This window comes from Rhamphochromis longiceps, linkage group LG2 (assembly GCF_057381845.1).
Source record: "Rhamphochromis longiceps isolate RC_006_pf linkage group LG2, R_longiceps_female_GT1.1, whole genome shotgun sequence".
Taxonomy (NCBI): Eukaryota; Metazoa; Chordata; class Actinopteri; order Cichliformes; family Cichlidae; genus Rhamphochromis; species Rhamphochromis longiceps.
In genome coordinates, this window is record NC_140558.1 from 8,639,944 (window position 1) to 8,712,032 (window position 72,089).

General features: G+C 40.2%; 1 protein-coding gene across 1 annotated transcript; it reads right to left on the reverse strand.

Annotated features, from left to right (window-relative positions):
• Positions 1-13,788: 13,788 nt before the first annotated feature.
• Positions 13,789-55,759, reverse strand: ankrd50 (ankyrin repeat domain 50). The gene is made up of 5 exons (XM_085416831.1): positions 55,512-55,759; positions 53,112-54,225; positions 36,334-36,566; positions 15,022-18,566; positions 13,789-14,733 (listed from the first exon to the last, which is right to left on the reverse strand). The coding sequence occupies exons 2-4, from the start codon at positions 53,615-53,617 to the stop codon at positions 15,025-15,027; spliced, it is 4,281 nt and encodes a 1,426-aa protein (XP_085272957.1). The 5' UTR covers positions 53,618-54,225; positions 55,512-55,759; the 3' UTR covers positions 13,789-14,733; positions 15,022-15,024.
• Positions 55,760-72,089: the final 16,330 nt, after the last annotated feature.

Sequence of the window (72,089 nt, forward strand, 5' to 3'; positions counted from 1 at the left end):
CTTCCACTCTCCATAACTGTTCCACTAGCAATAAATTGTTAGTTGAATATTGAATAGTAAGGGAAGCTGAGGTTACCTTGTGTCATAAATCCAAAAGAAAAAGTAAGAGTTTGACTATGTTTAATTCACAACACTTTCTTTCCATTCATTCCCATTGAAAACCATAAGTGCCAACTGTAGGCAGGAACGGAGGAACAATTTTTCATAGCCACTAATGCAAACACATGCCTGTTGAAAGTCATGGAAGTAGTCATATGATGGATGGACGCTATTGTCTGATGGGAAAAATAAAGGCTTTGGATTGAGCTGGTCACTCTTTGAAAAGGTTGCATATTAAAAAAAAAATAAAAAAGAAAGTCTCATCTGGAACACAAGGTAGAATCTGTCTGACGTGTGACATAATTTATGGTGGACACTGTAGCATTATGATTTTAACGTGTTAGGATTTTGCAGTATTGCTGTACATCAAAGGTAATGCTTGATAAACCTACATAACAGTCCTTCTAGGTAACAATCCAGTTGATTAGTGCTGGGAGAAGTATATTTATTGTTATAAATATGAATACTTTGAATGGCTAAATTAATTGAAATATGGTTTTACTTTTTAGTCGCTGAACTCTTTGATGCATTGCATTGATACATACAGTTAGATCCATAACTTTGAGTAAGTTCAGACTTTTATCTTTAAGCCATTAGCCATTTTTATAAATCGAAGCTCAAAATTAACAATGAATTAACAAAAAAGAAAATCGACACATTAGCAGTTAGGCCAGGTGAGGCCTGTTCCCTTGTGATTTCTTGACAAATGAGGCAAACCCAAAGTCTAAAGTAATTTTAAAGTTTTAAATTTGTATTTTGTAGTTTTTCACTGTAATTTTAAATATGAGACACACAGAAGGGTTTATGCAATTAAAGAAGACCATTTTTTTGGCTAAAAAAACAAACTTTAGGGGTGGCCAAATAAACAGTCTGATAAGAATGAATTGAATGGCTAATTCAGCAAAGTCCTAACGTGCATGATCGCAGAATTATTTTCATGGTTAAGAAAAACAACTTCACAACTTCTAACAAAGTCAGTATCACTTTTTGGGAGATGTATTATTGTCAAAAGCCTAGAGACACATTTTTAAAGGAAATAGAGAAGATTTCCAACAAAGTGCAAACCATTGGCTACACTCAAGTGAAAGGTGAACATGTACTAAAATGATCAGAAGAGAAAAGTACACATTTACACATGACACATCTGTCATCTGGAGACAGTGTTGTGGTGCAGGCAATAGTACCAAATCACTGATGTTTTGTGATTTTGTGACTGCTGCTAGAAGTAGCAGGACAAAATGTACAGTGCTGTACTCTACTTAGATTCAACCAAATGCTGCAAAACTTACTGGACTGCACATCACAGTGCAAATGATCCAAAATATACTGCAAAAGCAACCCAAGAGCTTCCCATGTCAGAGAAATGGGATATTCTTCAATGGCGATGGCAGTCATATGATCTCAATCCAACAGAAGGCTTTTAAGTTATTAAATATAAATCTGAATGTTGAGACCCACAACCAAGAAGCAAGTGAAGGTGACTGCAGTAAAGCCCTAGCAGAGCATCTTGAGGGAGAAAACATAGTATATCATGATGTCCATGGGTTTTAGACTTCGGGCAGTCAATGACTGCAAAGGATTTTTATTCAGGTGTTTAAAATTATGGTAGTTTTTCCAGTTATACCTGAGCCTATAAAAATTAAGCTTTTTTAGTATAATTATCTTACCATCTGATGGAAGTCACTGGCTGACTTAAATTTAATCATCTATAGTAGATGATGAAATTTCACAAGACAAACAGAAATTTTGACATACTTGATAAAAAGTCAGTGACTCTTGAATGCCTTTTTAAAAACTCTTCTAGGAACATTTGCACTAAACTGATCCTTTAGCTGAGATGTTTTACTGGATCATGCATTTCATCACTTTAACATGCATCACATCATCAGCTTTTGGTAAATTGCATATGTTTTAAGGAATACATAAATGGCATATGTGCAGTACAAATGAAAAAGGGAATGGAAAGAATTCTTAGAAATATGGGATTATCATTAGCTTTACTGGAGAAACTCTTAGATCTCTTCCTGTTGCTCTATAAATGAGTCCATCCTGCACTCGCACCAGTTCTTCTTGGTCATTCATCGACAGACTCTCTCTTGGCGAACCGCCATGGTTCCTAATGAGGTCAGACTCCTGCCTGCTCATCTGCCCTGATCTGCAATATGTGTGCCATTATGTGAGGGTGTGTGGGAGAGAAAGCAAGTAGAAAGCCTTTTGTGTGTGTTTTTGTTTTGTGGCAGAGAAACCCTGGGATAAAGAATTTATGTAACTATGTATATCTGACACGGTGTGCTTTCTGTGCCATAGGTAATGACCTTGAATAGGGTTCGTGCTAATGAGGAGAGGGAGAGAGCGGCAGAGAAGTTCAGGGTTGCCAGGTCAGTCCTGATTTGAAATGTCATGCACTGGTTGTGCTGAATAGAAGTTGCTTTCAAGGTCTGGTGTCACACACAAAAGCTTGGCCAGTGATTTGAAGGCGGTAAGTGAATGTCTAAGGGGAAGAACCCTAGCAGCTACCACAACTAAAGCTTGGACTGTAATGCACACACAGGCTGCTGTGAACACCAAGAAGAAGTAGTTTTTATTATATTATGTTCAAGTCTGATTGGAGGAAACAGCTGGTGCTCTTATAGTGCAGGTATTACAGTAATAATAATAATAATGGATTGGATTTATATAGCGCTCTTCAAGGCACCCAAAGTGCTTTACAATGCCACTATTCATTCACTCTCGCATTCACACACTGGTGGAGGCAAGCTACGGTTGCCACAGCTGCCCTGGGGCAGACTGACATAAGCGAGGCTGCCATATCGTGCCATCGGCCGGGGATCGAACCGGCGACCTTCCGGTTACAGATGCGCTTCTGCAACAAAAATGCAGAGTTTGTGTGTGCATCTTGACAACATGTTGCTATTACTGGATCCTTTTCACCAGGGATGTGTATTGTGTCAGTACTGATACTGCTTATTGATGCAAGACGTACTTTCCTGTAATACTGTAACTGTTGGATGACGTTTTTAATCTCACTGTCACAGTAAACAGCTGGTAACTTGAGCTAGCCACAAAACATTAGGCAAGTTTAGACAGTAGTGTCAGTGCTAAGATAGCCAGTTTAAATATTGCATTAAAGGAGACTTGCAATAATCTTTCTTTTTGTACTTTTTTTTTTTTTTTAATCTATGGAGATTTTTGTGAAGAATGTTTAGGCAGTGGACAACAGCTTTGGTACCCAAAGCTTTCTGGTTTCCATTTTGAATCTATTCAAAGTCGCAGTGCTATCGACTAATAAGCCTTTAGACACATACATAAACAATGTGTTTGGAGTGTAAACAAAAATGATGTTTAAAATGCATTGGAAACCAACACTTCTCATATGAACACTGGGTCCATTAAGTCTAATGAACCTTCTTCTTCTTCTTACCTCTATTTTGACCCCTATCAAGTCTGAGGGGAGATTGCATAGGTGGATCATTAGTAACAAAATCCTTGACATTCATTGTTCACTACTTTACTCCAGTATATTTCATCTAAATGCATCCCTAGACATTGAGGTACTCCCATCATAATTTGGGGAAAACGATAAATTGGCTCCCATTACTGTCCCAAGAGAAACAGATCTGGTATAGCTAATCACTGGTGTTACCATTTGGAACCAAAGAACAATAGCCATTCTAGAAACAGATATCCCCACTACGGAGTGACTTCTATTCATTTTATTGCATTATTGCCATGACAGAAATACACCATTGACGTGTTTGTCCCAAAGATGCCAACAAGAAAATCACTTTCCTAATTTTTCATCTTTGTTTTGCTGTGTACACCGCAAAAAACACTATCCATCAAAGTCTTGAGACAGCTGATTAACATCTGCAGCAAAAGTCAAATCAGGTCAAATCTCCCTAGCACTCTTCACAAAACAAATGTGAATCCTGGCAAAAGCGAGAGGGAGCAAACTGATCGTAAAATTGAAGCCATGAGTCCACGGCTGTGCCAGTTTTTTTTCATGTGTTCATGTGCAAAACATTGTTGAGCAGGAACCATTTTTGAAATCATGTGCCATTAGAGTCTTAGCCCATGTTGTCATTTCAATATTTCTCTCCTATACGCTAGTGAAACCCAGAGAATGTCTTTGTTTTACCGTCACCGTTCTCCATCTGTCCCCGGGCCCCGTTACACCCAAGACTTTGATTCAGTCGACAAACGGTGTGTATGTGCAGCAGCAGCAGCAGAGCAGGGTTTTTGTCCTGAGTTGAACTCTGCAGCAGCCGTGGTGAGGGCTGCTGCTGCTGACGGAGGGAAGAAACAGAGAGAGGGAGGGACGGAGGGAAGAGACAGAGGGAGGGAGAGCAAAAGACAGGGGAGGGTAAAAATCTGCCTGAAAGAAAAGAAGAGTGACACAGAAGGCGGACATGACAAATAAGAGAGAGAAGAAAAGTCTACGAGAGCCAAAGACAGAAAAACCAAAAACAGAATAAACAGCACGTGAGTGAGTGACACGAGGGGAGAGAATGAGCCACGAAAAAGAAGAACAATGGAAAAATTGTATGTAGGCACAAAAACAAGACAGGAAAATGAGAAAAAGCAATGGGGCAAAGACAGGAGGAAGAAGAAAATACAGATAGGGACAGGCAAGAGAAAGGGGATGTTGCAAGCAAAGACATGAAAAATCTCAAAGGAGAATGGCCAAGACTAAGAAAGATAAAGCTAAACAAAAGGATGGGGGTAGGGGAAATACAATGGTCTGGGAGAGAATGGCAGAAGAAAATTCAAACCGAAAGCAAGTGAGCAAGGCATCAAAAACAGCTACAAAATAAATATAAAAAATTTAATAAAATGAAGGAAACAGAGCCAAAGAAGAGAGAGAGAGCCAGGTACCCAGAGGGAGAGAAAGAGAGAACCCTTGCCAACTGTGAAATTTCCTCAACTCCTGGCGATAATAGCTCTGCATAATAAGCTGATTTAGCAGCTCAGTACCAATAAAACACCCAGGTGGTGCTCACTTTTCTCAGCTTGACGGACAAATGCTGTGTTTCAAGCAAATCTGCTTCTCATTGTTCTATTCGTGCTATGCTCGTAATGTTCAGCTGCTGTAAAACTGAAGAAAAAGGCGCTTTAGTTTAGGGTCACATGGTGTCAGTGATTTTTGTAGAGTAGATAAAGATTACATTGTCGTGCTGCGTTTATTGGCCTGCGTGCTTGAAATAGGTAGGACACTGCTGGTTAGAATGGACTTTTAACATAAATTTATGTGGTACTTTTTAATGTCAGCAACTCTAAATCTCCTACTTTTATTCCATTAGCATTATCATTTATGGATGCTCATTTTTGTTTTTTCATGTATGGTAATCTTTCTGTATATGAACTGGATAAAACACCTTTTTGAGATTCTTAAAGATTTCACTTCTGTTGTAAGGGGAGGGGACAGCTAGACATGCATACAGTGACATGCTAATGTTTGGCAAGTATAATAGTTTTCCATGTTAGTTTAGCATGCTAGCAAGCTAACATAATTGGGAAACAAACCATAGCTATTAGCTAATGATGGAGTCCGATGAAATGATAGTAATCATTTTTGAGATCAGCATGAACGTGTACTAATTTTCAGTGTTTTCCCATAATTGTTGAGACATTAAATCTATAAATAGTTTTACTTTGTGGTTAGCCTAAATGAGGCAGACAATCACCAGTAACATTAAGACAGCAGTGAACTGATTGGAAAGCACTGATGTATGTGCACAGTATTGTGACACTGCATCTAGTTCATGCTTAATGGAAATAGAAATTTTGACTTACTGGTGGCAGGAGATAAAAAGTTATCAAGACATCAAGTTTTTTCTGAACAATTCGTCCAACAGCTGCAGGCTCAGTAGAGGCTTAGAGTAAAAGTAGAACCGGATCCTGCTTGTAACTGGGAAAAATCCGAGTTTGCTTGGTGACTGCGCTGAATTTATTTGGAGTCAGTGGTTGTAGAGACTACGTGGTTGCACAGAGGTTCAGTGCGCAATGCTCTCAACTTCTGGTGGGAGGCATCATATCTCCAAACAATCACAGTCTGACTGGGAATGACTGCAAATACTTTCAGATATATCGTAAAAGGTCTACAAAGAATTCTCATCTAATTTATAAACTTTATATAAATTTATAAGCAGACAGATTGTTGACACATTCGATCCGAGTCAGTCTGCGCTGATGAGCTCTGTTCTTCTCTTTGCAATAGCGGACTCAAGTCAATTAGTCGCCAAAGGCTTGTACTCTGGTTACATTTTTACAGATACATTTCTATCCTGTAGCATCTACCTCATTATTTGGAGAGAATTTATTTTCTAATGTATGAGGTTCTGGAGTGAATGCAAGTAGTCATCACCATCAGGACTGGACTGGGACAACAAAACAACCCTGGCCAATATCATGCATACATGCATTATGTATATGTTTCATTTTGTTTGATTATTGATATTGAAACAGTTTTTCTTTTTAATCAGGTTGGTACAGTTGTTGTAAGGTTAGTTCTTAGTTGCACTGCACTACAGCGTGTAACAAATTACACTTTAGCTGTTAGGAGTGACCCGTGATCAAAGCAGTCATTTATTTTACTTTAATCATTGACTCTCTCGCTTCCTAATTTTGTCCCTGTTTTTTCTTACCATGGTAATTTCACCTTCCGGTGTCTCTTCCTCGCTCTCTTGTTGGGACTGCGGTCCTTCCTCCTGCGCTTCTCCACGGCTGGCGCTACCAGCAGCCTCCTGTGACTCAGAGGGCTTGTTACTAGTTGTTGCTGATACTGCAGGTGACGGTGCAGCAGCAGTCCCAACAGCTAACATGTCAGTTAATTTGACACATCTGCTGCATTTATTTCTTTTTCTGTCTCAGCTTTGCAGCTTCACCTTTTCACCACTTCTTCCACACTAAACTCTGTTCTACGAGGTGCATGAGTGCACAGCAAACATAGGGGAAGACCTGTTGTGTTAAAGAGATTTGATTGGGCAATAGTAGATGTAATGAAAATGGGCCGTGCACAGCGGCCCTTCTATTGACCCATCAGCCCAAAAGTGTGTCAGCCCACCTGGGAAATGCCCAGTATGCCAAATTAATAGTCCAGCCCTGATTACCATCATCACATTATAATCAGATTGCATGTAAATATCAACTTGACCCCATTCAAATGCAAACTGGTAGCAGACTGAATCCCATTTTATTGCATCTTGAAATACCAAAGTTGCATTGAAGACAGCAACTGACGGACACAACAAGAAGAGGGTTGCAAAAAGTTTTGTTCATGCTGCAGCCTCCAAACCCTGTTTTCTCTAGTGTAACTAACGTAACAGCAGAAATGTTCATTTCCTAAAGAAATAGGGAAAAAAAGTAAGAGGATCACCAGAGTTGTTAGGGTTCATCAAATGGGTACTATAAACTGTGGAAAATTTGAAACAATTGTAGACAACGAAGATGCATCAGCTCATTGGCACTGCCTTTTATAGAAAATCTTGCTGTTAACATATGTAAAAAAAAAAAATCATATTTCTTGCTGCAATCTTTATAAATATTCCTAAGAAAAACCTATTTACTGTACTTTGTTCTAAAAATCAAATGTGATTCTGCTTAGCACTGCACACTCTGCACTTGGAAAATAAGCCTTTAGTTACTTTGTCTCTTAGAAATGAAATAACAATCTGCAACCTGTTGAACTTGGCAAACTTGGTTTCTCACAGTTTGTCTTTGACTAATGAAACACAGCCACAAGCTAAATGTGGCTGAATACATGTTTAAATCCCTACTTTAGTTTCAACTTTTCCTTTTGATTGTTTAACATTTATACTGTATTCACTATTTACTTTGTAAATTTTTTTGTAGCTCTCATAACGACGCCTTGTTTTACTAAATATTGTTTCATATATTGTTTCACTGTGTCACAGGGTAGATATTTTGGTCTTACAATTCCCAGCTGTTTCTTACAGATTCCACGTTCCCACATATCACCACTGCCTGATGCAAACCTCTTAACTCCAATAGGGATGAATTGTAACATTACATGCCCCGCGTGGCCTGGGAAAGTTCACCGACCTCCTGGGTTTATGAAACCCTCACAAAAGCACCAACTGTTCTCAAAAATGTCTCGCCTTCATGATGTAAACAATGTCATTTTTCCTACTTCCTCAAAAGCTGACATTTTGGAGATACACGGTTTGCATCTGAAAGTGACTATGATGGAAAGAGACCACAGAGCTGTGAAATCCTGAGTTCTCTGCTTAACAGACAGCTGCTTTTGTCTCATACCTGAGTATCTCAGTCTGTGAAGCTATAGTCTTTTTATTATGTAGAGCTTGGGTCCATTTATTGTCCTTGGCTTCAACCATAATGATTAATGATGCTTAGTATGGTGGTGCACTATTGTAAACTCACCCAAGCTCAAAAGACAGGTTCTTTAGGGTTTTTTTGTCCTCACAGCCAGACATTTCAACTTTAGATTGTACCATCAGGTGTGTTACTTATCCTGTTCAGAGTTTAGTGAAAGTGGAACACCTGTGTTCACGCTGGACCAGTGGGTTGAGTTTCAAAGAAGAAAACAGGTTTTCCGGCGAGAGTTGATGAAAGCTTTTCATCCACGATCCTTGATGAGAGACTGTGGGGATTATGTAAACAGGCAACAAAGAGGAATACAGTATGTCAGTAATCTCTCATTCTGCAGCTTTGCTGGCCATGAGTTGGTGCATTGTTGTTGAGCGGAGGCTGCTTTGAAAGCTGCCTGTTTTTAAGCACAGGCTTTTATCTAAAATATGAATTCGACTTTTCGGTTGATACTGCGCTGTGACACATAAAGGAGCACACTTATTTTTTTCAAATAAACCCATTTTGAAATTGTACCTTGTATAAGACGTGCATTCATAAAAAATGCATTTAGTGCTTTGCTGGATCTGAGAGCAGTATACTGTATGCATGTTTTAAATGCCTCAGTTGTGAAAGCTTGATGAATGTATTCGTTGCCCACCTGCTGCTGGACTGTGCTGACACAAATCCAAACTGGAATGGTCTTTTTTTTAACTGAAACTCTTCATGAATGAACTGTTGCCAGTAAACAGTATGAAATTCAGCAGGCTTCCTTGTCACAACAGCGTCCGAAACCGGCTTTGCGATTACTGTTTGTTAGCTTTGTGGGAGTATGAGTGAGATATTATACTAACATAGTAGTGCACAGTATGATCATAATGTACGTGCAGGAGGATGATGGGATTTTAGATCCATATCTCTGGCTCAAATACTACTTTCCGGGGTTTAGAGATGTCTGTCTTTCAAACCCACTTGTGGGGTTGTTGGAGCTAAAAATCTTGCAAATTTAAGTGTGCTTCTATGAATTATGGCTGATCACGTGATGTTTGTAGGAAAGAGGAGTGTGAAATGGGCTTACACAGCCTGTTGTTGAGTTTCCATTGCATACATGGCTGCCAGCAACTAGACATTAAAGGATGGGTTCGGATGTGTTTTAGGTGTTTGTAGCACAGTAGTAATATGGCATTTTTATAATATGCAATGTATACAAGTTGAGAATTGGGATAATTTCACCTCTGCAGACTGGCTCTGACCCACAAAGAAGTATTAAGCTTGTTTGAGTTCAAATATTAAATCAAGAAGAATCTGCTTTCCAAAGTTATGGTCTATTTATCATTCTCTATATTTGTTTCCATAGCCACTGCTGGCAATAATATGTAGGTTTGTTCATGTGATAAACTGTGGGATTAGAGCTAATGTTTCCCTGCCAAAAAAAAAAAAAGATACCCATTTGATCTGTCTAACTCAGCTTCCTTTGTGACTGAAATGACACATTTAAACTAACGCTCATGTTTGCACAAGGGTTTCATTATCTACTGCCCATCTGTGTGTTGCTATTCTTTGGTCTGCAACTGACCGAAAGGAAACTTTTTTTTGTAAATTAAATTTCATGCACTGTTGCTATGTCACATGATTATAATGTAGGTACAATAATGCAGTCATGACGTTTCTTGCAAAATTGGTCATTTGTTTATTTTATTAGCAAATCCTGTTGATTGCAGCCTGTTTGCCAATATAAGTAAGAATATTACACATAGTATTAAAACAAAATTCACATAGAAACATCTGCAATCACTTTTTGGCACAAAACCTGCAATAAAATAGTTGGTGACAGGAAGTGGGCAGGTCCTGAGATGAACTCACTTTTGAGGCAAGCGATAACCAATGAGAGCGCAGGATAACGAGTGATACCGGTGACTAACATATGACAGGAAAGTTAATCTATTAGGGGTTATCTAGACTAGCGATCAGAGGTCAACTTCAAAGCAATTCATAGAGCAAATTACTTCCTGTGTGTATGCAGCTTAAAAAAAAAATTAGTTTACAATAGAACACTGAGTGTAAGATTTTATTGATGAGTCAATTATAACACATTTTTTCTTTGTATAGTGTCACTTTCAGGGCAAATTGTTTTTTAAACAAACAAACAAAAAATCGCTTTAAAGCAGGATTTTGTAAAAAATAAATAATAATAATAATTATTATTATTAATCAGTTAATTATTAATTAATAATTAATAAAAATATTTCCCAGATAATCTAAAAATTAAACATACTATATGTAAAAAACAAGATCTACACAAACTTCTTCAGAACAACATAACACATAAATGTAGCAGTTAATGGATTTAAAGTCTCTCTCTCCAACCAAATTGCAGCCATTTCCTCTTCGCTGTGAGTTTGGAGAAATTCACCTTTATTTCAGGTCACAGTTTTAACAAAGCTCGCAGGCTAGTAGTTCCAGTCAATCTAATTTGAACGCCACTGAGATGAATGGCTCTGCATGGCTGCACTCGTGTCATTATAAAACTGGAGGGACATATTTAAATACCCCATTGTAAAATTTCTCCACAAGTCTGCCACTTGGCTGCTTCTTCACCAAATCATTTCTGGCACTCATCCCAAGATGCTGACTATTTATACTTGTACAGATGCCAGTTTCCCAGAACAACAGTTAACATTTGGAGAATAAAACTGGTCTGACATGATGTAGAGTCGTGCTTGAAGTCTGATTTAAATTGTTCAGCTATAGATTTGAACTTACACATTCTGTCCAAGAGTCAACGCAAATTCTTCGATGTGTTTACTCAAGTTAATTGATTAGTAAGAATGACTGTTTGGTGATGTTTACAAATTGTAATTTAGCATGTAATTAGTAATGTAATCCACGAAGCAAAATCTGGCACATACTCATTCATCTCTGCACAAAAAGAGGATTTGTTGAATGCATACAGTATTTTCTTTTCCAACAAAGCTTTGCTCTGGCTAAAGTCTCATAATCGAGAATACATCTGAAAATGCAGCCTTTATTTGTTTTGTCTCACTAAGCTTCGATCAACTGAAAAGGCTTTATCTTGAAAACCCTCTTCAAAGTGTATATTTTTGAAAATTGTATGCAGAAGTTGGAAAATACACAGATTAAAGCTCAACATATGTGATCACAAAGAAACTTGGAAGTAAGACACCAGCCGCGCGCGCGCGCGCACACACACACACACACACACACACACACACACACACACACACACACACACACACACACCTGCCAAAAAGAAATCTTTTCAGTGTTTGCATTCTTGTGAGGATTGCTGATCTCAAGACAAGCTGGGAAATATGTTCCCCACAAGGACACGAGAATTAACAGCATTTTGTGATTCGACAGTCACCTTGAGCCAGCTTAGATCGAAGTACACGCAGGTTTCTGTGAAGCCAAACAAGAAAGCTTGTAGCTAAAGTGCTAAACAGAGATCACATTTACTTAAATGTGAATTCAGCACACACGTGGCTCTCAAAGGCATGCACTAGTTGAAGGCCATTGGGTTTAAAATACCTCTGGAACAAGCCAGCCACAACTGTCTCCATGTTGTGTATATTGTGAGGGAACTTGTTAGCGCTGTATCCAAAACAAGGGCATGGGTGGAGAGCAACCAGATGTGGCCACTGGCAGACGGTTCATGAGGAGATCCTCCAAGCTTGGACAGTGCACACTGCATGACATCAGTACCAGATGGTTCATTCATTAACACCCACCCTCTCAAAACATACAGAGAAGCCTGTGCTGAAGGTCCAAAAGTCTAAATGGCACTTGAACGGCTATTTGGTGCATTTTTTCATGACATTTTGGGTGGTGGCAGTTAAACCTAATTATTCAATAGAACCACTTTGTTCAGATTTAACTCTTTGGTTCAAAGTTAAGTCTTTTTGAAACACAGCTGAATGTTTTCACTGTATACTTTGCATCGATTTGGAATTTGAATAGGAGATAATTCACAATCACAGCCAAAATCCAGTAAAAGCACCCAGTTTCTTTATTGTGAAACTGCGTAAGATTAAATAAAAATGCTATTAAATCAAATCTTTCAGCTACTTCTGTTAGAGCTCTCTTTCAGTTTGCTTTTAACTCAAATGAACAGAGTGAAATGCAGGAGAGGGGGAGGCCGCGATAGCACTTGGCACACTTGTCTGCTCCACTTCAGCGTGATCCATGTGTTGCGATGCCTGCAGTGTCCTGGTTTGGCCCTCTATATCAAATGACCAACAGTGAAGTAGGTATTAACAGCACATGCTGTAGTTTCACAGCTCCAATACAAGAGAGAGAGAGAAAGGGAGAGAGGAAAAAGCTGTCAAAAGAATACAAGTACAAAAATATACGCATGGTGCAGATTTTTCAGGTTTTGGTACATCCCCATAAATCAAATCTCTTTCCTTTGGTGGCTTTTTTATTATCCATCTTGTTTTGGACCATTAACGGCCAACACAATCATTTCTGTCAGCATACTGGCCTCAACTATCTGGCACTGTTACTATAAAAGGATGCGAAATGAAATAAGCAAAAATGTCTGTTTCAGCAGTAAAGCAAATATGTTTATTAAGCACTTTAATATACATCAGAAAATTCCACTTCATAGAATACAGGAATTCTTTTTAAATGAAAGTTGAATGTACATTGGAAGCTATTTACAATCCAATCACTGACAGTCAAATCAAAGATGGCAGACAAAACACAGTCAAGACAAACAAGATAACTGCTTAATAAGACTATACAGTATGTTTTTCCAACACTGTTTCTAAACCCGGTCCTGCTTAGAATCCTTCTACCGTCCCTTCATGGCATACATTTGAGCTACTGTAGTACTGAAGAGCTGAGAGCTTTCACTAGGGCTTATAAGTGTTCGTGCATGCGATAGGCTTCTACTCCTCGATCCCAGTTCTTGGCAATATATCTCACCGTTAACATTATGAAAAGCCTGCAAAAAAATATGACACAGCCTGTAAACACTAACGCAGCTCTATGGAATTCATAAGAAACAGATGTTTCAGTTCCCTCAGTGTCACAGCTGAGCACCTCCTCCCCTCAGTCTCCCACAGGGGTAAGTCGTGTCCAACTGATCCTCAGTGTCTCACAGGGAGGAGGCGGGTTAGAATATACCCATTCAACTTTGGCTTTACAACTTTGCATTACAGACAATGTCACTAACAGCTAGTAGTTGTCTTAATGGCTGAAGCCTTTCTGAGTCTGTGTCATGCCCCTGAAAAATCCAGCCAGGAATTAACTGAAAATGAACCACATGACGATACGGAAACAAAGCTTGGATTTTGTTTCTTGCGATGCAGTAGGTTATACATGTAACTGTGCTGACAAATGTATTTTTAATCACTTGACATTGCTGCTTTTAGCACCAAAATGGATTATTTAAATATTTTTTTTAAATGCACACAAAACAGGACTCACAACAACAACAACCAAAAAAAAAAAAAAAAAATCCCATAGGGACAAAATTATTATTATTTTTGTTTACATTTTCGATGAACCTCCCTCTTTCTTAGATATTTTAATAATGCACAAACTTACATAGCCAACAAATTGGGAGTTCAAAATGACTGCAGGCAACGTCTGAAAACACAGCACCATGATAGAATGTAATGCAAAACCAAAAAGTGGCTTTTTTTCCCCCAAAAATAAATACACTTTTATATACTTGTGATGAAAATAGCTATTGACACATCACACACAAAGTAAGTTTAACACGCTGCTCAAAGTTAACACAGATTATTTGGGGTCTCTAGAAAGGCAGACTATCAATGCGCTTACTTCATACCATGGCATCAGTTACTGTTATGTCCTCTGTTTTGTTACATTGTACTCGCAGTACATTGTTGTCAGTGTTTAAAAAGTAGAACAAACATTAATATAAAATAACAGGAAAAAGCATTGGTACGTTTTCTCAAACAGTTACTTAGATAAAACATGGATGGGATACGAGTGACTAGAACAAATGCATGTCTGTCATTTTACTCTTAAAAGTGCATACACTGTTTATTAAATAGCATTACATTAAATTAAGATGATAGTTTGCATGGATACATGGAGAAGGCTGTAACAGATGTAGGCACATTGAAGTATCAGTTCACATAAGCCTTAGGCAGAAAACAATCTTCCCTAGGTAACATTTTGAGGTCTCCCACTGATGAAAAGTTTAAAAAAAAAAAGTGTTTTTTTTTTTTTTTGTTTTTTTTTTAAATGCAGATGAAAACAGTTGCTTTGGCACATTCCCTCCGCCGTCTGCATGACGAATGGCATTCAAGACATCTGAAATGGCACAGGAATGATTTGGGTTAATGTTTTGCTTGGGAGGCTTTCTTCACGCAAGTCTGATTAAATAAAACTAATGGTGGTTCTATTCAGTGCATTCCGGTATCATCTATGTGCCCATTTTTTGCTCCTTTATTAGTCCTTAGACAAGCCAAAAGCATGTGTTGTTTGCTATGTGCCCTCACCTTTTCTTGATTTCAACATATAAACACATGGTTGCTGTATTACATTAAAATCACATGCTGGAATATTAAAAAAACAAAACAAAAACAAACTCTCTCTTACCAGCTATAATGGAGTCTCCTTTTTGTAGTTAAACCCATGGTCTGATCCTTCAATCTGCAGTTTCAGGGCTTGTTTAAGGCTTAGCTCCGTTTCCCCTATGGGATAGTTCTCTAGAACATCCTGGTGGCCCCTGTTTTGAACAGTCCGTGGAACTGATACCCTACCCAAGAAAACCTGATTACCCTGTAGATGATAGTTGGGGTTTGTCATTATCCCATTCCTCTTCTTCTCAGAACAGCTTTGCTGCTGTATGAAAAACTGATCCTGGCACTGTCCCCTTTCCTGCTGAACTGAACCACCAATCATGATCTTACAATGAGGATCTTTCACTGCGATGTTAGCTACCGATTTATTAATGGCAATTCTCTTGTCAAACTGGGTCATCTCATACTCCAGAACCTGACCTTGGGTTGAGCCACTGTTCTTGATTTTCTTCTTGTCTCCCAGTGTTGTTTTGCTGTTTGCTGTGCTATTTCCAGTTTTAGTTCCCTTTGTTGATTTAAGACCGGATTTCAGCTGAGACCAGTCAAAGTCACTGGATGGGGATGATGGCTGCTGACTAATGGACTTTGTCGTAGAGGACGGAGATACAATAGACTGTCTGCTCCGGCTGCGGGGCAGTGAGTGCTGCTGAATCTGTTCTGTAAATGTCAGTCCGTGAAAACTGTCAATGGGCACTGTCTGTGCTGTGGCTGTAGATGATGTGGTTCTCAAAGAGGAGTTTTTTGAACTCTTGAGAGAATTATTTGACAGGGAGGATTTCTGTCTATCTACAGTGGAATCAGGAGACTCTGACGGTGAACTGAAGGCATGAACAGGCCCGTTCTGTAGACCTCGTCCAGATGACTGCACATCTCCTGCCCCAGTGCTGCCAGAACTACTTGATTTGATGGTGAGGGACTGCATTTTACCAGTCACTGCCAATGGTGTTTTTTCTTCCATGGTATGCACTGGGGAGGGGTTGCAGCCATTTAGAGTTGTAGCTCCATATTTTTCTAGAAGTTTTATAATCATTGAATGGCCACCTTTTGCTGCTACTCTCATTGCCGTTCTTCCAAACTGATCAGCGTGGTTGGGGTCAGCACCGTTTTCAAGAAGTATTTGTACAACATCGATGTGACCCTCCTGGGCAGCTATGCCTAGTGCCGTTGCTCCCTGATTGCATGTGTGATCTACATGTGTGCCATTCTCTATCAAAAACTGCACGACTTTTGTATGGCCTTGCCATGCAGCAGACTGGAGGGCAGATCTTTTTTCATTGTCACAGGCATTCACATCAGCATGGTAGTTAATCAGCAGCCTCACCATTTCAATATGCCCTTGCCAGCAGGATACATGCAGGGCCGTTCTGCCCTCAGTGTCACAAGCTTCCACATTTGCGCCATTTTCAAGGAAATATTCTGTCATGGCCAGCTGATTTTCAAGTGCTAGTATGTAAAGCGTCGGGCGTCCGTCTGCATCTTTGTAATCTATATCAGCACCGTGGCTCAGCAGCAGTTCAACAATCTCCCTGTGACCTTCTAATGCAGCTACCCTGAGAGCATTCCTCCCATCATATCCCCTCTGGTCACTGCATGACTTGTGTTCCAGAAGAATTTGCACACAGTCATAATGTCCCTCTTGTGCAGCTAATATCAGCGGTATTCGACCATCATTATCTACCTCTGTGCAACGAGCACCTTGTTCAATAAGGGCATCGCAAACTTGCCGGTGGCCCTCAAATGAAGCCATGTGAAGCGGGGTCCAGCCTGCATCATCCCTGTGATTCTCATCAAGACCTCTGTCCAGCAGAGTTCTGACCACCTCCACATTACCCTGAGCAGATGCAATGCTCAGCACAGTCCTTCCCTCACTGTCAATACTATCAACAGCAGCCCCCCAAAAAAGTAGTGTGTTGACTACAGATGCATGGCCCATTGATGCAGCAGCCAGAAGAGGGGTGCGGCCATTGTTGTCTGTATGATCCACATCAGCCCCGCCTTCTAAAAGCAAGTCAACTACATCTACATGTCCTTCATAGCCAGCCACGAGGAGAGGAGTCATGCAGTCTTTGTCACAGTGGTCGACCTCTGCACCCCTGTCGATCAAAAGGCTCACAACAGATGCATGGCCTTTACTTGCAGGAACACAGAGAGCAGCGACTGAAAGGGCAGTCCTTCCATCAACGTCTTCATGATTAACTTCGGCTCCATGGTCCAACAGGTGCTCAACAATTTCTCTGTGTCCCATATAGGCTGCAGCAATAAGAGCTGTTCTTCCTTCATTGTCTGCTTTGTTGACCTCAGCGCCATGTTGAAGAAGGTTCAACACAATGTCTTCATGACCTCCCCAAGCAGCAGCTCTTAAAGCAGTTCTGCCATCGGCATCAGCACAGTCCACTTTGGCACCAGCATAAAGCAGAGCAGACACAACTTCTGAATGTCCACCCCATGCTGCTGAACGGAGAGCAGTCCACCCATCGTGATCTGTATGGTTTATGTTGGCCTCACAGCCAATAAGGCAGTTGACCACTTTAGTATGGCCCTGCCTTGCAGCAAGGGTAAGTGCCGTCTGTCCATTGTTATCTTCTAGCTCCATGTTTGCCCCTCTAGATATAAGCAAGTTGACAACATCAAGGTTTCCGCTGTATGCAGCATTACTCAGCAGAGTTTTTCCACCGGAGTCACACTGGTTTACAGATGCCCCATTGTCAAGTAGTGTCCTTATCGAATCCTCTCTTTCTAGGGCCTGTTGTACAATACATGAAGCATGATCATCCTCATTGTTTACGTGTGCACCAGCTTTGACCAGTAGCTGCAGAACCTCCTGTTCCTTTGGTATGGAGGTGCTCAAAGAGTCTTTAGCAGGAGTTCCATTCCAAACCATCCAAAGAGCCAGATTAAATGCTTCAATCTGTAGATTGGAGTTCACAAGATGCAATGCAAATTCCTGCACCTCAAGCGGCTTGAGCTGCTTTGCCCGGCAAGTATAACTCATTGCCAACATCCTATGTCCCTCTGCTGCATTGCACAAGTACTTTTGGGTGCAGTGCTTAACATCTAGTAGCCACTCTGCAAAACTGTAGTGAAAGAGGATTTTAGTGCTCCCAAGGCCATCGACCAATAATTTGGAGAGAATGTCCATCTTTTTCTGAAACTCTTCCATGGTCAGTGTCATGTTTTTGGTCCAGACTGCATGGTACAGTTCTTTGACTGTGAGTGGCCTACAAGTTGCAAGGATTACATTAAGAATTGGTTGTACTTTGGCAAACTGTTTTCTGACAAACAGTCTCTGGCAGAGCCACAGGTAGAGGCCATTAAGAGTGCCCGGGATGTCGCGGATCTCACGAAGCATGATAAAGTTTTCCACCACACCATCCAGGACACGTTCCAGGTAAAGGAAACAACCACTGCTCTTGATGTGAAGTTGGTTAAGCATCTCAGCTGTCTCCTTGGTTAGATGCTGCCTCAGGGCCTCCTCCTGATCCAGCCTGTGAAGGATGTACTGTTGCACGTCCTTGACGATGTAGGCCTTACGCAGATCATCAAGGCTGATTTTGCGGAATCCTGAAACAGAAGGGAAGGACATAAGATGAGACTGATGGCAAATTGAGCTAATAACTTACTCAGTATATTAAAAGATCCAAAAGATTAATTCAAGAATGACCTTTGCTGCATTATTTGCTAATGATGAGTAGAGTTATTCTCCCCACACTGGTCATGTCTGACCTTGAGATCCTGCCCTGTACTTAGTCACTGATCATGTACCTTTGGATAATTAGGTTAAGTCAATCTTATTTCCCAAGGTTCTTAAGATAATTAATAGTAAAGCCAGGTTGTTAAAGAAAATCCTTTCAGAGGAATTGAGAGCATAACCCCTCTAACTGCTGGAAACGGAGACAATCAGTGAGTGTCCACTCTCAGCTTAGCCCATGAAATACCAACAAAAACAAAATCATGTCAATTAGTGGCTTTAGTGTATTGGCTAAAACAGCTATTTCAGCTTAGATAGAGAGTGCCAGCATTAGGGAAAAATGTATAATAATTTAAGTATAAACATGGCTGAAACAATGAATACAGCGTAATAATAATAATAATAAAAAAAACAAGCTAGAAAGCCTTGAAGTAACAATGCAGATAACCATTTAAGAAACAAATCTCACATCCTGAGAGAAAACATAATTTATTTCAACACTGGAATCCACTACATTGGTGATTCAGCCCATTCATTAATTGCAGAGACTAATCAGCTAAAGCATATCTGCTGTAAAATGGAAGAGAGCAAGGGACACGTTATTTGCATGACTGTAACACATCAATGGTCTGTAAAACATTTCTCCAATGCCTTACTTATCATGCAACATGCTCCCACATTGACCTTTAGAAATCCTACTGGGGGGAAAAAATAATCACAATCACTTAATGAATGATCTTTAATGGGAAATCCTCTCTGAGATGTGGAAAAATGGCTCCATAATGGCCTCTGCTAATGGGCATAAAGTGAACTTTCCTTCATGCTTAAACAATCTGTTCATGGTCTGTGTAGTCTGCAGCCTTGAGGGCAGTAGGAGCATTTTTGCATACTTTTATTTACAGTTCCCATGCTTCTCAGGGTTACTAGGACAGGAAAGAAAGTCACCAGGGTCTGTCTCAGTGTTGTTGACATACTGTTTTTTCCCCAACATCTAACAAGCCTCCTACTATGGGAACAACTATCTGGCACTTTCGCTCCCTAAACTGATGTGCTTCTTTGCCAGCCTGAGCATCAATTCATTAAAATAAAGATATTTTATCTTCAGATAAAACAGCTTAAAAGAAGAGAGCATTTAGAAAGGTTTACTAACAAGTTCAAAACTTTTATTCTCCATAGTGAAATGTGATTGCTTTGGTTATATAACATCTCTCCTCAGTATGAATCAGATTCTGTCACCAGGCCTGGAGCAGTCCTCTCTTCATCCGACTGCTATTGTGTGGGTAGAAAAGACAGTGAAATCTTATTCCACGTAGGCCCAACGGTAACCACACACTTCCAGGCCAAATAGCAAACCTAATGACTTTAACAAGAATTCCCAAGCAGGCACTGATAGTTTGAACAGATCCTGGTAAACAGAAGGAGCAACAGGTTCCCTTTATCGCTGGCTTCTGTGTTGGTTTAAGATAAGCAGGTTCCTTCAAACAGTATCTCACAATAATTCCCTTTTACTCTGTCCTTGAGGCCCTTCGTCACATTTCAGCCTGTGAAAAACTGGTTACTTGGTGAAATTAAAACACTCACACTTCGGATAATGGTTACACTTTATTGTAAGGTCTTTACTGTACAACATAAAGCCCACTGAGAAGAGTGTTTTAATCAGTACTGTATACATAAAACTGAATGAAAGAATTTAATCTGTGATACAAGACAAATATTTACTTTGTATTTACTTTTTAAAAGGCACTACTTAAGTGTCATGAAACATCTTATGACTGAGATGCTAAGGAGTGAACAGTTACTGGGATTAAGACAGGACAGGATGAAATAGGATTCATGTAAGATTTCACCCAGAGATCTATTATACAAAAAAATCACGTTCCATTGTTCTTTACATTTGTCTGTATCGTTTTATTTCTTTAGTGATGTGGTGGCCTGTGGTAGATCTAAATGAAAAAGAGGAGACTAAGAATGCTTCTTAACTACAACAAAAAAAAAAAATATATACATCTAAGAGACTCAACAGCCAATCACACACTCCCCACATCTGTCTGCATACAGCATTATGTAGTATTAAGTCTACAATCTGGGACAGAATGAAAACCTGAGTAAGGAAAAAACCAAACTCCCATATAAAAAAAATAATAAATATTATGAAAATATTAAATATGAACATGTAAACACAGGTTTATGTATGGGGCGGTTATGGGAATTCTTTACACTTTAACAAGCTTTAACCCTTGTGATGTCCTCCCGATTTGCATACAATGTGAGCCATCAGGGGTCAAAAGTGTCTCCACTTCATTTGACTGTTTTTTAAAGTATAAAGTATAAATTGTCAATCAATTCAGTGTTACACCTTAGTTTTACTTAAGACCAACACATTAACACAAAATTTACTCAACATTTTACATTTTAGGGCCACCAGACCTTCTTTACAAAAAATAAACCCTGTTTTTTTAGCGAAAACAAATTGAGAAAATTAAATATTTAATTGTTTAGATAATTTTGACTATCTGAATAACTAGAGAGTGCTGTATGTTGAACTTTAGTGAGAATTTTTTTTTTGAACCATTTAAATTTTTTTAATGGCAGCAAATAATCACACTTATTCCAAGTCAACACCAACACACATCATACACCTCAAATGGGAGCACGTTTGTGTCATGAACGACGATCATCTATTGTGTCTTTATCAAGAAATTATGTCCTTTTTGTGCTTCTATGATTAATCTTGTGTCAGCATGAAAACTTCTCTACCAGACTCAGGATGTCATAAACTGGCCATAGCGACTCTACTGGATGCACGGCAGTAAGAATCAACACACCCACATATGCCTACAGCTGCATTCGGTCCATTTTTCTTCCTCTCTTGTTGTCCCTCCTTGTTCATCATTGAGTTGGCTGTAGAGCAGGTCATCTGCTAATTGGATGGTTGTTGGTTCAATCTCTGTGTGCTCTAGTCTGGAGTTCTTACCAAGGTGTCCTTGGGCAAGTTACTGAACCCCAACTTGGTCTCTGATGCATCCATTGGCATGTGAACGTTAAAAAGCAGAATACAAGCAGAATACACTGTGTGTAATGCTTTCAGTACTCGAGTAGAAAAGCCACTGAAGGAGTATGGGACCAGGCACATGTGCTTGGACTGTGGTAGATCATCTTTCTCTGAGGCACATGAGAGAGTCATGCATCGTCTGTCACTGGGAAGGTTAGAAGACCAGATCAGTGTTTCCTCACCTTACTGCAAATATTCCTCTGTCTCAGCTGATTCCTCTTTCCTGCTTGATTCTTTGTCTTCATCATAATTGAAATGGATGATGTGTAGTCCTCTGACACATCTTCTATTTCAGTTTCACATTCTGAAAATTCAAGAAACTTCAAGAAGCCCAGTCACTTTCTCTCCAAGCTCCTCAGACTACCATGTCCTGGATGCCTGAGAACCTACTTGAACATAGTTCAGATTCTTCATCACTTTTCTTCACTTCATAGCCTTCTTCCACTTCTGCAGGTGGCTGATGTGCTTTTTCAGAGAAAGGGTAGCATGTGCTCTAAATATTGACAATATTTTCTATATCTTCTAACCCTGGATCTTCCTGAACATTGATTCTCCCTCCTCATTATACTAGAGGACAATATGTGCTTTGTCCTACTGGTCATTGCTTTGCACAACATGGTAAAAAAAAGTATGCTCATCAAAGTATGCAAATCTCCAGTGCAATGGAGGCTTTTGAGGATACTTTCTGTGTATGTATTATTGTAGAGTCTACCTTACAATACGAAACACTTTGATGCGGCTGTTGTTGTGATTTGGCGCTGTATAAATAAAATTTCATTGAATATAGAGCACCTGCCTCCTCATTGTGCTGCCTGTTGTGGTTGTTATGACCAGTGCTTGACCCCACACATCAGTGATCCAAGATCAAAGATGTTTGAAAACAGTATGGTGTGAAAATACGGCTCTTTGCAACACTTTGTACTTTGGGGTCATTTTTGTCCACGAGGACCACCAACGTTATAAAATTCAATAAAAACCACATAAATAAATCAAATTACTTGAAACTTATTCCAATCATTCATAGTATAGTAATGAATAACTTCTGTTATTTTCAGCCCATTTGATGAATAACAAATACATTTTTGATAGCAAAAGATTTCTTTAGAGGACAAAAATGACCCGTGGACAACACAAGGGTTCCCCATCATTACAGCCACTGAAAGGCCCTAACCCACTTCTAGTATGCCACTGTTTTCAGTAACTGTGCACATTTTCCACACTCCCTTCAGCCTCTTCTCTCCAGCTCCATGACCTCCCGTATCAACTCCCACTACTTCAGTCCTGGAGGAGTCACTGACATTACAAGAGCCAAATTCATGGCAAGCATGTGATGTAGCCATGTAAAAATCACTTCTGTTTCTGAGTACTTAGAGCAGTTGTGATGTCTTTATTTCATTCTTTGTTTACAAACCTTGGCTAAGTACTCATTTAAAAAGGCCTTTGTTATCATGACTCTGGGGTTACTTCAGGGTTTATATCAAAAAGATACAGACTTGACTGAAGGCACCACACGATCCTAATTCGCATTCCTGGTCTCTCTGTGTGCTCACAACTCCCCTGGCTGAAACTTCAAGCAGTAAAGATCAAATTTCAGCCCATCATGTTATCATCAGAGGATCTCTCACTCATCCTTATATCTCATTTTGTCTAGCCTCTTGTTTCATGTCAGGTGTCCAGTGTGTGGGGGGTTTGTTTTCTTTTTCCCTCAGCTTGAAAGCTAATCTAACTGGTGTACATGCTTCCTTTCTCTTCTACTGTTCTGCTTTGCAGGCCAGTGCACAATCACAAGTGCTCCACTTGACACAAGCACACAGTTTCAAATTTACATTTACAGTCTCTCTCGCTAACGACAGAGAGCTTATGTCTTGCGACTTTCTGATGCTCGGATGTCAGTGATGGGTCCTCCTACTTCTTCTGGACCAAATCCTTCTTTGGGCATTCTGGGTTTGCTCCAGCTGGAACAGGAAACCCACTAGCTTGGAAGGGGGAAAGAGGCCATGAAAGGGAAAAATAAGACAAAAAATGCTTCATGCTTTAAGAGACCTCAAAATGCATTTGTTTTTTTTGTTTTTTTATATCCATCGATATATCTCTATATCTATAGATAGATAAATAATAGATATAGAGATATATCTCTATATCTATTATTTATCTATCTATCTATCTATCTATCTATCTATCTCCTCCCCGTGATGATTTCTTCTATTCACAGTGGGACTAAGAAAAACATTCAGTATGCATTACAGCCCAATTCTGGAGATGCTGCTCTATCATGAATATTTTCTCTGGGGAACAGAAGAAAAATGCTTCTGTGCCGTAGTTTATGATAAACTGTTTCTTCTACATTCCACGGTCGCTGACACACCAATTATGAAGATACAGTGAATAGGAAAGCTGGAGGAGGGAAGAGATCGAAATTTGACTGCAGCCACCATGAAATAAAGCACTTGCTCAGATAAGACAAAAAAACCTACAACAAGAAATAAAACAATAGACCTACTTAAGTGCCTTTGCTCACCAAAATTACATCTCCCTTCAGTCACATACTGAAAGATAGCCTACAGCTTCTACTTAAGTCATCAGCAGACATCACTTCAACTGTGAAGTCATGGCAATATTATTGCCCTACTCCTGCCGATAAAGCAATAAAACAACCGCAGGGGGAATGTCATCCAACCTGCATTTGATGACTGCGGTGTAACAGGAACTACTATTAAGTACTACACAAGAATGCATGAACTCTCATTGGCTACAAATACCCAGACGCCTTCCAAGAACCATTTTCTTTCTTTCCAAAACCCAGCAGTCATGAAGGCCTAGATTTTGCACCATTTTAAGTAGGTTACACAAACTGTAGCTGAGCATTGTGTGTGTGTGTTCACTGTGTGTGTGTGTGTGTGTGTGTGTGTGTGTGTGTGTGTGTGTGTGTGTGTGTGTGTGTGTGTGTGTGTGTGTCTCTGTGGATGGTTCAGACCCAGAACAAAAGCGACTGCTAAACAAGCAACAAATGACACATTCATCAGGGTGAGGGATGCAGCTCCTGAGTGCAGGCCTCTGAGCCAGCTGCTGCTCGTTACAGAGCTGGATACCAGCCACAAGAGACAGGGTCTCGCGTACAAAAGAGTGACTGTTTGCTTTCTAGATTAATTTTTCAAATGACGAATGAGCCAGCGTGTGTGCGCGCATGTCTGTCAAAAAAACTTGAGGTCTAAGCTCATCAACTGGGACTGTGGAACGGCAGCTTCTCAGATTCAGCACGATCTTTCGCGAGACCCCATCTTAAGTCACTGGATCCATAAAGAAAACAGAAATCCAAGCCTCACTGCCCTCTCCTCAGGCTCTCCAGTAAACCCACGCTCAACCAAACGTCTGTTCAACAGCTGCAGCGTTCCCAGCTCCAAAAAACACGAGAGAGCCAACCTCCTAAACACAAGTATGTGGAAGAGAGTGAGCTCCAATGGTCTGCAAACTCGAGTCCTATGCAAGTGTGCTACTCTTCAATCTTTGAAAAATACTGCTGAATTCTTTGTTTGATTGTTTACAGACTCCAATTTGGAGTTTAACAGTCAAAAGGCAACAACTCTTTCTGTTTTATTTTGGATAAATGTGGCTTATTCACAAGTGAGAACAGACTGAGGAGCTGAGATCTGAGAGGTTTCGGCTCAAATCTGGAGCTGATTTAACAGCGCAAAGATGCAAACAGTTGCCATGCTACGCGACCACCAGGCGAGACGCAGAAATGATTACACTTAACAATTAATTTAGGTTTGCTTGAGGCGAGGCACATGAAAACACTCCCGCCCGAACATGCCTCTGCTGACTTTCAAACGGGATGTGAAAGAGTTCCAGTCAAACCTGTTGTAGGGCAGCTGAAGAGGGCTGATGTGTTGGGGGTTGGGTTAACAGGAACATATTCACAACAAGGCCACCTGTGCAAAGAATACTACATCAATCATATAAAAATCTATGCAAAACACAGTAGAAATACTAGGTTTTTTCCCACTAACCCACAAAGAGCTTAGTTATTATTTTGAATGGCAGAAGCTCATTAAGATGGTGACAAGAGGCTGACTCAAAGCAGAGCACCTGTCTACCCCATATGAGATATCTACTCTAAGAGACTTGTCACTGCTATTACAGCTAGCTTCTTGCAGCTGCACAGATGGCTGCAAATTTCATTCATGCCAAAGATTCTAACAGAAACCCCAAACAACAGACATAAATCATAAAAAGTAGCATGACATTTGTTCCAAGTGCACATTTATCCATTACTCCATTAAACGTTCAGACTGTCACAGTATCCACTGTGAGTCAAATGCTAGTGTTTTCGAGTTTTAGGGAATAGGGTGATGATCGGAGCACATCAGACAATATGAGCGAGGTGTAAACTAACTGTGGGAATTCTTTACTAGTTTTGGATGTTATACAATTCTCTCAAATATTTAAAAATTTTAAAATAAGTTGCCAAGTATACATTGGCGGTTATGAATATACCTTGGCCCCCAACCTAAATAAGGGCTGTTTGGAAGTGGATATGGAATTCCCATGGAATCTGTTCCAGACTAACTGTCACTGAATCATCAAATAGAACTGATTCTTTCTGAAGATGCAACGTTGTAGCTTTGCAATAATGGTAAGCTTCTGCAACTGACCTTCTGACCATGTTTTTGTTCATCATTACACGGGTTGACCTATGAGTAACCTCATTTGGCTCTACCGCCACATGTTTCCATTCACCTGCATAAAAACTGCTCAGACTAGCTTGACAGCAATCAAGTCAAATAATCCATTATCTAAGATCAACAAGTGTTGCCAGGTAGGCCTGGAAGCATTTTGGGAAGACTTCGCATGTACAGATTACAGATTCAGCATGAGGAAAGCTTTGACGGCTTGCTGCGGAATCAGGCACTTGCAAAGTCATTCTTGGCACACAAGTGAAGAGACAGTGTGGTATATTTAAAAGATAAAATATGTCTTTAGTTGCAGCAACACACTGAAAACCATCCCAGGAATTCTTGAAGGGTATTTTAATTAAGGCTTAATGTAAAAACCCTTCAATTAAATCAAAAACCAACAAGTCTTGCTCTGTGCCACCAAAAGAAATGTGAAAAAATGAAATAAAATCACAGGTTCATTAAAATCTGGCAGAGGCATGCCACATACCAAAGGGCATCACCTCAGGTAGGAAGAGGCCAGCCAGTTTTGTTCGCCGTGCTCACAGTCATGTGACTGCACTGCAGCACCCAAGGTGTTATAGATACAGACATGGTAGACCTGTAATTTGCCCGGCTGACAGACGGCATGGTGGTAAAATTACAGTATTCAACAGGGATTATGGTCTCCAGCTCATCCAAAGTGAGGCTCAACATGCAGCCTCACAGACGACAACTTATACATGAATACGGACATAAATCAGTTTGTCCGTGTAAGCCAACTAAAGAAGAAGAAGAAAAAAAAAAAGAGGGGTAAGCTTATTAATAGCATCTTGCTTGCTTTTGTTAGCCATGGTGACAGAGAATCTATAACGAAAACTAAAAAGAGAACAGAGTGAACTTTGTGTTTTAATAGTAGGAGGCATTTGCTGAACGTGATTTTGGTTTAGTGTTGAGCAATTTAGTCTCTGGTGAAGGCCGCAGCATGACCAAAATATGTTGGAATCAATTATTAAATTCTTTTGACTATTAACTGTGGAAGTGCTTCTTCTTTCACTGCTGAAAAGTCTTGGCATTGTTAAGCTCCAAATTCATCTGTTGTTTGTGCAACCATATATCCAGTTGTCCAAACTGTGCCACAAAATGGCATTTTACTGTGGAGTCAGTAAGCAAAGCCGTTTTTGCCTCTCTTCGGGGAGCATTCCACAGCAGAAAAGAAATAAACTGTCCTCGCTGCTTTATGACTGTGTTTGTCTTGTCAGTTGGCCAGTAAGATCTTGCGGTCCCTCCAGAGAGGTCTTACATTTGACCAAAAAGAAACCTTACCAAAAAAAACACATCTAGTGCGATGTTAAGAGTTTTGCTGACCTTTCTGTGAAGGGATTCAACCATAGGCCTCCAGACAAAGGGCTTCTTGAAGAAGTGCATGCACTTTAAAACAGAGCTGCTCTTTTCTTTTGTGGTCACTAGTGGTAAATTAGTTCAGCTTCTTGGCATGTTGGGTTAAGAAAGCTCCATTCATGGTGGACAGAACGAAGGTGGAAGATGTGGTTCAAGCCCTTGCTAGGGTGGTCTACCCTCACCCGAAAAAGACACAAATACAGGAAACAGAAACACAGTCCCACCCCAGAGTAGCACAATTTCCTGAAAGTGTAGCTTTTACTACACAATAGCTGTGAAATCTAATGACTTATCTATATGCAAGCAGTCCTGCAAATTACTCTTGGTTTTTTTTTAAAACAAAAATCCTCACGAGCATGAGCAAATGTGTCACGTTGGGAAGGAAATGAGTAAACCCACCATCAAAATGTCTCAAAGGATGAGTGTCTTTTTAAAGCAGCCACACACTCCTGTAACATTCCTAAGACTAAGCTGGGGTATAACCGTATTAATTAAAGCTGTGATTCATAACCAAGACAAGCTTTTATGTGAGGTTTTGTGGTGGCTACTTTCCAAGTTTTGACTGGTAGGCCCCCCTTAACGCTGGCAACGTTGCTCCTTTTCACCCACTTGAAGAAGTAAAATCGGGAAAGGAGTTAAAATAATTATGTATTTTATTACAGTGGAAATCAATCTAATTGAAGTTGCTGTAACACTCCTGAGCAGGAATGTGCTTGTTTAAGGGGAGTCATTATGTTTCACAGCTTCAGGAGCACACTGATACTATATTATTATAACTACTGGCACTCCATGCCTTCTCCATCCTTCCTCATCCCTCGCTCATGTTGGCTTTTCACTCAAAATCCTAAATACAGCTTGCACGAGGTTTTGTTTTGCGTTTCCTTTAAAACAGGCTCTATCACAGTTACCTTCCTCCTTCTGTACTCGAGGATTATTCAGAAGATGCTTGCAGACAGAAGAAAAGATTTCGGTAGCAATTCTCTCCTCACTCTGATTATCTCAGATCTTAAAAACACATGCCTTGAGCTCTCCATAAGGTTGGCTGTTAGCCGGTAATACTTGAATTAAATAAAAAAAATAAGCTAAAATATGGACATTAGGTAGGAGTTATGATTTTTGAGTGCAGAAGCTTCAGCAGTAATCATCAGCAAATGAAATATTCAGCGTACAGCTCGAACATTGCACAGCCCTTTCTGGATGCTAATTGGTGGAGAGGTTTGCCTCACTGTCCCAGTGGGAGTCTTGCAGGACAGCAAGACTTCCATCCACAAGTACTGCCCATATATGTTTGTGCCAAGGTTGGCAAAAGAAAGGTAAACAGAGTGAATTGAAGTGACAGTATACAGGACCCAGATACACATGTATCTGAGACGCTGTGGCCTGTTAATCTTAAAATTTTTTGTTTGGTTCTTAACCAAAAATGTTTTATCTAAATTTTTTAAAGTTATTAGCAAAAAGTTAATGATGCAGTTCATTTCTGATAAATTATAAAACATAATTTTAAGCACTTTGTACCTAGAGAACAAACCAAGACTTTAGATTATCAGACTGAGGCAAAGTGTCTGCTAAAAATACCCCCCCCCCATATCGTTTACAAGTAAGAAATGGCAGTGATTATTACCTTAGTCCAGTTGTATATATTTTTTCTATTTATAGCACCAGACTGGATTTACACTTTGATCTGATGAGTCAACCCTGTCTGCATTTTTGTGTCACTGTCAGGAATGTCGTCACCGTGCTACAACTGTGACCTTAAATGACTTGTTGGCTGGATGTCACACTTTCTGACTGGGAAGAAGAAGGGATTTTTACTTAAAGAAATGAAAAATGAAGCCTTGCTTTTCCAGAAGTAAATGTCAATATGAGCCATTCCCTAATAAAAAAAAAAAAAAAAAATATTCATCAGCTGATCAGACACCTTCATGTAGTCCGTGCAGTACTCTCTCGAGCCCCCACACATACATGCCTGTTGAGAAACAGTGACTTTAACAAGTATGAATCAAACAGTATTGTTCGGATAGGAGCCCTTACAGTCCAGTGATGCTTTCATGTGACAGACGGGAAAAAAAAACAAAACAAAAAAAAAAAAATCACATGAGTCTGATTCAAATGCTATGTTGGAACTAGAGCTGGGCGATAGAACGATAACAATATGTATCGCGATATAACTTTTACTCGATAGAGAAATTAAGCTATCGCGATAGACCTCGCCGCTCTTGTCCTCTTAAAAAAAAAAAAAAAAAAAAAAAAAAAAAAGGTCAGCCAATCCAAATTAAGTAGCGCAGAGCCGAACCAATCACAGCCGCAGCGTCACGTCGCGTGACTTGTTACGTACAGCACAAGTGCCAAGCCGCACGTGTGTTTGTTTGGGAAGCAGCCAGCGGGTAATGGAGCCAGCGCCTAATGGAGGAAATGAGTGTGCCGACTAGAAAAATCAACCGAGCGTGACCGAAGAGAAAACAGATGATGGTTCCAATGCCGGAGAGATTGTCGAACGGAAGAGCCATAGAAGTTCTGTAGTGTGAAGGTATTTCGGCTATTTCAAGTCTGACAAAAAACAGAGTAGCGTGCACTGTAAATTGTGCCGAAAGCAAGTCTGGAAATACAATAAACTGGTGCATGCGTCACACTGTGCGCCACCTTATTGTTTCGGTGAAATTAATTTCTACAATACTGTTACTGTTAATTCTACTCTCTGCAGTGTTTAAATGCTTACATATACACACAGTTACTGTCCGTCCACACATACGATTCGGTTCTGCTTCTATGCCCCAGCTTTGTTTACTTTTTCCCACCGAGGCTTCTAGACTTCTAATCGGCCAACATTTCTGCACGGTTAGGAATCTAGCGCCACCTGCTGCTTTGGCATGTTCATAGCAGCGTTTTCTTTCATTTCTCCCTTTATGTGTGGACGGGATTATTTTTTAAAACGAAAACGGAAAATCTCCGTTTTCAAAAATACCCGTGTACGTGTGGACGTAGCCTCAGTCTCTGACTGGAAGCGCTAATTCGTCATTCGGCTTTTGTCAGACTAAAGTAACTGTTAAAACTGTTTGAAAAGCTAAGCTATACAACAAGAAGAGATTGAGAATTTCCTTTTAGTTCTCAGTTTATTGGATATTGACAAAAGTTAGTCAGTTTTGTCTGTTCTTCTGTAAAACAAACTAAGATTTATTTTTAGAATTAATATTTTGTTTCTAAGTGGATTTGACAATTTAGTAGTCTGTTTCGTTTGTTCTATTTTGAAACTTAGACGCTTTAGCGGCTGCCTTTTGTGTAGTTTGCAATATTTGCCTTTATCTATCTGAAAAAGTCTCATGTTCCTTAAGTACATCTACCCTGTTGAACTTATTATGGGAAATAAATATTTAAATAAAAACAAGCTGCTGATTATTTCACATTTTACTTGTGAGCAACGGCACATTTAAATCTTACAAATATAGTTATTTGGCTTATATCGTGATAGATATCGTTATCGCCTGAAATGAAAAAAACATATCGTGATATGAAAAAATCTCATATCGCCCAGCTCTAGTTGGAACTATGATTTAAAAATGGGCTGTAAGTATTTCGATGAGACCAATAGCAAAGTAGGAAGAAAAAAGATGGCAAGAGATTGAGGTTTGAGCTGAAAAAAATAAATACACACACACACACGCACACACAACGGGGGGGGGGGGGGTATTTAAACAGCCAACCCCCACCTTGCACCTTCATACAGCCCTCTTTTCTCTGTCCCTGCTCCACCTTCTGCTGGAGGCCTTGATAAATTGGCACAGATTCTACCCGGCTCCCAACCAAAATCGCTGCCTAAGTGTTTCCACTGCACTACCGCTACAATGCCCTTACAGTAGCACAGCTCAAAGAGAAGGTAAAGTCAGAAAAAGCAGGATTTTTTTTCGCTACAATTTGCATCTCAAGAGTGAAATTTTAGTCCAAGTCAAAGGTAACAAGTCCGACGCTTATTCGAATCGGAATGATCACATAACACGGGTCTGCCAGAGGGATACTGTGCAAAATTCTTGTACTCCTCACAAACTGACCACTCTTTGTTTGTGAGGCATTAGCCAAGCGGATGTGAGTGAGGCATTCTGCAGCAGAAGTCAGTATGCCTCCTTCCTGTTCGGTCTCTGAGGTGCTGAAAACTTCCCAAAGCACATTCCACTCAGAGATAGACACAAGGAATAACAGTTGAGCAAGAGACAAGGAACTCTGAGTTTTGCTCCTGGGGAATAAAGTCATCTCCTTAAAAAAAATTAAATGAGAAATTCCAGCTGAATGCACTTGCTGTGAGTCAGACTGAAGCAAATTTTGCAAAAATCAAAGGTAACAGAAAGCTTTGAGTTACTCACATAAAAGGAGTCTGAATTCTTTTAGTCATTTTAGAAATACAGGACCAAAATTCAGGTCCAGTGAGCTCCCTTCAAAACCTTGTGGTTAAAGGTCATTCCTCAAACTTTATCAGCACTGTATTTACAAAACCACAAAGTTCGCATTACCACAAACCAGAGTATACTGGGAAACTGACAACCTCCACTGCGACTAAAACGGACGCTCATATAAAATAGTAGTTTGCTTTGCAGCAAGCATGAAAGTGGACGCTTTTGGCAGGTCACTGCCATCTCTAAATTGTAAACAATATGCAAGATATTTTTAGGGGACACTTGGCCTCAGTCTGATACTCTAAAGTTCTTTGGTCTATTTTCAGTCCACTGCTGCATGAATAAGGAGCATTCATAGTGCCATATTAATAATAAGGTACAAAAGGCAATAGAATACACTGTGAGTGAGTGTGTGTGTGCAAGTCCACATCCGTCTAAGTGTGATGGGAAAAAAAGAAAAAGTCAGTCTTGTAGAAGAATTTCCAGCACTGGACTAAAAGCGGAAGACTGGATCCAGACAAAACAAAGACACTGCTAAAAGCATTAGATCAAGGCTTACTGTAGTTCTGCAGGAGGATTTCAGTGCATAGACTAGATAATACCTTTTATTTCAGTTCTTTAACTGTGGAATATGTTCATAGAAATAAAAAGACATCAGCAAGTCTAAACGGAAAGGAAAAACAAAACCAAATATGTCCTTCACTCCCTTCAAGCAGGGACATCACATCTCATATGTGAGGTTGGCACTCTTTTCAAAAGTAGATTAATCTTTTTGAACCAATTGCTTGGCAATTGGAGTAAGAGCTCAACAAAAGCTTGGCCATCATCAAAGAGGCAGTAAAGAGAGAATGAGCTTCAAAAATGGAGAAAAAGAAGATAACTGCCACTTATCAGATTGTTCCACGATGAAACTCACCTCAAACCATATATTAAAAAACAAAACAAAACCAAAAACCAAAAACAACAGACAAGTACAAACAAAAGAGGTGCAACAAGCAGAAATAGAACTAACAAGTAAAAAAAAAAAAAAAAAAAAAAAAAAAAAAAAAAAAAAACATATACCAAAGACGAAAATGTTTTTTAAGACTATGTTCCCCTGCTGAGTCCGCTCTGAACATGAAGTGCACACCAGATAAAATCTCACTATTGAAATTAATGATTTGGGCCAGACACAAACTGCTGCCGAAAGAAAATCAAATATAAAACTTCTTCCATCTGTGTTGTCTGTGGACACAAAGTTTTGGAAAACGCTTTAAACTAAACTGATACCAATCCACACGGGTTCCTACACAGAACCTTTTAAGTTAGAGGAAAGCGTGGGTGGGCGTGTCTTTGAAATTATGAAGTGGGCAGCCTGCATCACGGTTGGTTTGTTGAATTACATGCACGATGCCCACGAACGACTCAAAGTGAGACTCTAGTGTCCTGAATTCCTGTTTCCACTCTTATACAAACAATGACTAAGAAACAAACTCACAATGGAGAAACTAGACCCATGGAGTGGTTGGAACTTTTGCACGGAAATAATGATCAAAATAGCTGACAATTCATTTTCTTGCAGGAGACCTACAGCGGGTTAAATAAGTACTAAATGTGTTACCAGTTTTCTAAGTTAATACAAAATGTGCTATTGAGATGAAATTCTCACCAGATGTCCCATCCAAGCCCCACAAGCAAAGAAATCAAACCATAGATGTCCATAAAATTAAGTGTAATAATGAGAAATGACACAGTATTGAACACACTTACTGAAATGTATTTAATACTTTGTACAGAAGCCTTTGGTGATGCCTCCTGTATAGAGAAATTCTTCTCATGCATTGCTCAGGGGTGATTTTGGCCCATTCTTACACACATACCTGAAGGTTTCCTTGACCCCTTCTATGAACTTTTGTTCTTTCCATAGATTTTCAATTGGATTGAGAGCAGGTGTTTGACTCGGCCATTCTAGCAGCTTTATTGTCTTTCTCTGAAACCAACAGTTTCCTCAGCTGTGTTTGGGATCATTGTTTTGGTGAAACATCCATCCTCGTTTAGTCTTCACCCTCCTGACGACAGCAGTTTCCTATTAGGAATGTCTCTGTATATGTTTTCTATTTATCCTTCCTTTAATTATATGACGCGTGCCATTGTCGTATGCTGGAAAACAGCCCCACACCATGATGGTCCCACCTCCAAACTTATTTACTTTTGGGATGTTATGCAGTGCCTTTTGAGCTTCTCAGCAAACTTTAAACTTGCTCCAACATGCTTTTTCTTTAGCAACAGTCTTGTGTAGCGAGCGTGCATACAGGCCATGGTGGTTGACTGCATTTCTTATTGTTTTCTTTAAAACAATTGTTCCTGCTGATTCCAACTCTTTGTGTAGCTCTCCACAAGTGGTCCTTGGCTCCTGGAAAGCTCATCTGATAATTCTTTTCACTCCTCTGTCTGAAATCATGCTGGGAGAACCTGGTCGTGGCCAGTTTATGGTGAAATGATATTCTTTCCACTCCTGGATTATGGCTCCAGCAGCGCTCACTGGAATCTTCAAGTGGTTTTGAAATTCTTCTGCAACCAATGCCATCAGTATCTGTTGCAAAAATAAGGTTGCAAGGTCTTGCAAGAGCTCACTGGTTTTACCCATCATGGGTTGTATATCTTTGGTAATGAGATACCTTTTTATAGGGACTGAACCAGCTGTTATTCATTAGCATTAAGTGGCAGGATTGCTTTCTAATTACTGATAGATTTCAGCTGCTGTCATGACTTTCTAGGTCTTTTTGCACCTCCATTTCTTCATGTGTTCAACAGCTTTTCCCTGTGTCATGTCTCATTATTGCAAACAACTTAAAATATGGACAGTTATAGTTTGATTACTTTGCATGTGTGAATTGGATTGAGGGGTTACCAACATCTGGTGAAAATTTCATGTCAATAGCACCTTTAGAAATATAGTTACTAAGAAAACTGGTGACGCGTTCATGATTTACTTTACCTGCTGTATATATGAAAAGCATATTTTAAGAGTCCTGAAAACAACTTTGAGCGTGACCTCTTAATTCTAATTACACTGTTGCATTTAATTTGGAATATATACAGGAATACTATTTGTATTATCTAAAATGATAAGAGGCAAGCAACATAATCCACTGAAGACAAGCCAGAACATGAACAGACTGCCAAGCAAATTAATTTGCTGCTGGGACTAGATATTAAAGAAGGATGCTTGTTACCTGTCCTATTAATTTTATAGGATTTTAGGCGCACATTATATTGTTACCATGCATTTCTGTACATACTATGCACAGAGACCTAATCGCGATCATACCCGATCCAATATAAAATCAATAGAAATATCAGCACTACAAATAGAACTGCTTTTGGAGAATTTGATCATACAAACATAGGCATTTCATAATTTATGCAGGAACAAAAGGAAGAACGCATGTAGCTTGTTCATCCCCAAATCTGACCGCAAGCACCTCCTGAGGAGGGAGCAGCACAACTATTCAGACTGCTGGGATGTTGTGTAACAGTAAAAAAGGTAAAGTGAGGGCACTAGAAGCTCCCACATTCAATGGCTTTGGAAAGGTAGACGGGGGACACGCAGCAATGTGAGTCTGCAGAGGCAACTTCCTCCCACACAGTTAGGTTTTTGATTAATGTTATGCCAGCTCATCGCCACAGAGTAGGCTGCTGGCCTGACAAGGAGATAATAGCAGTGGGTATGGTACAGTGTCACAAGACAAGGAAAAGCTGCATCTCTTACAGAAGTCTGCAGTGGTGACTAATCCCTTCAGGCATGTCATAATGTTAGAAAGCATTCGAAGCAGTGACAAAAAAAAAGAAAAAAAAAAAAAAGAATGATGCTGCAGGCTTTGTTTGTAACTGCTGTATTTTTTTTGTCAAAATGTGTATTATTAAATCTGAAAAATGGTTGCCATCAAGCGGAACAAGCATACAGCAGTACTGACAATTGCAAGTACTTTCTCATACATCAAACTGTCTCTTTTCAACAGCTCAGCTGTAATAATGGTATCATAGTGATTTTGACAATGATGTATTGATTTTTAAAAAACTACATGTAACACCCTAAAGCTTTTGGAAAATTGCCTCTACACTTGGAGAACAGTTATCTTAACTGAGCAACGAGAAAAGTTGAACCATTTACCTGTGAACAGTTTGGTAATGGCTTTGTTCTGTCGTCGTGCGGAGCAGATGAGCAGCAGCCAAGGAGGCAGAAACTCATGGTGACTGGCCAGGAGCTCTGCAATGGTCCTGGGAGAACCTGGGGAGGACCTCTGTTCCCCCTCACCCAGCTGACTGCCTTCATCAATGGAGTCCACAAGCAGGAAGAGTGCCTGCTGAGGAGGCTTCACACTCAAGAGAGGCAGGAGTACACACCTGATGAAAAAGGATGAGACATGGAAGGAGAAAGAAAAAAAAAATCTGTTACAATGTTTTCATCTTTTTGATTTTGTTCAATTGATGACATAAATCATCTTCTTTCAGGGGTTGCCACTGCAGATTCTGGTCTCTAGCATACTCATCTGCATGTTCCCTTTCACTACTTCCATGAATCTTCTAATTTTCTGCTTCTTCTCCTGCCTAGCAGCTTCATATCAAACAGCCTTGGTACTCTACATATGTCCAAACCATGTTAAGCTTGCGTCTTTACCAGCTCCACCTGTGGTGTCCCTCCAATGTACACTAATGTAATGTTGTTGGCCACTCCCAGTAAAAATCTTAAAATCTTCAGTTCTGCCACCTCCAGTTCGGCCTCCTGTCTTTTTGTAGCATGTATTTAAAGTCATGTACCTCCACTCTTTGCATCTTCCCTGTTACAACTGTCTCCCTCTCATTCACACACACATATTCTGTCTTGCCTCCACCGGCTTTCATTCCACTTCTCACTAGAGCATACCTCCAACACTCCAGACCATCTTCCACCTGCTCCCTACTCTGACTGCAGATCAGGGTCATCTACAAACATCCTAATCCATGTAGACTCTGTCCTGACATCATCTGTCAACCTATCTTGACATAAAGAGTAAAAAAAAACCAAAAAAAAAAAATTTTTTTATGTTGGTTTAGCTAGCTAAATTCTATATTCACTCTTATTTACCCAGAAAGTGATGCATGTTTTTATTTCCCCTTCTAATGAGCTCAGATATTCATGCTTATGAAATAAAAACTGTTAGTAATAGTAATAAACATACTATTGACATTCTCTGCACAGCAAGTGCTTCGCTTCAAGATGAATACAAACAGTTGGTCTAATACAGTGAAACAGTGGCTTTACAAGGACACAAGAGTCACAACACAACCAATTTCAGTTAAACTGTTTAAACAGGGAGAGCAAAGGTGTTTAAGTACATCTCCATCCAGCTCAAATTGGATCCATTAACAGGCCTGCTACCGATGATCTGCGCTCAAAGAGAGATTTACAGATGATACAATCACTATAATTCGTCCGCCTACCACCCCCCCCAGTGAAAAAACTTTGCCCGACAACTAGATTTTCAGCTTTGAGATTATGCCAAAGATGCGGAAGGAGAAAAGTGTTTTGCAACTTTAACCACAACTAAACATGGATATTTTCTTCAAGTCGAATCTCAACTGATCTCCCAATAACATTAAAATTGATGCCTGAACATTAACATCCATTAAAAAAAAAAAACTGTAGCATTCAGTAAGAAAGCAAATGTGTATTTTAAGCATATGCCACATTAACCGTTTATGAAAGTCCAAATGTAAGTGAGGCATGATTCTGCTTCAAGGCTAATATGCAGATCACACGTAAATGTACACTGAACTAATTTTTGTTCGCAGGACTTCTGTTCCACTGTGACTGCAACTAGTTTGAATCCCCCATAAGATGTCTGCCTGGGGAAAATGTCATCTCCTAATACTCACAAAATTGCTTCCAGCTCAGCTGGCTGTGATAAAGGATCTGAGGATTTCATATTAGTGACATTTTACTCTGGGTCTAGGTTAATTAAACATTTAAAGGAGGTTGAACAAATTGATTACTCAACATAAAAACTTGACTCAAGAGTAGACGTGGCTGCGGGGCATTTGAGGATCTTTTAGGGTAGCTGCCGCGCAGATAAAAATCAGTCACCTTCCGGATGATGGGATGGTCTCTTTAACTACCACTCTTCTTTAATGGAACTGACATTGCTTGTAAGCGTTGTCATAAAACACCAAGACGCAGTTTTAACAAGATGTTTTTTTGGATGTTCAACAGCCTGTTACTAACCCTGCGGCTGCAAAGACATTCCCTTTTTGAGGTTCTACCATTCAAGACCTAAATTTTACTTCAATTTATTGTCCGTAATGAACATGAGTGCAGGAAAAGCCATGTTATTTGGGATGCAATTTCAGTCTAAAATACAAAAGACGCCACTTCTACAATTAATTCTTCTTGAATACTAAAAGAACTTCGACTAAAAAAAAAAAATCCCCAAAACTCTGATAGAATAAAATAAATACCGTATTTCCCGGACTACAAAGCGCACCTGAATATTAGCCGCACAAGCTAAAATCAGGGGAAAATCCTGTTTTGTACATACATTAGCCGCACCTGACTAAAAGCCGCAGGTGTTTCAATGTTGACTTATCATATGTAAGAGAATATGCACAAAGGGAATTGTCAGGAAAGAGATGGCTGTTTGGAGACACACCCCTTTTATTAATATTCTGAAAAACAAGTTATGGGTACATATTTGCACATGTAGTACATAACAGTAACCTACAGCACACCAGAAAAATAGATTCGGACTACCTTTTAGGCTCAGGTGCAGTGACACGGCTTTAACAAGAAGAAAAGTCAGTCATTCACCATCTTTCTCTTCTTCCTGCGCTCTAAAACCACCAAAGTCCTCTTCTCCAATGTCGGAAACGAACTGGCTCAGGATGGCTTCGTCATCCACTCTCCGCTTCTCTCCTTCGTTGTCACTTTCAAAACCAAAGAAATCCTCGTTGTCAGTGTCAGAGTCGAACACCCTCAGAAGGGCCGTGGCGGTGTCCTCCTCTCCATCATGCAGCAGTCCAGCCCTTCAAAATCCGTTGGTGATCGTGGATGTTTTCGCACTTTTCCACACTGTCAGAATCCACCGGTGGAGTTGGGCATAACTTGCTTTTCGCAAGTTTATCGCCGCTCGTCATCCACGTCTCCCGCTGAATGCGTAGCGCTACTTTGAAGTTTGTTTTTCGTGCTACTTCGTACGGCACTACGTTGCCTGGCGGACGGACATGTGACTAACATACCACTCTTGAACCCCGATCCTTCCGCCAGGCAACGTAGTGCCGTACAACAGCGGAACAAACAAAACAAATCGTCTTACGATATCACAAAAATCATGGAAAATCCATAGAAAAGCCGCACCTGACTAAAAGCCGCAGGGTTCAAAGCTTGTGCAAAAAGTAGCGGCTTATAGCCCGACAATTACGGTACTTTTATGTTATACAGAAATCTGACAATATGGGACTCGTATAACACCCTAACTTCTAGTATTCAGGAAATTAAAAGCAAATCCAATGTCTATTCTATTCTATTGTTGTTTCGATAGCCCAAGGCAATCTCTTCAAAATATGTTCTTTTTTCTAAACAGACATAACCTCCAAATTACTGATGTTATAATTGGAAAAGTAGCAATCAATCATAATTAAAAAGCTGGAATTAAAAGTTTGTTCTCTTTTAATTGGTCATTTCAGTACCAGATGAAATCCGTCCAAAGTCAACAATCAATAGTTATACATGTTTCTGTGAATCTTCAACTTTTGTTGAAGACTTTACAGAGAAATCTGAACTCTCAACAGCAAAAAAACAAAAAAACGACAAAAAAAAAAAACAAAAAAAAAAAAACAAAACAGAGTTATGGTTTTATAACCTTCACACTCCAGTGTGATGCTGCTCAGCCTTTGAGAAACACAGTCAATCACTCCTTCTTATGGTCGCAGCCCGCACAGAACCTGCAGTGCCATCTGGGAGCCCTGCCAAAAGGAATGTCCATCCACAGGGGTGACTGTGTGTGTCAGTGTGTGAATAGTCATGTTTGAGGCCATGTTGCCTACTGAGACAATCAAATCCACAGCGACAGCAAGCGGTCGAAACAAAGAGCCATTCTTCTCTCACTATTCAGCTACTTTCGGGCTGTCAAAGAGTCAAAAGACAAGGACTGCAGACAAAGGAAACTTAGCGGGATGTGGGACATGGAGAGAAAATGAGCTCAGGAAAAGCTGATTTAGTTTGCCAGACAAACCTGCAGCATACCTGGACCAGAAAACCAAAAGTATTTAAGCTTCACATGGTGGTCTCTGACTTTTTTACCAACCTTTTAGTTCTTGTTCAAATCCTTAACATATGCCCAACTCAATGCCAATTGCCATTTAAGTCTAGAGCAAAAAGGAAAAGAAAAAGTAGAAGAGGGGGATGTGAAATGCACCTAACACAGTCACCATCTGTCATGTTGTATTCGCGACTGCGGCAGCCGTCACTCCCACCACAATGGTCAAAGCGAAGCTTCCAGTGAAGATGTCTGGGGCGACAAGGCAGCGCTGGGCACCGAGCCAGTGCCTTGTAAATTTACGCAGCTCATTTTAGAGAGCTAGCCCATACCCACACACTGTATGCACACCAAAACTATGATTAGAAAATAAGATCCATGCATGGCCTTGACACTGCTCTGTTAATTGAAGAATAACCAGCAGCGGAGTTTAGCTCTTAGCTTCAGACAGATCACAACACGGAGAGATACCGACAAAGCTTTCCTCCATAATGGCTTAAAAAGACAAAAGTTGAAGCGAGGCCTTTGCTTTTAAAAAACAAAGCAAAAAAACCCCCCTCTCTCTCTTCATTTAGTATTGAGTCAATTTGGAGGAAGCCTGCTTAGCATCTTTGCAAAGTCAAGACAATTTAATACCACAGAGCTCAATGACATCAGCTGACTCATACACCGGCTCATCCAAACTGAAAGGGACGACTATCTTGCAGATCGTTTGCTCACAGTTTCCTTTGCGATTCGTACATTATGAATTATATTACTGCAATCATCCCGTCGAAAGTAATCACACTGACAAGAACAATAAGAGTGACTGGTGCTGTGGGCAAAATGTTCTGAACAAAGAGGCTCACACACTTTAACTGTATTCTTCCCATTATGTTGGGATCGACCATATGGTCTTGTTTCCTGCTCAATCTGTTATCATCCAACTCCAGTTTCATCTGATTGGACATAAATTGCAATTCTATGGGTTTATTACAGACTTGGGGAAAACATTTATGCACTGAAAAAAGCTGGACTTTTAAGCTTTAACAAAAACAAAAAAATGTGGTCTGATCCAGAGTGGTTACACAGGAGCAGAACAGCACTTATGTAAGCTTTGGACTGGCATATTTACATTAATTTGAGTTGAGTTATTAGACAGATAATCCTCTGAGGATGTCAACCTTGCAGCAGAAAACTAGTTGCTTTTCAAAAATACTGAAATGGGCATGATAATCATTTGTTCAAAATGACTGAGCGGAGAATTAGGTGATGTTAAAAAAAAAAATCCCTATTAAACTCAAACAACTGTATTTTGTTGGAGTGGAATATGAGCTTAAAACATGTCATGACATTTTTCTGATTAACGGCACCATTTTATTAACATCCCCCCTGACATAAAGCTACTCTGCACACACTTCTCGTTCTCTATGTGAGCTTGTAAGAAGCAAGTACGGCCCATGATTCAATAGCTTGCAGAACCTCATTTCGCATCAATAACTTATTCTCCTCATTTTCTGAATGACTTATCAGTCTCTTATGTCGTGGTGGATGAATTCTCTTCATTTCAACATTACTTCTGTCCGTTGAGGTTCACAGGCATTTAATCATAGTTCTTTTTAGCTACGAGACAGTTCATGATCAACTCCGCAAAAAAGCCCATCACCAATTTCGCTGCCCCTCGGCCACCTTGCTTGACAGGTGGTATGAGAAGTTTAAGCCAATAATGATGACATGAGGTAGCCTTTGTCAGTTGCAGTTGCCAACAACCGAGATGACAGTAAGCGTTTGGTTTTTGCCAAAGTGGTGCTTTGCCTTAAATTCAGACATCTCCACTTTGGTCTCATCTCTCCAAAGGACACAGCGGTCTATTAGTTTATTCAGATCCAGGTTGGCAAGCCTTAAAATGTGCTGCTATGCTGTTTTTTGAGAAAAGAGGCCTTCGCTTGACAACCTTTACAAGCAAGCCATCCTTGTTGACTCAATTTTTAATTGTGCCGTGATCAACTTTTAATATGCCAATTGAGGCCTGTAGTCTGTGAGACCCGATGCTTTTGGGGTTTACCTAAAGTTTGGACTGCATAGTCCAACCTTTAGATAAATCTGTTGGGGACATCCCCTCTTGGGAAGATTGTGGAATTGTGTTAAGACACATCTGAACTCTCCTGACCTGTAAATGGCACAATATCACACACGCTGATGATCAAGTAATCAAGTCCATTTGATTATCAGCACATGGCTACTACTTACTGATTCTATAGGAATTAAGAGAGTAAGGATATATTTAGTTTTCACAAGACTCTGCAGGACTGTATGTTGTTTCATGGACAGGGCTGAATTATAATAGATTTATAATTTCGATTTAAAAAAAAAAAATTATGACAATTTATTATTTATCCCACCACTTTACTCCTGACTTGGGTATTTAAATTACTTCTTGATGGATTGCCATTCCAGGTCCCCAAAGGACACAGTCTGTTGACTTCGGTGATCCCTTCACTTTTATTCCAACACCACTTTGAGGTTGACATTTCCCGTTTGGAGTAAAAAGCCAACTAAGATGGCTGCTATTAACTTCGGTGATCCTTTGACTTTTCAAATAATGTCATCGTGAACCACATTAGCACACCCACACAAACATTTTGCTTAAAACGCACCACTCTGTTCATGTCTAGCCTGACAAAGCCACCAGTATGTTGCACTAAGTGCACCAGTATGGTACATTTAGTGCTGCCTAATCAGCAAAAAGACATTCGAGTTGTCTCTTAGAAAAAACAGTAAACGTGTAATCTAAATAGAGATACCCAACTGTAAAGCCTCTAAGATTGTGTTTACATCCTGTAAATATATTAAACAGATTTCTTACAAAATATCAATGTGTTCAGGACTAATTTATCTAAAATAGAAAAAAATACCACATCAAATAACAGAAACTGAAATTTTACACTCATCAGCCACAGCAAATAAACCACTGTCAAGAAAAGCAAACAACCTTATCGCCTCACAATCCAGTATTCAGCTAGAAAACCTTGGCATTCATGTGAATTCACTCATCCCAACAAATTCTTAGTGAGCATTCAATTTCCAGTGTTACTTTCAGAAGGAAAAAGGTGAGAGTTCAACAGCCTTTCAGAAGAGAGACATTATTTTTGTCAGGTGGAGGAATGAGCTAACTGTGGAAGTGTGACCTTGTCTAAATCTAAGGGTAACTAGCATCTTAACTGAAAACCCCAATCCACAAAGGCTCCAACCATCACAACTAAAAGGGATCAACTTCTGACAAATATTTCCATCCACAACCAGACAGACATATGACTACTGCCAGAACTGCAGGTAGACCTGGGGCTGGGTGACCAAATAATTTAAGTATCAGTTCTGCTTTGAATGATTATGGAAGTGGGAATAATGCGAAAATTATTACTGTCTTGCATTAAATTTTGCTATGAAGCACTTGCAGCAAATCAAGCGCACACCTTCCCTTTACAGCAGAGAAATTCAAACCCACACTAAACTCACTTGCTGCTTAGAGCAGCTTCAGCCAGGATGACGGAAAGCCTTCGGTCAACAAGACGCATCTACAGGACGTAAATCTCTCAAAGTTTCACAGTTAAAGCTGTAGGTGGGTTATTGGTTCCTTAGTGTCTCCAAACTGTTCAGGGTCTCTTACCCAATCCAACTTTCAGATGTCTGCACCAGCTCTCTAATATTCACCCACTGGCTGCTGAGCATGTCTCAAGCAGGCATCTGAGTCCACTGCCTCCTGGGGCTCTCTCTTCGCCTCATCTGCCCCCGCAGACATTCCCAGGTGGAAGCAGACTGCCAACGACCGGCGGCTGCCCTTGCGAGGCAGACTTTAGAGTCAAAACAAAGCCTAGTTAGGGCCCAACTCCTCTTCTTGATGAACTTGTGTCCACCACCACCCTTTACATCTTAATTTATTAATTTTTCAATTGAATTATATATTTTTTAAAAGATTCCCTATAAAAAAAGATTTTTTAAAGGCAGTTTATGGACAACCATAAAACAATAACAGAAAAAGTATGACAAAATATGTGAGTATCATTTTTGACAGCTTAATGACAACTCTAAGACCGTAGCTGATCTGGTGTATTTCTTCTTTTATTTAGAGTAATTTGAGACAGCATTATTTTTTGAACATTGTATAGTGTTCACCACATTTGCAATAGGTGGGGGTTTATGTCAGGCTATAATGTGGGCATACAGCATGAAAAGCTGCACCTACTTGTGCCATTGGTAGAAAAATGAATTACTATATTGACGTCTTAAGTATCCGAGGATTTGGGAAAAGGGCTCCGACATCTCAGCCATGCTCCACTTCAGGCCACGCTTTAGCCTGTGGCATCAAAACAGGTGTATAAACCTTGAAGGCAGATTATCTGACATAACACAAAAGTAACAAAACAAAAATCATTTTAGAAAAGCCCTGTAAGTATTTGAAAAGTGTTCTCTTCAGCGGTTCTTTAAACCTGCTGGACAATGCAAGAATCTGATCTCTTCTTAATGGATTTGCACGATCAATTCTGCGCTGAATCCCTCAGCAGACAAATGCCTCCTGCTTGACCGAGAAATGGTGTGTTGGAGACTGCTTGGTCAGGGGGAAGTGAGAAGCATATGAAAAGAGATCCAAGTTGCTTTCATGCAAAAACAGCTACAGCTTTCAAAGGCAAGTCCGAAAAGAATCTTCTTAATAGACCATTGCTAAAGCGATAAAGATTAGATTAACTAAAATGTGAGTCTTATGACTTTTATTTTTTTATTTGAAAGCATCTCACGAGACTGATCACACACAATGACTACACTGTTCACTGTGTGAGAGTATTATAGTCAACTTATTACCCAAAGTAATTCCAATTGTAGTTGTTCAAAATGGACCAATTTCTTGGTAAATTATAATAAAACGGGATCTCCTCATTCAACGTTATGCATCTATATAATGATGCTCTTTAATGATTTGACAAAGTGTAAACACACTTCTTTCATTGCCACCATGCATACCTCCTCATACCATAACTATTCCAAATCCCCCCGAGCTCTTCCCAACCCAGACGAGGTGTGCATTCCTGGCCAGCTATCCAATACCGTCAAAGGAATCTGAAATTTTATCCTTTTTGGGCCCCCCTCCCCTCCCTCTTGTCCTCATCCAGTACTCTGCTGTGCTCCTGCTCTCTTCACACACAGATGTACACAGACCCACAGCTGGGTCCATGCAGCTTAAGCACACAAATACACACAATGGGAAGGATTTCAGCACTGACAGGTAAACCTTCAAGCAGAGGTTTTACCTGGATTCACAGATTTCTGGTAACAAAGGGCAGCAGAGTGATGCTGAAGCTTTCTGCTTTCTAAAAATAATCTCAATATTCGATTAAAGCCCCCGAGAAGTGCTCCAATGAGCAAAATTTGTCTTTGTTTTTGGTCCTTAGTTGTTTCGATGGGTTGAAAGTGGGTGTCCGTCAAGGTCATCGTAAGCTAAGGAGCTTGGAAAGACAAGCATCTGGACTTCTTTAAGTTTCTCGAATACACTTCAATAGAATAGAATAATCCTTTAATTGTCCCACAAGGGGAAATTTGGTTGTAACAGCAGCCAAAAAGACACATATACAAACAAACAGTACACAGGACACAGAACAGAAAGATACACAATTTTTCTTACATATTTACATTAAGGACAATGGTTACTATATACAGAGAGTACTGTACAGTTATTAAATTAAATAAAGATAACTACAGATAAGAGGTAAACCAGGTTGTAGTCCGAATCGGTTAATTAACTTATTGCAGTTTCAGCACAGATGTAAACATCTATGTTTGTTGGGAGCAGTTCTGATTGTACAGTCTGACAGCTGCAGGGAGGAAGGACCTGCGGAAACACTCCTTCATGCATCGAGGATGCAGCAGTCTGTCACTGAAGCAGCTCTGCAGTTCAGCAACATTTACATGCATGGGGTGGGAGACTCTGTCCATCAGAGATGTTATTTTGGCCAGAGTCCATCTGTCTCCCACCACCTGCACTGGGTCCAGGGTGCATCCCAGAACAGAGCTGGCCTTCCTGATGAGTTTATCCAACCTCTTCCTCTCAGCTGCCGATAAACCGCTGCTCCAACATACAACACTGTAAAAAAATGACAGATGCCACCAAAGAGTCATAGAAGGTCTTTAAAAGCGCTCCCTGTACTCCAAATGACCTTAGCCGCCTCAGCATGTGGAGTCTGCTCTGACCCTTCCTGTAAAGAGCATCAGTGTTGTGGCTCCAGTCCAGTTTATTATTCAGGTGAACACCCAGGTACCTATAAGAGTCCACTATCTCAATGTCCACTCCCTGGATGTTCACCAGTGTCAGTGTGGTGGGTCTGCGTCTCCAGAGGTCCACCACCAACTCCTTGGTTTTCCCGGCGTTGATCAGCAGGTGGTTCTGCTGATACCAGTCAACAAAGTCCAGAGTCCACTGTCTGTACTCTGAGTCGTCCTCACCTGTGATGAGGCAGACTATGGCAGAGTCGTCAGAGAACTTCTGTAGGTGGCAGCGTGGGGAGTTGATGGAGAAGTGTGCAGTGTAGAGGGTGAAGAGGAACGGTGCCAGCACAGTTCCCTGTGGGGCCCCAGTACTGCAGACCAGCATGTCAGAGACACAGCCCTGTGTCCTCACATACTGTGGACGTTCTGTGAGGTAGTCCAGTATCCACTGGGACATGTGGTGGTCCCACATGTGGTAGGGCTTAAAAACTGGGACTCTCCACCAACTGCTCTTAGAACTGAAGAAGCTTCTCGGATGAGAGGTGAAACATCTTCAAGGAGACTTAAAGAAGTCCAGACACTTTTCTTCCAAGCTCCTTAGAATTCAAGTGGGTGGAACTCTGGTGGAAAAAGGTGATCTCATATTCATCTCTACCAATCAGGGTTCTGCAGCAAAATGCGATGACAGTTGTGGGATTGTTTGCTTAGGTTTCCAGACCATTATCAATCAAACGGGTTTAAAACACACCCACACAATCCGGATGAGCCACAGAAGACTTGTCCAGTTTGTTTTTAACCCTTTTCTTTAAACCATTCAAACACTAGAAAGTCTTAGAAGTTTGCTTGTATTTAATTTGAAAGTTTCAAATTGTAACTGACTCATCAAGTTTTCATCAAGTTTTCAGGGGCTTTAACCATTTAAGTAATATGTCAGGCAAACATTCAGCAAGTCTAGCTTTGAAAAAAGCTAGGATTTGCTGTTTTCCTCTGTTCCAAGCCCTAATAAATTAGAGACTTTTATTTAGACTGTGAGATCATATGGAGATTTAATCTTGGGTTCTACAAACATGATTTACATTTTCCACAATTATCCAATATTCTGTAGACTAAATGAACAATCAGAAAGGAGCTCCACTTCATGAATGAGTATAAACTTGCAGCAATGCTGACTGTGAGTGTGTGAGGGTAACAATTACATGAATCAGTTTTGTATATCCACATGCAGCATGTAGGCAGACATATCCACAAACAAATAAGTTCTAACAAAAAGTACACACATAGCCGGTGGTGTGGAGACAGACGTTGGCATTAGATTGCTGAGTCATCGGTGCAGCCACACCAGTGCTGCCATTTCTCCTCATCTGCTCTACTGGAGCTGATGCGTCACACTGGGAGTCTTTTTTTGGTTTCTAAAATGTGGGCCTAATCTGCAGCGAGTTTTCCACAGCCGTGCACCACATGAAAGCCAGCGAGCTGCTTTCGTTTAAGGTCCCTTAACCCCAATAAGCACGGCCGCCCAACGTGTAACAGTCAAAAAGTCAACACAAAGAGAAAAAAAACACCGCAGAGCTCCCGCTTGGTTAGTTTTACTTCAGACTCGGGCAGCCAATATGGGTGAGGTCACAGTTTTACGTTAATTTTATATTATTTAAAGCTTTCTCTTGTTTAGGTAACAATCAGATCAGAGGCCTTCGCAAACGTCACTACATTTATCTCTCTGGCATAATCGGTCACATGTCAAGATGCTTAAAAAGGAAATCCCATTGTTGCAATACTGTCTAAAAAAAATGACTAGGGAAAAAAAAGGTTTAACAATATTCATGATCTCACCGGAGGCAAGAACAGCTGATCTAATTTTTCTTTAGCTTTGACTGATGTGACTATTTTTCCAGAGTATCAACAGTTGTTTGGAACAAAGCAACAAGCAAAATCTTTTACAAAGAACCGTCTGATGAAGCTGCCAGAAAATCAACATTTCTAACCATCTTTTAGGAAAATCTCAAAACTGCATCATCAATTTCTTCCACAGACAATTCTTCAGGGAATAAAACATTGCCAAGAAAGTTCAAATCTTTTTCACCAGTTAAAGCCACAGTCATTCATCATTTCTGAAGTCTGTGCCCTTTCTATAAAAATAGAAACTCATCCAGCTGCAATTCAAACTTAACTCCTGCTTACTGGATAATAGCCTTACAACAGATCCACATATAAGTCACACCTACACTAAAAGCCTGCTTTGTCCCATCAGGGAAAAAAAAAAAAAAAAAAAAAAAAAAAGCAACTGTTGCCTGTCATTTGACCAACGCGACTGAGTTAATTCCACCTATTCGAAGCCAGCTCTTTTGTCCTGAAGGGAGAAAGTGACGCATGTTGGATGACAGGAGGCTGACTGGTTGTTTAAAAATCACAAACTGATTCAAACGGGAGGACTCCAGTCAAAACATGGCAGTGGCCTTTGATAGCGCTAAGACACAGACTACAGAAGAAGCGATAAAGACAGAGGAATGTGCTTTGGCTTTGTCTGGAAGTCGAATCTTTGATGATACACTGCAACTCAAGTGTCAAAGCCTTTAGATAGCTCTGACGGCAAGCAGTGAATGTACCAAAGTTTATTTTATGAAGTTTATTGTCTGAACAAGACACACGCTGGCACTGGCAGACTTGAAGCACACAAAGGGCAAATTAAAAGGTGAAACTGCCTTTTGATGCAGGCATGAATTAAAGACTTTATAGAAAGTCTGGCTAAAAGAACTAAAGTCATGATAATAATCTATTAAAGGATTTTTTTGTTAATGTTACGATTAAGGCCACAGATTTTTCTTTTTTTTACTGACCTTCGGATTATTTCCTTTCTATTATTTTAGGCCAAAAAAACTCAGAAAAAGCATTTCAGATGTTTTTGTCTATCCAACATACAAAAAATTAAAAATAAAAAAAAACAGGATTTGAGAAACTTGAAAGCATAAATTCCCATGTAGATTTCTGAATTATTGCTTTTCTGTGCCTCTTTCCTGTATTGCCTCCACTGCTCTCTGTTTCACCACTTGCTCCTTTGCAAACTTTACAGAGCAGTTGACAGACAGGTTAACTCATTCACTGCCAGCCATTTTCAAATCAGGTAACTCCCCACTGCCAGGGTTTTTGAGCATTTTTACTCATTTTTGAAGAGCCACAGAAAACTGTGTGTTATGATCATATAAACGCTGAACCTACCAAAATGAAGAACAGACTCTCTTCTTTCATCCAAAAAAAAAAAGCTTGTTTCTACCATTTTCCATTCTTTAGTAATCAGCTGTAGAAGAGAGGTGGGTTCCACCAAAAATGCCTGTTTTGACCAAAAAAGGGAGAAAACGTGCTTTTTGTGAAAAATACATTTCAAGCAGAAAAGTGCCTTTGACACTAATATTTCTTGCTTTGTGACACCTCTAACATATAAAATAGTTTTTCACTTCTATAAAACAGAAATAACACTGAGAAAGGTTATGTTTTATCAAAACAATTTATTTACAAATATATGAAAAAATAAAATGTACATACGTATTCTAGCCCCTCCCATTGAAAAACGTAATTGACGTCTATAGACGTCAATGGCAGTCAACGTAAGTTTTTCAATTGACGTCTATAGACGTCAATGGCAGTGAATGAGTTAAGATGGAAATTCATCCGATTGAGCAAATTGGACTTAAGAGCGGGGGAAACAAGGAAAACCTCCATCGACTGCTCTTTTCCGTCATCGTCGAATCACCGTTTGCTGTTGAATCGGTAAAGTTACAAACAACTGCAAAGAAATGAACAAAACTTGTTGTGTGCCAGCGTGAAATGCCTCCAAAGTCCTGACCTTTCGTCATTAGCACTCTCCGTGCTCCACACGCAGGTTTACGGATGCACTGCTGACATCTGATCTAGTAAACATGAACTAACATCAAAACTGAACTGATCTGTCCTTTAACAGAGATACTGGACCGACAGATAAGTATCCAATCAATGAATCAATGAGTAGATAATCAGGTAAATTTTAAGAACTTGCTTTAATTCTGTTTATTCACTTGATTGCCATTTATTGTTAATTTAATCATCATGTCCACAGGACCCATCTTAAAATGCAAGATTGTTCTAGTGATACTTAAAAATTAACTCTACTTTGAAGATATTCTTCATTTAAATAGTACATTTGCTTCTTATTATTAAAGTCACTGCTCATGCTACATCTGTTTGTAACCTGTCAGCAATAAAACACTGAAATTAAGGATTAAAACATAAAAATGTGCAGGGATTTATTAAAATGTCCAAATTTTGGTTAGTTGTGGTATCGGAGTGGAAGTAAGTGGACGTAAACCCATGTAAACCCATTGTATTAACACAGTGCTGGTGATTACTACCAAAACTGACTTGTTTGTCTTTGACTAGGCCAAAGAATTTTGCAGGGCCTCTTGCACTCACTCACTAGGTAATGTTTAAAATCACAGCTGGAAGGCAGGGGAGGAGGAGGAGGGGGTCAACAGCTCCTCAAAAAAAAAAAAAAAAAAAAAAAAAAACGTGTTAAACAAGACCCTTAACTAAATGAAACTTGTGTGACTTTTATTGCAATAAATGTGAACCCAAAGGTAGTTGAATCAAAACAAGATGTGAATCCCTGTGTAAACGTTAGTCCTGATGTAAATTACTACTCATAGAATAACACTGTTCCACGTCCTTCTTTGTTTTGTACTTTTCTAAATGCCACTGCCAGATGCAATCTTGACTTCCTGAATCCAGATAGCATCTCGATCAGCAGGGGATCTGTTCAGATTTTTGTGTACAACAGCGCCTGGGATGCTTTTACACCTGAGATGGCGATAAGGCATTTACTCAACTGTTTATGTGGCTGACGAACACAACAGTCAGAGATAATAAGCCTTGTGCCTTTGTTGTCTGCAGATTTAAAGCCTGAGGTCTCGAGTGTTACAGAATATTTGCTTAACGAGGCTGGGTTCAGTGAAGTGTCCGCAAAAGGCCCTCAACATTCAGAGTGACACAGAGCAGAGCTGAAGTGAAAAATCTGTCCCTGTTGGGTTCAGTCTATTTTTCAATGTTTCTATGATAACCTGTGTTTTACCTCAGAGGGGCAAACTGAAGTCTGAATCATTGGTGGAAGCCTTGTGATTACAAGACGATGACAAGACAAGCATTCCCTTAGGAATGAGTGGGTTTAAAAAAAAAAAAAAAAAAAAAGTGGGTTAGGTTGACTCTGGTGAGTAATTGAAAAATGATTTACCTTACTGAACATTTGACCTACTTTTCTTCCTGTGTGTGATGCTGAGATGGTACAATAAGCATCACCAGATGGCCAGATGAGAAACGTGAGCGTGTGTGTACAGTGCTGCATTCCAGCCTGTGTTGCATAGACGGCCTGACCTATACTGTGTAGACAAGTCGTGCAAGTAACGCACACACGCAGCTCCGTTTAAAGCCCCCGTCTGCAATAACAGTCCATCTTGATCGTATTACATGTCCGGGCAGGGTGCTCGAATCCCACAAGCCTACTGTACTTCAGCCTTACATGTGCACTTCATCATCTTGCACAGTGTTGGACTGACCCAGGTGAACCTAACAATCACAGTTCAGTTCACCCAGGTCAGTGAGTCAGTGCTACTTCAAAGCTTCTTTCTCATGAGTCTCTCACCTCGTGAGCTAAGCTACAACTTAAAAATATCTGACCTTTCCTGAATCCGAAGCCAAGCAGGGACAGTCCCACCCAGCATGTCGCACGGGGGGGACAGACAAAACCATGACAAGAAATAACTGGAGAGGCTACTGGGGCGGAGCTATGTCATGAGTGTGTGCAGGGAAAAAAAAAATAAACGGGGGGAGGTGCATCAGGGTCAGGAGGTGGAGAGGGTAGGTTTGGGGGGGATGGGCTGACTGCACTTTACATTTCTAGTCAAACCAAATTCCTAGATTTCCGTTACTACCTGAAACACCGTTTTTTTAACCATTTCTTTTTTTTTTAAACTTAAAGTTGCAAGAAGATATGAAGAAACACTTAATAGGCAGATTTATATTTTCCAAAAAGGAATCATAATTCAGGTAATTTTGTGCAGTGCTGCAATAGGTAGCTGTTTCAGTAAAATATATAACTGCATCAGTTTATTTTTTTTAATGAATCAACAGGAAAAAACTGATAGAGACTGAAAAACAGGATGGTGGTGTACATGTCTAATCATCCAGTATTTAACAATGAGATAAAAGCTGACAAAAACAGATAATAGTCACATTGGGCAAGCTGCAAAATTTGCTTTTATTATCAATGTTGACTAATTGATTAAGCAAAGAATGAGGTCCTGTCGACATGGATTAGTTATCCGTCTCACTATAAAGAGGTGCTAATCTGTGAAATCATCTGCTTGCAGTCATACTTTAACTGTGTGAGTGTGTGTGTCTTTACCTCTTGAAAGCCTCTGTGGGGTTCCTCTCGCACTCTCCAGGCTGCAAAGTGTTCTGCACAGCCGGATCGCGCACCTTTTCCTCATATCCTGGCAGTAGGCCGCTGCGGCAAATCTGAGCCACCAGACCTCGGATGAAACCGCCGACGCACAGCGTGTCCGAGTCATCTGCCCGGCAGAAGTGGAAAGCCAGGCTTTGCTGGTGTAGACCGCGGTGGGTTCCCTGGGCTGATGTGGGCCATAACAGCTCTGTACACAGTGCAGTTTTCCCACTCCCTGGCCCTCCCACCAGCAACACACCCCAGGAGCTACCCGACTTTGCAGATCCTGCTGTGAGGGTGCCAGGGTTGGACGCACTACCACCAGGTGCCAACGGGGGCTGTTTACTGGGAGTGCTGATTACTCCACTGAGGTTGTTGGTTTTCTCCTGGAGGCAATGCTGGATCTTATGGAATACCCACTCCCGGCAGTAAAAGCGCTTCCCTTTCAGCAAACTGGTTTGGGCCATTTTGATCTAGTGCTGCTGTTCCACCTATTCCTCCTCTTCAGGTTCCCTTCATTACGCCCCTTCACATTTTCATCTCCAACAAAGGCTGGCTTTAAATTCGAACATCCATTTTGTCAGGTGCAAAAGAAGGATGCACTTTAGATGTCCTTGGTTTTAAGAAGCAGCGAGAGTGAAGGCAAGCTGGGTGAAAAGTAGAGAAAAAAGCAGAGTCGCTGTGGATGGCAGGAAAAGCAACTGAGCTATGAAGCGTTAGAGAAAATGTAGGTCAAACTGAAAAAAGGAAGTTTAAAATTGAGGTTTAAACCATAGATTTTCCACCAACTTTTTCCATAGCTTCCCCACTGGTTGAACTAAGTGCTCCTTGTTATTATGAATGTGTTGCCTTAGCATGGCGCTGGGCATGGCAGGGCACTCGGCTCTTGAGTGCATCCACTGGCAAACTCAAGCCACCGCTGCTTGATAGAATTAGCCATGGAAGTTACTGATATATTTCCACTGATGCATTTCAGATGCCACCGACCAAAAGGGTGTTTCCATTACATTAACATGGAATAGACTGCCAGTGCTGAATGGCTTTCTCCAATAACACACTAAGCCTGCCTCCTTCCCTGGAAAACAGAAACAAAATGAGAAGACACAAATTTAAAAAAAATCATCAATATGTCCTAATTAGTCAAGTAAGCAGTTGATGAGACATAGTTTACTCTCCTAGAAGCAGGCAGTGGAAAACACAAGTGCGTAATTTATTTACACATCTACTGCCCTAAAGAGTCTCCATATAAGCTGAAGCAGTTTGACACCATTTATCATCATGCACAGTACTTTTACAGATATTTTCCAGCCTACAAAGAAGAGTGAACTCTATTTAGTGAGCTACAAGAGGTGGGCAAGCTGGTTTTTCGGTGCTTTCATCCTCCACATCCCACATCACTGCCTGCCTGCCCTGCAACTAAATTCTTGGCAGGGGTTCGTCCAGTTTCTCTAGTCTATCCACTGATCCCCTCTTCCTTCCTATGTGGCTTTAAATCCCAAACAGTCCACATCCGTCCTGAACTGTGAGGGGGAATAAAGTCCAAGTAACAGGACCCCCTTTCCTGCACGTACAAAGGTCGTTAACATGGGCGTAAATGTAACATAACCGCTTTTTTCTAAGGTTTTGCAGCAATGATTAAACTTTAGAGGGCAAAAAGGCCCATTGAAGCTCTCACCGAGAAGATTCTGGCACTTTGGTGGTCAGCTGCACTTTAACCATCTTCCTATTTAGTTGTTCATCATCGCTGTTGTTTCTATACTGGACCAAATGCAAATATTCCCCAGTCTCCCCAGCCAAGAAATCACACGCTTACACACACCCAGAGGCTTACACGCACACGTGCGCGCGCACACACGTAGTCTTGCTGGTTACTTTGTAACACTGCCAAATAACAAGGGTTTACACGGGCTGCTATGCATTTCCACATTTCTGTTTTTCTAAGGCGCTCCCCGCCGTCAACACAAAGCCTTCCAAATAAGTGTTCAATACATCAAACCTTAGCTGTCTTAAGACGGAAGGCGACCAAAAAAACAAACAAAAAAATACATCCATCAGAGAAAACGACATAAATTCACTTCAGCTGACTGGAAAGGAAGCGCAAGTCTTTTGTATAGCAGACAAACCTCACCCATTTCTAATGGGATACAATTTACACCTATGGGGGCTTTTAAAAAATGACTAGACCGGCGAACAACTGCATTTATTAAGAAGGAAAAAATCATATAAAGGCTAACTGAAGACGGTCATGTTCCTACAGCCCACCAGAACTGTTCCTTCAACTTCAATTGAGCCAATTGTGGAGCGTTTCTCTGTCTTCGCTAGTTTTAAATGTCTCACAGTCCCAAACGGTTTTCCTCTCACCTCTTTCCGATTCCTCTCGCTGTTTTAGGGGGGGTAAAGGGGATTGCCGTGTCCGTAGTCTACACCCTTTCTGTCCAAACCAAAGGCTCCGAATAAACCACACGACCGTTGCTCCCGGCGTAATTCAAAGCCCAATTTTGTGCATTTGAGCAACGTTCACGTCTTTCTTTGAATCGCTCCTTTCTGTCGGTGTCGGCTCCTCCTGCTGCCCCTACACAGCTCCACAGTGAGCAGACTGACTCTCCGCCTCCTAACACTCTACATTTCTCCCCACTGCATGCAGAACACACGCTAATGAGTGGCGCAAAGCTTTTTGGGATTTGTAGTTTTCAACCTTTGGTCGCTCTTCATTGTGTACAAACAGGTGGTTCAATATAAAAGCGGAATAACAACTGCAGATGAATTATTTTCTCATGGAACAGTTATTTCGCTTTAAAGCCAGGGTGTCAAACATGTGGCCCGGGGGCCAAAACGAACGGTACAAACCGGTACAATAATGTCATTACAAAGACTGGTTCTGCTCATATCCAATCCAGTTTTTCAATATAATGTACTTCCTGTTGTGGAGATGCTAATTATACTAGACAGGTATGAACACTTTCATTTTATGACAGGTGAGCACACCTGTCAGGTTAAGATCCCAATGTTTTTCTTTGATTTATAGTTTATATCTTATTTGTTCATTCAATCTCCACTTATCTCTTCTCTTACACAATGTCAATCTTACATTTACTGTTTTTAACTAACTTTAGTGTTTACTTTTATTTGTTTTTAATCATTGTTTTAAATATAAAAAAAATCTCTCACATTGTATAAGGCCCTCACCGAGTGCCTGTGGTACTTTTATTTAACTGTGTTGATCACCAAGTTGTTTTAATTATAAAGAGATAAAATATGCACCTTACTTGAAAAAAATGAATAACTGAATTTTGTTTGTACATAGATAGATAGATAGATAGATAGATAGATAGATAGATAGATAGATAGATAGATAGATAGATAGATAGATAGATAGATAGATAGATAGATAGATAGATAGATAGATAGATAGATAGATGGATAGATGGATGCATGGGATGGAGGAACTGTCAATCATGAATGGCATAACATTGACTAAGATTTATAGTTTGCTTTTCACTCACACTATCGCCATTGCAACCGATAGCAGCAAAGTTGTACATGCACATGATGATGTCTGAAAATATTTCATTACTTGAACATGAGAAAAATGGCCCTGCTTTGATTCTGCCTAAGGCTTTTTAATTAAGGACACTGCAACATTTGCATACTTTTTATGAATGAAGTGCAGCCACTGATGTTGAGCAGAAGATTAGCTGTGAACTCACAGTAAATCAACGATGCCTTATACCTGGCTGAATTATGGCTCCAAGGTCTTTATCTGGGGAGTATATGAGAATGTCTTTATAATTACATTATACCGTCTATATATAATCAATCTCAGGTTTTTCCTTTCATTAGAAAGCTATTAACTGTGATGTACTTCCTGCTTCATGGCTGACACACCAGATGCTGTCATTGTTAGAGAGCAGAAGGCAGGTGCGTGCTTTAGAATTAGGTCTTCCTTTTGACTCTGATGAGGCATCTAAATTTGGCAGCACCAGAGTAATGACAGGAAAAAAGACTGAGTGTGCTCACACCAAAGACAAAATATTCAGTCACTGCATGTGACAAAATGGAAAAGGGCTACACAATAAACAATTTAATGACTGAATTCTCCGATGATTAAATTGTAGTTCACCTGTGTGCAGACCTTCCCCATTTTAGTCTCTGAGTGATTGTTTTTGATTTGTGAACAAACCAACTAAATGGCTGCATGTGTTTTATAATTCATGAGAAATTCACTGATGAGCAACACCAGCTGATTTGTGTGTGTTTCGACCAAAGCTGCACAAAGAAATTCTGTTTGTTACATAAGTCACTTTAGAAATGAAATCCGTAAGCGATCAAGATGCAGCAGAAATGAGTTTCCCAAAAGTTTTTTTTCTTCCTTCCAGCAGGGAATTCAAATTCAAATTCAAATTTTTATTTGTCACGTACACAGTCATACACAGTACGATATGTAGTGAAATGCTTGGACAACTGCTCGTGACCTAAAGAAAACAAAAAAGGAAAAGGCTATGAATAAGAAAGGAAATAAATATGAAAAATTAAAAAGGGTAAATTTAACTAGGAAGGAATAAAATATAAATTAAGGTTAAAAATGAAATAATTGTACAACACAAATTAGAATGAAGGGTAAATTTAACTGGGAAGAATAAGATAAAGATAAATATATAAATTAAAGTTGAAAATAAAATAACTGTACAACAAAATACACAATACACAATATAGAACTATATAAGAATGTATGAAGGAATCTAAATATAAATAAATATATACACAATAACAGCAGCTGTACAAGTATTAACCGGAAATGAAGAATATAGTGACCAGTGTTGTGCAAAACCAAAGTCCAGAAAGTCCAGTGTGTGTGTAAGAACCATATGTGTGGGTCAGTACTGTGTGGTGGTGTGATTGAGAGACCGTATCGCCTGCGGGAAGAAGCTCCTCCTCAGTCTCTCTGTGTTGGTCTTCAGGGAGCGGAATCGCTTTCCTGACCTCAACAGAGAGAACAGTCTGTTGTTGGGATGGCTGAGGTCCTTCACGATCTTCCTGGCCTTGGTCCAGCACCGCCTGCTGTAGATTGAGTGCAGGTCAGGGAGCTCGGAGCGGATGGTGCGCTCAGCTGACCGCACAACCCTCTGTAGAGCTCGTCTGTCCTGCATGGTGCTGTTCCCGAACCAGGTTAAGATGTTTCCCGCCAGGATGCTCTCTATGGTGCACGAGTAAAAGTTCCTGAGCACCTTGGAGGGCAGTTGTAAGTCTCTCAAGCGTCTGAGGTGGTAGAGACGCTGTCGGGCCTTTTTCACCACGGTGTTGATGTGACAGGACCATGACAGGTCCTGCGTGATGTGAACTCCGAGGTATTTGAAGCTGTCCACTCTCTCCACTGGGCACTCGTTGATGACGGGGGTCTGGTAGTTCCTCTCCTGCTTAGTGCTGAAGTCCACTATCAGCTCCTTTGTCTTACTGACGTTTAGAAGGAGGTTGTTCCTCTGGCACCAGTTCTCCAGATTCCTAATCTCCTTCAGGTAGGCCGTCTCGTTGTTATCAGAGATCAGGCCCACCACGACGGTGTCGTCAGCAAACTTGATGATGGTGGTGGAGCTGGTAGTGGCCACACAGTCATATGTGTACAAAGAGTACAGCAGGGGGCTCAGAACACACCCCTGGGGGGCTCCAGTGCTGAGAGTGGTGGAGGCTGAGACATGTCCGCCCATCCTTACTGCCTGTGGTCTGCCAGTTAGGAAGTTGGAGATCCACTGACACATAGATGAGCTGAGTCCCAGATGCTCCAGCTTGGTGGTGAGTGTGGAGGGAATTATGGTGTTAAATGCATTTTAACATAATTCCCCCTTCTAGTGTCCAAGTGAGTGAGTGATGTGTGGAGGAGATGAGAGATGGCATCGTCTGTGGAACGATTTGGACGGTAAGCGAACTGTAGTGGGTCCAGTGTGTCTGGTAGTGAAGAAATGATGAAGTCTCTGACCAGGCGTTCAAAGCACTTCATCACTACTGAGGTGAGGGCTACAGGGCGATAGTCATTGAGAGAAGCAGGGTGGGGTTTCTTCGGGACAGGAACAATGATGGACTCTTTGAAGCATGTGGGGATCACCGACTGAGATAAAGAGATGTTGAATATCTCAGTGAACACAGGAGCTAGCTGGTATGCGCAGTCTCTTAGGATACGACCTAAGAGATGCACACGGGGGCTTTCACGCTGATACTTTTTCATCTAACTGGAGGCTGCTGATCTCACAACTTATTTATCACTCCCTGAAGAATAACTTCAGGGACTTTTACTGTGAGGTGTAGCTGCAGTAGGTTGTAATAGCTGACAGTGTGTTGCCGGCTGAAGCTGACTGTGCTCAAATGAAGATAATTCAGTCTTGTGCTAAAGTGAAGTTCCACTTCAGATCTAATTTTCTATACTCGCATAACAGCCTTTTTCTTCATGGTAAGGTATTACAGAAATGATTGCTTGGGGATAGGCTCAAGGCTGGGTTCAAGACAGACAGGAAGAAAAAGACAGGAGCTAGGATTGGTGGTTAAAATAAGGCAAAACAAGACATGATATAGATTCAGACACAAAACAAGTAAAAATAAAAAAAAAGTCTGAGGATACGCAATAATAGAAAAAGTTTGAAAGGTGTAACCTCTAAACTGTCCCAAACCTTATATAATTAAATTAAGCAAAGTGTGATGATGTGGGTGGCACAGCAGCACAGTGGTTTGGTGGTCACCAGTGTTACCTGGTTCTAGGTAACCCAGTGTAACCCAGAAGTTCCTGGGTTTAAGTCCATCTGCCTGTGTGGAGTTAGCATGTTCTTCCTGTGCAGTTTCTCTCCGGAAATGCTGGTTTCCTCCTGCAGTCCAAAGACGTGCATTTTGGCTGACTTCTAGTGAATTAGGGCGACCTGTCTAAGCTATGCGCTGCCCAGTGGCAGCTAACATAGGCTCCAGCACCCTTGCAACCCTGAACCAGATAAGCAGAAGAGGACTGATGATTCGTGCGATGATGTCAAAACTGTAGACTCAGTATGATGGGAAACTCCAAACGATGTTGGGGCAATCAAGTCAGGACATTGTTCACACTTGACAGTTTTCAAATGATGCGCAAAATAGGTAATAATTCTGTTGTCACTACTGGAAATACTGTACTCACTAGTGAATGCAGGAGGCATGACATTGTGAATCCACTGAGTATACCTGTGCTATTCTCACAGTGACACCGCTTGGGCTTTGCAGGTTCAAGGCTTTAATGTCTTAACAATTGCTTTCTCCCAACAAAAACCAAAAAAGTGAATGATTAACTAATAATTAATTAATCAGATGAATTAATGATTAATCTGAACAGACTACATTGCACACAAACAGAGTGATGAGATCATGATGCCATATGGATAGCATCTTAGAAGGTATACTATTAAAGAATAACTAAAAACATTAATAGGCTTAACTCTGAAAAGGTTCTCTAAAACTACAAAGCACAAAGTTCCACAAATACATTAGCTGCATCCACTGGAATATTGTTGGAAAATGATCTTTGTCATAGCTTTATCTCTTACACAAAATGATTATTCCATCCAGATAAAGGCAGTTTTGGAAAAAAATACTTAACAAGTATAGGAAATATCCCATCTTTAGAGAAACAAAACACTTTCTCTACATCTACCAGCTGCTTCAGTTTTTTGTTCTTTCAGATAGCCTGTTGTTGGTGTTACCACCCAGAGCAGGAAACATGGACGTGCCCCCTTTGGATGCAGAGAGGAGATAAGCAAATCCATATATTGAACTCCCCTCCAGAGTAATCACAAACACTCATCTACCTTACATGATACTCAGTCTGCTAATGCTGCCCCTCAGCAAATAAACAAGAAGAAGACAGGAGGCAGATAAATGACTCAGGTTTTCCATTTTACATCTTACTTTGGGCGATTATAGGGCTGAAACTAATGATGCTTTCCATTAATCTATAAACAACTTTTTAAAAAAAAAAAATTGTTCATCACTGTCCAAAATTCAAAGGTAGTCACTTCAAACACAGTAATTAAATAAATATTTCATCAGAATTGTTCAGCACAACGGCTATAATCCATAGTAAAAACCTTTTTTGTTGTTGCATAACAGAAAAGCTGTATTTTTTCTGAACTCCGGCCCATTTATCTTTTTCTTTTAAGTCTTTTTGTTCACCGCTTCTTTTAAGTTGTTAATTCCAAGGAAAAATCATTTAACCCTTGTATGGTGTTCGGGTCTGTGAGACCCGTTTTCACTTTTTTTCAAAAGAAAAATGAAACAATTAATTATTTTTTCAACCTGAAATTCATTGGAATTGAAATTCAGCACTCAGTAAATCTCTGCTTTGGTTTTAATAACTCTGCATGTGGTTGCATTATAATGTACATGCAAAACTCTTGCATGACAATAATCAGCAGTTTAGCATGATTATAAAAAGTTTAATTACACACACTAAAGTAGGTTAAAGATATATCTTATATTTATGTATACTGAAGCACCAAACATTTGTCATATTCTTTAAGGTCACTTATATATTAAATGGATTCTTGTATAAAATACTGTACAGCAAAAGCAGGTGAACTGGATATTGTGAAACACCCTGTAGATTATAAAGCTGCAAATAAAGCCAAGCTGACTGGGACGTGTTCCACATCAACTCCTGTAATGTCATACTGAAAGATCTGATTCATCTCAGCTTGAGAGTGACAGTGGACAGGGGGCTCCTCTACGAGTCTGAAAAAACAAAGAAAAAAAACACAGCTTGGAAGAATAAAGTATATGAACAACTTGATGCCCTGAGAAAAACACAAAAGTACAATAGGTGCCAATTGTGCACAATCTACGCCTTTAATACTTTGACAGAATGATGAAGCCAACAACATCATGTTAGATAGTGACAATGGTTAACATTATGCACTAAATATCAACAGGACATTGTCATTGTGAATATTTTAGCATGCTAACTTTAGGATGTACCTCAAAGCTAGAGACTTGTTTGTGTCAAAATTTGGAATGCATATTGTCACCTGGCACTAGAATTTGTTACACACCTTAGATATTACAAAGTAAACCTTAGTCCTGAAGTAGCTTAGACATATTTTCTTATGCACAGTGAGTGTCAGGATAATGTGTGTAGTTCTAAGAGTGCAAAACACTAGTACTCTCCAATCTGCCTGCCATTCCAGGATCAGCAGGAGCCAAGTTACAAGCTCACTCCTCCCCTTAGGAAAACTGCAAAGCTGCATGCCGTTTATTCAGGGTTTTTTTCACACTGTGCTCCTATCCACACTCCCCAATCTGCCAAATTCAGATAATTACGGCTATTTTTTGTCTTTCTGTCAACTAAATATCAACCAGTCCAAGTCATAGTCCTCAGGAGGCCAGACCAACTTGAGCTGCCATAATTGTTCCCACTTTTGTGTATACTCACGATTATTCTCCACCTTGTTATTAAGAACACGATGACGCATGTTTGGTGATTGGGGCTTGGCTAGAGAGCGTTAGGTTTGCTTTAGAAAATTGAGTTGGAGTGGTCCGTTGATTTTCTGTTTTTGTGTCTTTTCCTCTCTGGAGAAACAACTTATCTATAAATTCTGGTTATTGTGGTGTTTTGCATGTTTGACCGAAATGGTGTCAGGGGGAGGATGTCAGGAGAATCTGGCCTAGATATTGTCAGAACCTGTCCTTTCTCATATGCGGTACACAACAGGAGATTATCCAATTCAAATGGGTTCTCACTAATGGAAATAGCAATGCTCTCTTTGGTTTAACCACTCACTAGCCCTGAATACACACAATTGGATTCTATACTAGGGAACAGGCAGGTTAAAGGCTATTTAATGATTCTTTAAATATTAAACAATGTTAAACAGAGAGAAAAACTCCACCAGATGTGCCTGAAAATGTAAGCATCACAATTACAAAATGTCTGCAGTGTAAAATATTTAAATACATCAGTACTACAGCAGAAAAATGCGAATGTGTGTGTGCATACATATGAGAGATAAATGTGTGTGCCCTGGCAGGGTATTTTGTTTGCTGACTTATAACTGACACCGCAATGAGGACAATAGAAATTACTACTGGGGCAGGGGGCCCTTTTTAAAATTTCAGCCACCACCTCTCAAAATGCCCGTACACGTCCCTGCAGAACAAATACTGTGTAATATTTATGGCCATGATTTCTACACAATGACAAGCAAAATCAATACTTCACCACCCAGAATGATAATGTGGCAATAATGAACAATGAGGATGCTGACCGTGATAACTCATGCAACAGCACTCCACTCAGTCTCTGAATAGAGGCTGAGTAAAACATAATTGGCAATCATGGAACCTGAAGCTACAGGCCTGTAAGCGCTAATTTGCAATCACAGAATGGGGCAACGCTGGTACTCCAAGAGTATTCGGGGTGTGTGCGTTTGTGTGTGTGTGCTCATGAGTCACAAACTGCTGAAATAATTTGAATGCATGATCAATTTCTGTTACTTTGAGCGATAATAAGCTGTACGAGGAAAGATTAAACCTGGCATGTACCTTGGTAGCATTCGCAGCCAATTAGTGTGTCCATTTATTTATAGAATAATATTTCATTTAAATGATTGGTGGTGGCACACACTCGATTCATAAAAGAGTGTTCATCTTTCCTTTTATACAATACGTCTTTGTGTAGCACCAGACAAGAAAATTCAGTGGGAAAAATCAATCTAACTTAAACCATTTTTGTTGGTAATACGAGTCCCTAAAATGGCTTATCGATAAAGAGTGAAAAGAAGAAAAGAAACAGCATTATTCTCAGCTCGCCTCAACTTTGACAAAAAAAGAATCCTTTGTCAGTCTTTGATATCGGCCCTCAGTGGCAATTTTATTTTTATAGTTCACGTAAACTGAATGTGCTTAACTTAAAAGATAAAAACATAAAAATGTGACTTAAATTAATATGAAGTACAAGATTAATTTGTACAAATAAATAAGTTAAGATACATACACACTAACAGGGCTATTAAGTGTAAGACTGTGGGTACAAAAAGGTTTTAGAATTGTTTTTGAATATAGACTTGCCTTACTGACCTCAGATCAGCAGGCTGTTTGGAGGAGAAATACAAATTCATTATACATTCACTGAAATGTGTTCTAAATGCATTTTGCAATTATTGCATGTCGGATTCTGTTTTTCACAAAGCTCCAGCATTGTGTTACATCTGGTTTGTGTTACATCCAAAAGTTGTTTCAACATGTGTTCACTGGATTGTTTTGCCAATTCCTGTTGATATCTTGTTTAGTTTGAGAAGATCACTCATTTGCTTGAAAATTCATCCAAAACACACCAAACTTTGGAAAAGATGATGGAGTCCAAAGTTATCAGATAAACCGCTAGCGCTAACTAGCAGGGACAGTCCTTGCTAGTTAGCGCCAAGCAAAATGCTACAGATACAAAATATTACACCAAGCTAAAAAAAACCCAAATGATACTCTTCAAAATGCAGCTTTCAGAATAAAAAACTGCACAGTAACCTGTGTTATTTGTCAAATAATTTTATTACAAATGCTGTACCAACATCACAATTGGGTTGAGAGGTTTATTTCAGTCACTTGAATTACCTGATGCAGCATCTAGCAAACAGCATTTGATATCAGTCTGTTACCATCTTCCCTCTGCAGGTCAAAGACAAGGAACATCCTTCAAAGCTGGAAAATGAAGCTGACACGTATGTGAAAATACCTGCAGTTCCTCTATTGTACACTTGGGTTGGCTCCAAAAGTGAATCAGTCCACGTAGACTCCTTGTCAACCCTTTCACACACTATTCAAAAGCTGTTTTCTTGTATTTGTGTCAGTGTTGCACATAAACCACTACACTGGACACTGATGTGTCACTCCATACCCTGCCACCCACTGGTCAGCCAGCTGTCCACCTAAGTGGACATGTAAAAAAAACTCTTTGAAAAGTACATGTTTTAAAAGTTCAAATGTTTTTTTTTCATGCTAAAGATGAATAAAAACACTTGAGAAAAAACCCAGATTTAGGTTGTCATAATTCATGCATGAAAGGGTTAAAATACCAAGTCTGCGTAATTAAAAAGTATATATAAACCCTGTGACAAAATGGTTGTTCTCTATAGACAGTTTCCCTCTTCATAACAACTCTGAATGTGATGTTTGTTTAACTCATCCACCTGGCCAATTGAGGTGTTATTATTATTATTATTATTATTATTATTATTATTATTATTATTATTATTGTTATTGTTCCATCCCTTTCCTTCCGTTTATCTAGGGCTGTGTCGTGGAGACAGCAGCTTAAGCCCAGACCTCCCTCTCCCCAGCCACCTCCTCCAGATTGTCCATGAGTGAGACATTCCCGGACACCTTACCTAGGAGGCACTGTGCAGGCATCCTTGTGAGATGCCCAAACAACCTCAACTGGCTCATCAACTGGCAATGTGGAGCAGTAGCAGCTCTACTCTGAGCTGGTCCTGGATGGAACAACTCCTCACCTTATCTATAAGGGAAAGGCCAACCACCCTTCGGAGAAAGCTCGTTTCTTTTGCTTGTACGATCTCGTTCTTTCGTTCACTACCGAAAACTCATGACAATAGCTCAGGGTAGGGACATAGATCGACCAGTGAATCGACAGCTGTGGTTTTACGCTCAGCTCTCTCTTCACCACAACGGACTGTTACAACGTCCGGCATCACTGCAGCAGCAGCAACAATCCATCTGTTGATCTCCCCTCACTCATGAACAAGACCCAGAGATACTTAGACTCTTCCACTCCGTCACTTGGCTACGCCCAGAAATTCTATCCATAAAAATTATGAACAGAATCGGAAAACATATTTAGGCTTCCTGTGTGTCTGTGCACAAAAAACCATCAATAATGTTCATATCTCCACTCGTCAGAAGTGATGTACAAAGCCACAATTTTCCTCTTCCTGGCACACAAAGTGAAAACAAGCAGCTATGTGCACAGTGTCGAGATAACTGAAGAACCATTGTAAGAACTAAGAGCATAACTGTGACTGTAATGAAATAACTGACTTTAATACAGTACATTACTGCAGTACTGAAAAATGTAATGTTATTACATTAATAGTAACCACCAGCACAGGTGTGCTGCTACATCCACTTTGCAAGAAATAAATCCAAAAGGTGAGTTTCCCTGAAAGGCCCTGAATAATCTCACAATAGACAAGAAATCTGACACCGACAGGTAATGTTAGTACAGAAGAGCTTAACATGGATATCCGTTTGTAAGGTCTGAATGATGTTGATAATTAGCAGCTTGAGTGATATAGCAAACACAGACTGGAAATATGCTTATGCATTAGCACCAAATCTGATACTGTTGATGTTTGTTGTTTCCAGAAAATGCATAAGATGTAATAACTCTTTTTTCTTTTAGTTTTGCTGCTTTTAGCCTCCAAAAAAAGTTTTTTTTTTATCAGACTACGTTCTTGCTTTCAAATAATGGATTCACACTGAAAAAAAGAAATTGGGTGGTTGTTACATTGTATGAAATTCAACAACTTAATTTGTTCTTGTTGAGATGACATAATAGGATCTAGTAAGAGTGGTTAGTTGCCTGGACTCATGAAATTCCCACGATCAGACGAGATTTCAAACTGTAGGAAAATCACTGGAGTTATAAGAGGCAGACAACTACACACACACAGCAACAAAGTCCTGGGTTCAAATCCACAATCTGGCTAGTTTGCAGTGGGTTCCCCTGAGTACTCTGGTTTCCTTCTACAGTTAAAAGTCATGCAGTTATTAAAGTTAGGTTAATTGGTGAGTCTAAATTACCCATAAGTGTAAATGGTTGTTTGTCTCTATGTGATAGACTGGTGAGCTGTCCAGGGTGTACCGTGCTTCTTACCCTATCACTTCTTGGTTATGCCCCAACCCCCCTGCGAGCCAGATAAAAATATGAGGATGGAAGTTGTTGTAAATCCATTCAATTTTTATGTTAACCAGACTCTAGACTTGTTGAACATTATGTAATATGTAGACAACATGTAGTATTTAAGTGACCAAGTAGTTTTGGGGTAAAAGTTATTGAATAGTGTTGGACTAAAGTGACACATTCGTGTAGGACTAAAATATTCCAAGAGCTCAGCTTACTTCATCTAAACATGTTTCAATCATGTTTTATTGAAATGCACAGGTTTATTGAATATGAATAAGTTGTGTTGATTTTACTCAGTTGATTAATTTCCTGCCAAAGCAAAACAATTGTGTGCACCACTGTCCACTATTGAATTAAGTAAATCCAACATGTTCTTTGTGTCTTGCTTTGGTTGCTGCAAACATGGTGAAGATGGTACATTACAAAAAGAAGAGCCCAAAGCTTTTTGGGGTGAATATAGTTTTTCTTTTTTCTCTGTCAGATTGGACAAGTCGTCCATGCTCACTGTCCTCAGGCTTATACACAAACAGCTGACAGGCAAACTGCATGATTCAGATGAGTGACCCCTCAGAAAACGAGAGAGCACACATAGCAGTTTCAAGGCTACTGAGCTGCATGACATTTGAAAGCGGAAAATTATGTTATGTTTCACAGCACAGCGTTCCTCAGATCAGAGGGATATGGTGATAAATATGTCAGTAGCTTGGTAGCATACTTAGGTATTTTTTTTGAGGTGGAAATTGCGGTATGTCTGCTAAGAAGATGAGATCAAAATTAAAATGTCATCTTTTGAATCTTTTCCAGTTGTAATGCTTTAGGGCTTGCAGATTGCATTGCAGAAACATCCATCTTACATTTATTAAGCTCATCTTAAAATCTTTCTTGTTCTTCGCATTAAATTTTTGACATTTTGTGGAAAGTTTTTTAACCTCAGTTTATATTCACACCATACAACAATGAGAAGGATATGCTTTTATAAGAAAAAAACCCCAAGATAAAATAATTACTGCAAAATGTATTTAAGTAAAGGACAGACTGAGCTGAATAATTACTGAAGCTGTTGTGACTGAACATCTGGCATCTTCACCAAGCTAATGAAGCTAATTGATTTAATTGGAGTCAAAGGTCAAACTGAAGCAGAGCTGAGAAAAATCTACCTTCAGCACAGAAGATAGCAAAAGGAAAAGTTGGCACGCAAAGAAACCAACCTGTCCTGATATATTATTAAGCTTTCGTGTTTATTTTCTAAATTTTAACATTACACCAAAAGACTTCCCTTTGATGCAAGAAAACATAAAACCATTAAGCCAGATTGCTTTTATTGACTTTATTTCATCTATATGGGTCATGAACTCGTGTGCATCTACTCTGGTTTATGCTCCTTTGCTACGGGCTTGTCCAGCCCAGCAGACTGAAACTAACAACAACTCTCTGAAATATTTATGTCTCCAGAGACTATCTAAGGGTGTGTGTGTGTCTGTGTGGGTCTGTGTGTGTGTGTGTTTAGAAGTGGCACAATAAACTTCCCAGCTCTGTGTACCCTGCATAAAAGAAAAGGTTTTTCCTTGTTTTTTCCCTTTGCCTGCAGGCTGTTTCCTTCTTTGTCACTGTCAGCATTACCTCAAATTCACACAGTTATTAAGGTTGTCAGGTACATAAATCAGTCCTTATACCATTTTGTCACAGGCATTCAAAAAAAACCTTTAGTGTTTGTAGTTTAGGGGTTATTTTAAATAAGAAAAACAAAATGCATTTGGAAGTTTTTTCTTTTGTTACTTTTTTTTTTTTTTTTTTTTTAGATATTTCCATATTAGTATATAATTTTCATCAAATTCTCCAGAATGATGGCTGCTATCTGAACATAGCTTCTTCAACAATGCTTCACAGTTGACCTAGAAACACAAGCAGTTTGGCTCTGATTACCAGATCCACTTTGTAAGAATTAAAGGCCCTGAAAAATCCCACAATAGACAAGAAATCTGACACGACAGGTGATGTTAGTACAGAAGAGCTTAACATGGATATCAATTTGTAAGGTCTGAATGATGCTTATAATTAGCAGCTCGAGTGATTCAGTAAACACAGACTGGAAATATACATTAGCACCAAATATTATTCTGTTGATGTTTATTGTTTCCAGAAAATGCACAAGCTGTAATAACTCTGTTGATCCCCTAATTGCCAGCAGGCTAAAATCTTTGATTCATTGAAAACTATCTGATTTCTTTAATGGATTGGTGAATTTGTTAGTATGGAAGCTAAGAAATTGAGCTTTCTAACACTGGGTTTAACATTTCAAAAGGGGGAACTTCATTCCAAACCATGACCTTTTGAAGCTTTAAATGGAAAACAATGGTGTGGTGACATTAAATGTGAGTAATTACCATGATAAACATTAGAGGTGTTTAACATTGCCACTGGAAGCATGTTAGCATGCTAGCATAATAGCAGCTAAGAGCACCATGCAATGCTTCCTTATAAAGTCATCTCTAATGTTGTGTTTGTTATGCCTTATTGTGACTATTTGGGATGATGCTAACAAATAATTAAACAAAACAACTAAATGACGAAGCCAATCAATTTAATTATATAAAGAAGGAGGGTGCTAATCAAAATGAATAAATTAATTTAACCGCCGTCTTCACCAACCTGCCAAAAGGACCTTGGCTGCTCTGAGGTGATGATATTACTGCAGTTTCCGTTTCATTGTAAATTCATAACTCCTCATTCTTAATTTATTCCAAAACAACAGGAATACGTACCTACATGTTATTTCCTGAAATCTGGGACATGGAAATCGACTTGCGAACACTGTAAAACAGCTCATACAGTTTGTGCATCATTAATGACAAATATGATGAAGGAGACAATAGAGGTGGGTGAGCTGTGTGATGTTTGTTTCTCTACCTCTGCACAGGACTGGGTTTAAAAATATCATCTGGTTGTGCTTCTGTTACATAACCACCACCACAGCAACAGCCATCCTTTTTTTCCCCTCCTCAGTTCTGAATTCTGAGGCGTTAGCTCTAAATATGACCGCCGAGCACTCGGTGAGCTAAAGACGGTTATTAAATGATTCATTTAATAATAAATGTTTTTTTATGTACAAAATATGAGTAGAAAATAGAATAAATGACTCAAATATACTGAAGACATTGAAGTCATTCCATTGTTTCTTCACTGCATATTTAGTGGAGTCATGCTGCTTGAGATTGCATTCCTCTAGAATGGCAGTTTTCTCCCTGCAGATGGAACAGGAGGCATTCAAATTAAACTCCATAGTGTCTACCCATTCCTTAAGGAGAGCTCGGAGCAATGTGGTCTCAGAAGTGTCATTGCTGTAGTGTTTATGTTAACAAGTAGCTGAATCCAATGCAGCCCTGAGTAATGAAATGCCTATTTGTTTCCTCTTTTTGCAGTCATGCCAGGAAACACAAAAGAAGACTTCAAATTAAGAGGCTGCGTAAAAAAAAAATGGTGGAAATGTAAAATGTTAATTTCAAACGCTTACTTTTGATATTTGATATTTATTTCAGTGGTGGTTAGAATACCATCATGTTTACTTTTTCTTCCTCCTAGCGTTTTTCCCGCTCGGTTGCAGGGTCCGCTTTTCTGCAAAGTCGTCTCCACTTGGGTCGGTCAAGGGCGTCGGTCAGATCGGCTTCGATCTTCTTCACGTCGTCCTTGATTCGGTCCATCCATCTCCGCTTTGGTCTGCCTCTAGGTCGACGTCCTTGGGGGCTGAGCCGCAGTGCTGTTCTCACTACTGAGTTCCCATCGCTCCGTACCACATGTCCGTACCACCGCAGCCTCGCTTCTTGCATCTAATCTGTGATTGGCGCGATTCCCATCCTCTTTCTAACGTCGGTGTTCATGACGTGGTCCCATCGTGTCAGGCCTAGGCACCATCGCAGCATCCGCATTTCCATCGTGTGAAGGGCTTGTTCGTGCTTTGCGGTGGCTGGCCAGCACTCGGATCCATAGAGGGCGACGGGGCGCACTACACTCTTGTAGATCTTTGACTTGAGGCGATTGGGGATTCTTCGGTCACACAGGACGCCGGTGACTTGGCGCCATTTCATCCACGCTGCGTTGATCCTGGCTCGTACATCTAGTAGGATATCGCCGTCATTGCTGATCATCGATCCGAGGTATTTGAAATGAGGTACTTTCGCCAGATCTTCTCCATCGACGCTGATCGTGCCGTCGGTCTGGGGGCCAGCCTCTAAGTATTCGGTCTTGTTGGTGTTGAGCCTCAGGCCGAAGTCAGCTAGGCGAGTCTTCCACTGCTGCGTTTGGTATTGCAATTCTATTCACGATTCATCGGCCAGGAAGACATCGTCGGCGTAGAGAAGTGTCCAGGGATGGGGTGACTGGAGATCCGCCGTCGCAGTGTCCATGCAAAGGATGAAGAGCAGCGGGGAGAGTGCCGAGCCTTGGTGGACGCCCACATTGATGTTAAAGGGCGGCGATGTTCCCACTGGGCTTCTGACCACGCTGGTGACTTGTCGGTAGAGGAGCTTTGTCCAGTTGACGCAGGCTTCAGGAACTCCATGTGATCACAGGGAGTGCCAGATGAGGTCGTGTGGGACACGGTCAAACGCCTTTTCCAAGTCGAGGAAGGCCATGTGGATGGTCTTGGACTTCTCTCGGTGCTTCTCCAAAAGCAGGTGGGCAGCATGGATGGCGTCCGTCGTGCCACGCCCCCTGATGAAGCCACATTGGTTGGGCGTTAAGTTGACGATTTCTCACATCCTGGCGTCGATGATCCGTTCGAAAACCTTCATGGTATGGCTTAGGAGTCGGATCGGGCGGTAGTTGGAGCATTCAGCCACATCGCCTTTCCCTTTCCAGATGGGCACCGTTATGCTGGTTGACCAGGCTGCTGGGACGGTCCCGTCTCTGATGATGCTATTGAACAGGCTGGCGAGGACTAAGGCGCCTTGGCGCCCGAGCAGCTTCCAGACTTCGGCTGGTATGTCGTCTGGTCCGGTCGCTTTGCCATTCTTCATATTTTTAACGGCTGT

Bases quoted from the DNA above. Each gene is read 5' to 3' on its own strand.
- ankrd50 (XM_085416831.1), bottom strand. From the start codon at position 53,617: ATGGCCCAAACCAGTTTGCTGAAAGGGAAGCGCTTTTACTGCCGGGAG. The intron at 36,567-53,111 runs GTAAAGACACAC...CTTTTTCATCAG, and splicing joins CCCACAGAGGCTTTCAAGAG to GTGTGTACTCCTGCCTCTCT. The intron at 18,567-36,333 runs GTAAATGGTTCA...CTTCTGTTTCAG, and splicing joins CATTACCAAACTGTTCACAG to GATTCCGCAAAATCAGCCTT.